Genomic DNA, 72,089 nt, shown 5'->3' on the forward strand with positions numbered 1-72,089 from the left:
ATTTCACATTGATTAGAATGATAAATAAGAGCTTTAAAGAGCAAGGGATCATGGGTATAGAATCCTAGCATACCAATTTCTCATTGTGTTACTGGCCAGCATACCTAATAATGGTAATAATTTAAAAACAGTTGCATAATACAAAAAACAGTGTTCTGAAATAGAGAAATACGTAGCTACATAGTACATATATAGACAGGGTGCAGTCTGCATGTGACAGGGTGTGGTCTGCATGTGACAGGGTGCAGTCTGCATGTGACAGGGTGTGGTCTGCATGTGACAGGTGCAGTCGTGCAGGGTGGTCTGCATGACAGGTGCGTCTGCATGTGACGGGTCCTGTCTGCATGGACAGGTGTTCTCATAAGAGGCAGTCTGTGTTGCCTGAGGCCCTGCGTGGCACAGCGAGAGGGCATGCTGGGGAGGCAGCGGAGGCGTGGGGAGGAGGGGTAGTGAGTGGCAAGCGTGTTCTCACCACTCTCATCTCCTCTCCGCTCCCTCTCCTCACGCTGGGGGCCAACCTGACCCTCGTCCCGCTTGCGTTACCCCTCCCCCACAGGCTCTCCAGCCGGCAGGGGGAGCACGCGCATATTTCACCAGAGGCGTGGTCATGCTTGCCATTCATCATGTTAAGCCTTCAAGGCGTGACATCACAAATGCACGATTAGAATGTTCTTAACTGCACATTCAAATGCTGATGTAACAGTGAGTGCCGGTATCTGACAGCAGTGAGTTCTAGAACACTGAATTGTGAAAAAAGAAAACATTCCAAAAAAAGCCTGCTGTTCTAAGGTGTGGAGGGTTGGGGGGGCCATGAAGGACCTGGATGCCCGCGGGACTGGACCGAACGCAAAGAGGTTCCGCTGGTCTGCGGCCAGGTGGCTAAGATTGGGCACCGCAAGGTCAGGCAGGAGTGATGATGATGGATATCAGTACGATATGGAGCAGGCGCAATGACACGTGTGATGGATCCGACTGTCTGGATGAGGTATTTTTAGTGGACATTTACTCTAAAGACACTATTAACCTAAAAAAACATGGAATTAGTATGAGACTTGGTTCTATTGTTAGACTGATTATGATGGTGCCATTTATTATTATTATTATTATTATTATTATTAACAGCAATGGAAAGAAGAACGCTATGTTATTTTGTATTTGTTTTGATATTTATTCAAAGTGATAATAGTGGTTTTAGTCCGTTTTGTTCAGCAGCAGCTCTGTCATTGCATATGAAAGGATCGTCTGCTCTTTCACGATTTGGTTGATTTGCCTCTGACATGTTGATCAAAACGCACAACTTTGCACTTCAAAAAGATGAATCAATCGCTGTCTGCTGTGAACAATCGGCTCAAGCGCTCGATGCATTCAGACTGTTGGGTTCACTGGCACATAAACAGTGGGTATCTCAAAGCAAGCCTATGAGCTGTAATACAGGCGAAATAAAAGAAAAAAAAAAGACAAACAATAAATGAATAATTCATCAGGAACGCAACAGCATGTTTTTGGTGCCATTATCATTGATAGATCGGTGCTTTACTTTACACCCAAAAAAAAAAAAAAAAATCAAATGTTCGTTTTACATCACAAAAGCGGTGGTTTGTTAGCTTGCTTGCTCGGGGGTGGGGGGTGGGGGGGGAGGTAAAGCGGAAGACAATATAGGTGCCGAGAGATGCAACGAATGTCCCACTTAACTCCCCAGGCTGCAACCGGTCTGAGTTTCCCTCCCGCATTGAAGAGCTGCCCAGGTCAAGCCGAGAGATACAAGGCTTCAGACTTCAGCACCACGGACAGCTCCACGCCCCGCTGAGGCAGCTGCCCCGTTTGACCAGGGAGATGCTGGGCTTCGGTTTTTCAGCACCATGGACAGCCCCCCCCCCCCACATCTGCACATCTCACAGAGGGGGCTCGAGCTGAATTACCCAAATTACATCCAATCCGCGCTGCCAGTGAAACAGGCACAGCCCAGAAGACCGCGAGTCCTCAGCGTATGTAGCATTTAGCATTTAGCGCCCGCCGCCAGTCAGTTATCCATCACACTGGGGTGATTTGTGAGAAAGAGTCGGACTCAGTTCAACAAATCCTTCTGACTCACAGTTAGGACTGGGACACTGTGTGTGTGTGTGTGTGTGTGTGTGTGTGTGCATGCCTGCCTGTGTGCATGCCTGTAGGTGAGTGTGTATGTGTGTGTGTGTGTGTGCATGCCTGTCTGTGTGTGTATGTGTGTGTGTGTGTGTGTGTGTGTGCATGCCTGCCTGTGTGCATGCCTGTAGGTGTGTGATGTGTGTGTAGGTGTGTGTGCATGTGTTGTGTGCATGCTGTAGGTGTGTGTTGTGTGTGTTGTGTTGTGTTCTGTGTGTGTGTCTGAATGTACTCCTGCACGGGTGCCTGTGTGTGCTCTGAATCTAAGTACGCTGGGCATCCTGCTGTGCATCAGCCATGGAGGCCAGACTAGAGCGTTCTGCTTCCTTATTGCACACATTAGTCCCGCTCGCTGTTTTACCAGCAGTCTCTTAATAAAGAGGCTGCTTGGCTATCTCTCTCATGGATGAAGTCACTTATCTTCACCTACACCCATTAATCAACCCCTATCATTCAGTGAAAAGCCATAATAAAGGTAAAATTACAACTGGCTACTGTGCCTGGTCAGAAAAAATATGAAGCGTTATACGGCCAAAGATACTCTGTACTTTATAGCAACGCCAAGACAGGAAGTAGGAAGCAGCAGCTGTAACCCGTGTGTGTCTCGGTCTGCCAATGTGTATCTCTGTATCTCTGTCTGCCATGTGTGTCTCGTGTCTGGGAGAGACTATATGAACAGAGAGCCAGTGCTTCTTTCTGCTGGGCTGTCACAGTCTTGTCGTGTTCTGTGATTTATTTTTAATGCAATCACCAATTCAAACCACACACAGACACAAGATTAACTATCTCTCTCTCTCTCCCTCTCTCCATCTCTCTCTCTGCTGTGTGTGTGTATGTGTGAGAGAGAGAGGCAGAGAGAGGCAGAGAGAGAGAGAGAGAGAGTTATAGGACTTGGGTGAATGCAGCTCGGTCATATATGATGTCTCTGACATTAAGCACATCGTACATAAGAGGCACGTTATGACATCTACTGAATGTTTGTGAAGGCAATGCACATGATGTTTGCATAAATCTTCATCTAGGCACTTTGTCACTGCTGTCGATGAACCGCACAGTTTCTCAAAGGAAGGGAGCAAAACACGCACCATCATATGACGCTAGAGCTTTATATTCATAAGGAAACCCACCAATGCAAGGCCACGTTATTAATGTGTTTCATAAAGTACTTATTAGTGTCTATCATGGAGTGTGAAGCGCATGGTTTGGTGTTAAGTTTTCTACTCTAACATGACAGGAATAAAAAGGAGTTCATAACAGTTTTGTTATCTTGAAAATAAAATGTCAAACTATAAATAAAAAAATAAATTATTATTGTTACAAATATTCTGTCAAAAAAAAGTTTTTTAGAGTGTATTTTGTGCTCTTTTCCACTGATATTGATACTGATAATGTTCCAAAAACATTTTGGAAGCATTTTCCTCTTTACAATGATTCATTTGAATGTCAATATCCTCTTTATGGTTGTCAATACCTGTTCACCGAGTGCAGAACTTTACTGACAGAACTTCCACTGAAATCACATCAAAAGCATGGATTGCATGACATGCACCGATCCATCACTGGCGTCCTCATTGTGACGTATGTCGAGAAGTGAATGAAGTGGATCTTGCCCGACGCCAGTAACCTTCCAGAATGTCCTTTTACTGGAGAGAGAGAGAGAGCACGACATAAAGCAAGACGCTGCAGCCGCAGTAATTTCCGCTCTGCTTTCTGTAATTCCGCAGGCTTGCGCTACTGATCTATATCCACGCGGGCACGTGTTGCTTACGTACATTTTCAAACGTTTCATTGGCTGTCGTCACCTCAAAAATTCATAGTAATATTAGATTGCTGCTAAATGTAATTAATTACACACACACACACACACACACACACACACCACAAGAACAGATGCCCTTCCCACTTCAACTACAAACAAACAAGCATAGTTTGTTTCATTTACAATGCAGTGCACGCCATGCATGCAGAACAACACATACATTCATGTTGCCCACTAACGTAGCCTACATATTGCTCAACCTTCGGTCCAGAATATGCACTTAGCAGTGATAGTTCCATCGAGTACATAAACGATCATTTTGAATCGGCAGTATTACCGTTGAACCAAAAAGTACATCCGATGTGTAACTGAAAAGCGGATAAAACGGATGAACTATATACTCATTCATTGGTTAGATAATTACATTTACCCTTTGTCTTCCGCAGCAAAAATAATAAATTAATTAATTACATAAAATACTGCGCAGAAATGTCAGCGTTATGCGTTTCCTTGGGTTGGAAGTTGGTGGCGAAGTGACTGTGGTGGTCAACGTTACAACAAATGCGTTGGGGAGAAGGAAACGCTGCGGATGAACAGATGGCCAGAGAGGGTTTAATACGAGAGCCGAACTGTTGCATTTTCGTCATTCTCGGGTTTATAATCAGTGTTATGTAAACTGCGGATTCGGAGCACGGAGTCGCCTGCCGGTATGACGCACTGTAGCCTGCAATGATTCGCTCCCGCATCTCTCATATTTACAGGCTTGTGGAAAATACTGTAACCCATCAGCACGTCATATTTAATTTATTGTTGCCGGTTTTTAAATTTGTTTATTTAATGTTTTTGCATTTAATCACTAATTAATAATCATGTATACAAATGTAAGGTTGTGCAATCAATTACGGAAATTGAATTACAACCATCTCTTATGGGGTTGTTTGAAACTTTCCTCTCGCAGTTTGAATTTTGTAAAGAATTTCACGTATCTCCGTGGACGTAGACATTTGATTCGGTCAACGTATTTAACATGAATGGTATCCTACAGGCCAGATCCTTACTACACACATTCTGACAGTGGGATTATCGGCTACATTGAACCAGCAGACACAGCGGCAGAGAAATTGATGAAATTCGGTGACAACAATAACGTCAAAACGGAAGGACCCCGCGCAAAAAGGTCAACTGAAATAACCGCATACGGTGGTTGCCCAGGTATTAACAATCAAACCACTGAACACATAGTTTTTTAAACTATTGAAGCCGGCACTGACTAAACTGTATTTAACGCTGGATATGAAGAAATAACACGTCAATTCCAGTGCAGGCCCTCTATGACAATGCACTGTTAAAATAAATAAATATAATTTTTATGCAATTGTCCTGTAAACTCACCCAATGAAATCTCGTTCCAAAGAATGACTTAATTGCCAACACACCGGCTAGCACCATGAGTAATGCCTGCAGTGAATGAGGGGGAAAAGTATCGACACACATAGACCGGTAATTAAAGGTTAGCCGGTGTATTTATCTCAATATGACGTGGCTGACTGGGCTGCGGGTGCTGCTATGAACTTTGCATTCATAATCCGCGTCTGCAGCCAGCGCGTGAAGGCAAATGCAACGCTGCAGATGTGCATGAGGGGCGAGGGACCGGAGACGCCTTCCTGTCCGCGCAGCCCCGTCGTTTAAAGGAGAAGGCGTGGACGCGCAATTCGGGAATGCGGTCGGGAGGCACCGAGAGCGGAGAGAAGTCAAGGATCCCGCGTTTCCTGCAAACATTGGCGTGTCGTAACTTACAAGGATGACGGTGGAACAAAGGTGAGCGGCTTTCTCAGACTCAAGCTTGTCCGTCTACCGTCTGTGATGTTTCGCATGAAGTAGACTACACTAAAAGAGTTAAAAACCTAACCTATATTCGTGCGGCCGCAACGCTTTTGGAGATTTGTTCTGTACTTTGTACTGTATTTTAACTAGTCGTGTGTTGTGTGTTATCAGTCTGTTCACACCAAAATGTTTAGCATTCCACTAAATGTAACAAATAGCTAACCCCATCACCACCATTTATATTTTGAATATTTCAAGAAACAAGTGGTGGTTCACGCATTTTAGGCCAGCTCTGATTGAACATCCACTGCGTACACATTGAATTGTCCAGAGTTAAATCGACTCTTGCGCAGTCCACATGGGCCCTATTGGACTCATTTGCACTCTGTTGGAGTTTAAGTAACTCCGGACGTTCTACAGTGCAGTTATTTTTCCTGTGTAATTTCCTGGCTATCTGTGGATTCAGGCTCAAAACGTGCGAAAAGGCAACACTGGGAATGGTGTCTACACATGGACCTCATATACAATAACAGAGGCCCATGTTACATTGAGCAGGTCTCTTCATAGTAACACGGGTTAATACTATAAACTGGCTATTCATCTGATCCAGGTTCACCATGTTTATTGACATACAAATAATATCCAGGACCCTGGCTTCCGGTATCCTAAGAGTTTGTATGTCTGTAGCGAATCCTGGAAACTATTCCAAAAAGGGGATGGACAAAATAATAGAAACCCTGCATTAAAGGGGTGTTTAACTTTAACTTTGAAGTCACTAAATCACAATAGAGAAGACAGCCACACAGGTGAATCATTAAGTTAATTGCCAATTTGCAGTATGCCAGCTATCGAAGTTAGCATGATATTTGAGGTTCCAGAGCAGCAAGAGGTGACTCACAGCATTCCAAAGAGACCAAATAGTCAGTGCCCAAATAGTCAATTGTTGAGTCCGTCAAGGCGTGACATCACAAATATGTGATTAGAATGTTTGTGACTGAACTTCTAATACTGATGTAACAATCATAACTGAAAACAATGGGGTTCCAGAACACTGGCTCAGAATGTTCAAAACACATTCCAAAACACCCACTCTTCAAAATGGTTAATCCATGAAGTGAAACAGTACTGACAAACACAAAATAAACTGCATCGGAAAGATGATCACAGGCGGAAGTTCACCAACAAGGCTGCATGGGCTCTTAGCAGGACCGTTGCTACAGTTCCAGAACTACGGCCTCAAAAATCTCCAGAAAACTATCAACTCCACATTTTTCTGACCCAACCTCAACAAAAACTGCAGGTTGTAGGCCTCATAAAATTGGCATTTGTAGCAAGGCTGCCATTATGAAATTGTTTATGTCCAAGGCCAATGCACAGAGATGCACAGCCAAGTATAAGCAACACAGAACCGGGCCCCTGATCAACTAAAAAAAGCAAAATGGTCTCATTTTTCTTTCACTTGGATGCGTTTACATTTGCAGAAAGCCAAAGGAAGCCTTCAACCCACAATGTTTGTCACCGACTGCTAAACTCGGTGGTGGACCTGTACTGTATATGAGCGGCCATGATCTTATGGGAGAACATTGGGTCTGATGATTGCTCTACATCCAGGGTGCTCAATCCTATCCGGAAATGGTCTGGTATGGGTGCTTGTTTTTGTGTTTTATCCCAGCATCAAGACACATGATTCTACATATTGAGGTTGCGATCGAAGACCATGATTGAATCAGATCTTGTAGTGCTGGACTAAAACGAAAACCTACACCCGCTTCAGCCCTTTTTGGATAAGATTAGACACCCCTGCTCTGCATGGCTGTATTCGAGCCAAGGAACATGAAGCTAGGAAACCTAATTTATAGTGTCCCATCCAAGGATTGAACCTGCAAACCCCCCCCCCGCCCCCCATGTTAACAAGTCAGCTGAAGACTATGCCACACTGCTGTTTACCTACGGCTACATCCCCTAAGTAGTTCAGACATGTAGGCTCCACAGAGCCTGCTGGCGTTAGGCAGATTTTCTGAAAGCACTTTGGAGTAATTGCATCTGGAGTACAGTGAGCCCGCGTACACTTACGGCACCGCTAAGGCTTCACAAGCGAAACTCGCGAATTGCATTGCTCAGCTCGGGAAATGACTGATGTGGGCACAAAGCCGGGATGGCGATGCCGCCCTTGTAAATCCTCTCTTTCCCTTCTTCTCTCTCGTTCCCATTCACAAAGGGTCCCCGCCATGTTCTGTGCCTCTTAATGACATAATAGTGCTTTTCTTCTCCGGGGACCAAAGAGACTGCGTGAGCAAGAGGCACCTCACCGCGTTCTTTTTCAGCGTGCGCTACCTGCTGCCGTCACTTTTAGTGCAAACCTGGCGTTTTACATGTGCACACACACACAAACACACACACACGCAGACACTCACACAAACACACACGGGCACACACTCACACAAACACACACAGGCACACACATGCAGTCACACACACACAGACACACATGCAGACACACACACACACAGCATGCATGCACACACATATATATACACACACACACTCACACACAGACACACACATGCTGACACTCACACACACACAACACACGCGCACACACACACACTCACAGAGATGCACGTAACACACATACACACACACATAGACATTTTGAATACAATTATTTTTATTTTGTGTGGTGAAAAGGACATTGCTTTTTTTTTTGTGATATTCGGCTAAGTGCTCCTGAAACTGTAAGATGTATTTTCCATGTTTCACATGTAACATCACACAAACAAATCTGCTGCTAAAGTCCCTCTGGTTCCATTATATATATATCCATTTTATGTATATAGCCTATATTTATTATTTTTAAATGCTGATACGCAGCATAACGCGACATAAAGTGCCCTGGGTCTTTAGCTGCTAAGAGTACACGCTTAAAATCGTGTCGGTAACAGAGGACGTAAAAGGACACTAGGACAATTACTAAAGTTTTCAATGTGAATTATTTTCAAAGTTACCCCCCAGAAAAAACTCCAAGTGCTTGTCAAACGAGATTACTTATACCAGCGTCTCACTGTATCCCCAACCTCGCCAGCGCATATATAGCGACAAGCTACTGCACGCGCTAACAGACTGATTTTAACTTAGCCGGGCTTCTTCCGGGAGACGGGCCGTGGGTGATGCAATCCGTCAAGCCATTAGGATTCTTAATGGTGATCGCTTTCAGTATGTTGCATTCCATATCGTTGCCGTTCTGTGTCCAAGTTGTCTGCGGCATTGTTTAATTTGCTTCAAGTCAAAGCGACGGGAAACATTTTATTTCAGCGCCAGCTGGTTTGGAACTATCCGAAGTTCTGAAACATCTTCACCTTATGTCTGCAAAAACTTTGCTGTCACTATTGTGACACCATTGAACACAATCTGGTGCGGTGACTCACAATGATGAGACTCGATTTAACTTCTGCCGGAACTGAGTCAGGGTTAGACTCCTGCTATAACAACCAAACATTCCTGAATGCAAAATAAACGTCTCTTAATCGCATCTGTGAAGAAAGAGGCTATATTGCGAGATCATAATCATGACTTCATTTTCGGGACTTCTCACATTTTGACTAAAAATTAGCGTTTATTTAACGCTAAATGTGTTAATTATTGGTATACTGTCGCCTAAACTCTAATTTTGTGTATTAGTGAGAGTTGGCGCATCTGCTGTTGTAGCCAACAATCAAGTCTATGACCTAAAGTGTAATAATAATAATAATTTTTACATTTATATATTTTATAATTCCTCTGAATCCCATTTCACTCAGTGAAAACACCTGTTTACGTCTGGAGAACTGATACCAAAAGAAAAAAACTGCTCTCTCTTTAACTTTATGAAGTACAGAAGTCTGATTATACTAACAACAAACGTACGCGCGCGCGCGCACGCACGCACACCTTAGAAAGCGTATGCTTTCAAGCTTTCAATATGCGTTAAACCAACAACTGATTGGGTATGATTGACATATGACACATTTAAATCTGTTCAGTTTCTAGGCGCACTTAAAATACACAGTCGGTATCAGTTTTTAAGGTCATAACAGTTCGACTATCATTTCTAGTGTTAGACAACACTACCAATCACAACCCTTTTAAATAGCCTATGCATTTACCCGCGCAACACTACCCAGTATCAATGCCCCTGATCTCGTTCCAAACGCAGGACAAGAAGCAAGCTGCCGCGAGCGCAGTAAACTAATAAATAAATAAACCATTTAGTCTATTTGCCATGTGAAGGGTGATGATTTGCCTCTGAAGGACGTGTGGATTTCAGTCGTCTGTGGCAAATGCGTTTTGAAGCAATTATTGAGATCGGTGGGTGTTCTGCCTCGAAGAAGTTATTTAGATAGGGAGCGACATTGCTCCCGATTCCTGACATATTTAAACGATCGTCTGGCTCGTAGTTTTAACTTAATTTTAAAACGTTAATGACAACGAAATCTACGCTTAGTTTCACCGAGCGGCTTCGCGGAGACATAGCACAGCACAGCCCGTGGAAGCTACAGTATTTGCTCACTCGCATGCTACGATAAATAGCAACGTGACATTATGCTGTGGACACAGATGCAGTGGTGATGTTTAGAGGAGAATCCAGGTCTTTGAGAGCAGTCTACAGCGAGTAATTTAAGGTGATATTCGGAGTTCGGAGTCACATTAGCTCGTTGAGTGTGAAGAACACAGTGTGGATTTCTTAGAATTGGGAAGAATGTCTCCTTGAGAAGAGATTCCGTTTCTTAAAAATTGCATGAGGCATATTCATAAATAGGCTGCTTTGACTATTAAATATTTGATGAAAGATCTTCCTTTTCGTATCAGCGGAATCCCGTGCCGCTTAATATATGTATTCTAGATAATGTAAAACTGTGTTTTTTCGATTGCAAAACATCAGAGATCAGTCCAGCGCGGGGAAAAGGAGGGTAAAAAAAACAAGAGATCCGGGTTGAAAATGTAAGAGGATTTGATTTTGCAGCCACTGAAAAGAGATTAAGTCGACAGCAGTGGAAGTTAAATTGTGCTGCATATAAAAAATGGGCGGATTGGTCTTTAGATGAGAGATTGGTACCACCTTCCATTCTAAAAGAAAATCGCCCTGGCATGAAGTCACAGCCTATTTCACATCCGGTTTACCCAGGGACATATTACTATTGTCTTGGTAAAGAAGGGCTTTATTTGGCCGCAATCTCCGAATTTAGAGTAGATTTTGTAGTTAGATTACCAATTTGCGGGGACTGGGAAGAGTCTAACTCCCCACACGAAGGAATAGCGCGCGAGACCTGCGCAGGCTCAGCATCGTCAGCAGCCGCTTCTCGAGCCTCCAGCTAAAATTCGGCAGATCAGAGATCTATGAGGATTTTTTCGCAACGTATCCGTCTAGAAAAAAGGTATCCGTAAAAAGTTGAAGGATACGACACAGTTGAATATCACTGGCATATCGATGTAAGTGGTTTCATATTTTTTCATGTTGTTGGGCTTTTACCAGTTGAAAATTCGGGAGGGGGGGTGGGGGGAGTAGGGGGGGATTGGGGAGGGGGGGAGGGGGGCTGTTGGGGGTCGACAATAGCAGTTGGAACTGCATTGAGTTCTGATTTAGCTACATAGTCAGGGTGGCTGTGGAAAAAAGAATCATAAAAGGAGTTTCGTGGAAAGTGTGAAATGATAAGTTTGAGGTAGGAACGGAGGTGCCATGATTGAATATTGATATTCTTTTAACTGTCTGCTATTTTGTGAAGGCTGACTTGTACGGAGCCTGCACAGCGGTTATAATGTAAGCGCATACAGTTACTTAATTGCTTAACGTGTTGGAATTAAAATACTGAGCATGTTTAGAAGCGAGCCGCGTGCATGCCAGGTGTATATTAAATTGATCTACCAACTTTAGATTATATTTAAAGGACGTCCATCTGTGATTAGTTCCAAAGTCTGGTAGTGTGTGGTAGAATCGGACTTAATCTGCATTATCCCTGCTTCATCAAATCCTTGTCGAGTGAAGGAATTTTAACATATTATCGGAGATCCATGGCATTGTATGTTTTCAGCACATCCCAGGTTGTCTTGGTGGAATTAACCAGAATAGGATTCGCAGTTAGTATAGTGCACGTTTCAATAACACGTTCATCATATTTATTGCCAGTCGCCTGTGGCATAATGGTTTTTATATTGATTAGAGCGTCTTTCTCCGGGAAATTAATTGCTTTAGGATCTCGGGAGTATTTTGTATTGCTTTGAAAATTAAACCGACTGAGCGTGAATTCTGTCAAATGTCATTTTCAGCAAATCATCGTACGGTTCCCTTTTGTTTAACGCGTTAACCTGTTAGTTTTCGGCACTGAAATGTAATGTGTAGATGGACGGAGGTACGAACGACAGCGTATAAGAAGATTTGGTTGGTGCTGGCTGTCTGGTATTTTCAACTATATTCGCGGATTATGCGCACAAGTGCCATGGTTACAAACGATGTGACATTTTAAATAGGTTTTTTGTCAGATGTAATTGACGGTGGAGCACGGTTCCTTGCATTGTGCTCGTGTTGTCTGTCTTGTGTTTATACGGAATCTATCGTTCACCCTCGTGCATTTACCCTTTCGAAGGCTGCAGTCATGAGAAGCCGTTCTTCCGTGTGCGCCGCTGCCCCAAAACCTTGCTGTTTTTTGTAAACCACGGCGAGACTATTTATAATGTGAAATCCAAAAATCGTGAACAGCTTCTAAAGGGTGAAGCATCGTACGCCGCAACAGCACACCGGGCTAGCAGCGAACAATTGGACTCGTTTGTGACACCGTTTACACCAAACGATAACATATTTGGATTCAGATCGTGTTTATGTAAGTGGCACATGGTTCGGTGATAGCGCGTGTTCTTTGAAATGTCACCATGACTGCGTTTAAAATGTATAGACATGCTAGATTCTGTTGACATCTGGCGATTAAGAGACACCGATAACGTTTTACGAAAATAACGAGGCATCTGTTGTCAAACAGAGACCACGATAGACTGCACTGTTCTAGAAAGGTGGTTTTCAAATGAAAGTTACTGGTGTAAATCTTGTGGTCTTTGGCACTGTCTCCCGGGTCTGAAGTGAAAGTATATCATTGTTAATCTACTAGCTTCTTCTTCGTACCCTCTGTGTCTGACGAATGGAACTGTCTTCTAATGTATTTGTTTGTTTTTCCTTCACCTGTAGATAAATTTCCCTCAGTGAAAAACAATGTTGGGACGAACGGGATCAGCAGTGCTGTGTATATGGGCCTGCGTGTCGGTGGGAAACGTCTACGGTGGAAAAAGGTAAAGATGCTGTTTTCCGTGTTAGATGTGAACAAACTGGCGTGTTGCACAGAGCTGGCACAGTAAACAGAAACACAGTGCATTCTGCTCTAACCACAACGATGATATTAATTAGTCTAAATCATAGATGGAACAAAATTAAAATTCATTTAATGAATGGCAAAAAAATCATGTTTTTATAAAGTTCATTCTGTTGTTGCCAAACTGGTGAACAAACTGATCATTAGTAAGCCAGAGAAAACGTGATAGTAATTATTATGTTTCTGTAGCTTCCCCTATTTGCCCCTTATATATGGTTATCAGAGTGCTTTGTAATTAGGATCTTGCTCCAGGATGCTCTGCTGTGAACTGTAATAATTTCATGAGTTACACTGTGTGTACTGATGGTCTATTATAGCCTGCTCAACCAAAACAATTTTTTTTTGTGACATCACGGTCGTTACATGATTGAGCAGGCGTCATTTTTGAAGAGGGATGTAATGGACTAACAGTTTATGTCATACACACTCTGTAACTCGTGTAAATGGCTGGGAGTTTTAGGGGTCAGAACAATTTGTCCAAGAACTCAAAAGCGGCAGCCTATGCCAAAGTTTTGCTCGTCTTGGTGGTCTTGAGGAGTATGTCTACACCTCCACTACTACCAATAACAGCAATATCAACAGCAGTATTATGTTTGTAATACTGCCAACTTTCTGAGCTGTTATTATGGTACTTAAACCTGAAAAAAATAGATAAATAAATAAAAATAACCCTGCCATGCAAGGATTAAAAGGGGGTACATATTTTGGTCAGTTTCAGATGGTTCCAGGTTGAAAATTTATGTTCAGCAAAATGTGTCAGATTTTGATGTGATTTCGACACAAGGAGGCTGTGAAACTCCGAATTCTAGAGCTACGAAGCAGCGTGTGTTTAATTGGGTGCAGTTTGTTTCACATAAATCTAGCCAAGACAAACCCAGAATATTAATGTACGGACATCATAGGAAGTGTTTGTCATGTTGCAAAGATGCTGATTTTGACTAAATATGAATTATTAAGGTATTAGAGGCCTCAACATTTAACTTAAGCTGCCAGCTTTATGTCTATCAAAACTTAAGAAAAATGGCTCATTCTTTGAGTTTTTTATTTCCTTGTTTTTTTCAGAGAGCACATCTATGCCAACCCTTTGTTGTCATGGCTTTGATAGGCTTTTCCCTAAACGGTGATGCACGTCTTTAGTGACAGTGTCAATGTCAGTGCGAATATTGGGCTATAAATGCTGGAAAGCACTCTTTAACCCTTTGAAGAGCAATTAAAAAAAAAGAAAAGTCAGTGTTCTAGAACTCCATTAGTTTCAGTTACCAGTAGTGACTGTTGCATCAGCATTAGAATGTTCTGTTGAGACCATTGCAATCACATATATTTGTGATCTCGCACCTTACAGGGTTAAAAGTGTTTTAAAAATAGCCGGGGGGCAGTGTATTCTCTCTGGTACCTTAGGTGAGTGACGTGGTGTCAGCACAAATATGAAGGCCTGCTCGAGCTTCTAAAAAAAAAAAACACGTTGAAAATTTTAGAAAGATAGTCTCCATGATAATTCTGCATACTGGTTGCCCAGATGCTGCGATGCATTAGATCCGTTTCATATTCGCCTCTGTGTTCTGTTTCGGGTTCGAGTGAAACAGCCGACCTGCGCAGTCTCGCTGGGTGTGAAACGGTTGGGGCGGGGGGGGGGGGTGTAAAAAAGCACAGAGACGTTTTTTTAGCCGTAATGTGCCGTGCGTACGTCCAGACCCAAGCCCAGCCTGCAGTCTGCCGAGAGAACTCCTGTTAATGTTCATATGACCTGTAGATGGGGATGGTGTACAATGTTTTATAAGGAAGTGGCCCCAGCCCATAACATGTGTGCAGCTCAGGCCTTATCCACAATCACCCTCCCCCCCCCCCCCCCCCCCACCCCCCTAACGCCTTCCCCTCCCCCAAAACATATATATTCTTTCAAATTCATTTTAATTATGCACACTCTGAAGTGCGCACTCGTAGGCACGCTCGCTCACGCGCCGTTCCAGCGGCTGTTAGCGTTAGCATCTGCTGAACAGTAACTCCACAGCACATCAAAAGGCCTGGAGGCTGTGTGTCACTTCAGCACAGCACACGTGTGTAGACAGGCATTCCTAATTTGGAGGTGAGCAGGGGGGAGAGGGATGGGGAGGGGGTGGGGGGTCTGGGTGGGGGGGGTGTAATGTGCTGAGTAAAATAGACTCCCCCTGACTTTGGGTCAACGTCCAATGGATTGATATATATTTTTTTTATTATCTTGTCTTTTGGTTGACTGAGAAACGACTCGCGTCTTAGTTTTAATCTCGGAGTGAATGTCAGGGGTTGAGAAGTGAGCTGTCTCGCTGCTTTGTTTTGTATTAAATGGTTCCCCTGGTTTACCTGGAGCTAAATTGCAGGTGGCATTACACGCCTGTGAAAGCGAGATCATGAATTCTTGTTGCATTCTTTGCATAAATGTTGTCATTTTTGATATTACCTAGTTAATATTATTTTAATTTGGTACTGTTCTGAAATCTTGTACAATTTTTAGGAAGTGTGGTGATAGAATCTGGAAAATGAGTGGCCTGGAACTTAATAATAGCAGCAATTAAGCCATTTTCTGTGTAGTTCATGACACAAGGCTGAAAGCAGTTTTGATTTTATTTAGCAACATGCATGAACCCCCCCCCCCCCCACTCCTTCCAAAAGTCCACGACTACCTTTCTGTGCTTTCATCCGTTCTGTCTGCCTTCTGTTTATTTCAAATCCACCGCCCCCCCCTTTTTGCAAGTCTGTGTTAACTAATCTCGATGACCTCCTTCTCTCCTTGGAGGAGATTCAGCGTGGAGTTTGTTTTAGAACAGGGGATATGTATTCAGAATGCAATCAAACCTGCGTGGTCTGTTATCAGAAAAGTGGAGGGAAAAAAAAATGCGATTTGCATTCAGCAGCAGATTATCGATGTGGATAGATTTTATTTTTTTGCAATGATCATTTTGTGAGAGCAGAAATCGTCCTTCGCAGATAGAAATGCCACGTTCACCTACAGTACCTTTATGAAACTGATCGTAATGTTCCAAATCGTCACTTGTGGGAGGCTCGCACGCCTGTTTTAGTCAAATTGTAATTTGAAAGGGATGCTTTCTGGCTGCTATATTCATGTTTTTGAATTTGCTAAAAATGTGAATGCGTGCAGGTTCATTGATGTAAAAAGACTATTAAAACATTAATAATGCACCATGACATTCATAAATATTGTGTTCCCCGGGGACAGGACATAAGAGCGCATTAGCTTTTCCGCCCCCCTAACATATTCACAGGCAATTCCGTGTTTTCAAAGTACCTGATTTCAGATGTACAAAAGGATGTGGAACACACACCCATCACCCCTACCCACACACACATACACCCCATGCACACACACACACCCCACACACACACACACACACACACACATACACACACTTACACACAAAAACACACACACACACCCCACAGACATACACACACACACACACACACACACTCTCTCCTGTGTTATTCACGTATCTCCCTGCCGTTTTTCCAGCTCCAATCAGAACAGCGTCTCTGACGAGCAGAAGGACAACACCACAGTGTTCACCAGAATCCTGGACAGCTTGCTGGACGGCTATGACAATCGTCTCAGGCCTGGCCTTGGAGGTACAGCTTCCCAGTTCATGGCATCGCCACTTACAAGCCATCCGTTATCACGTGCCATCCATTATCATTTATGCTGGGCAAAATGGCCACCCTCGCAGATTAGCCAGGCACCCAGAGTTACCCAGGGATGAGTTTGGTCCGTCTTTTTGGACACCGTCTGCTTTACTGGTTGAGGTGTGCACTCTGTGTGTTTGTGTGTGTACGTGTGTGTGTGTGTGTGCGTGCATGTGTGCTGTGTATGTGTATGAGAGAGACGGAGGGAGAGAGAGAGAGAGAGTTATGTTCATAACAGTTTTGAAGGCCCCTGCTTCAGTTGTTTAATGGAGCTTGCCTGTTGCTCGCTCCTTGGCTCAACTTTATAGCAGATGGGGGGGGGGGGGGGGGGGTGGATGTAAACGGGTCCGTATTGAAAGCCGCGCCCGGGACGACTGCGGGACCGAAGGGCGCGGGGGTGATCGCTCAGCGCCAGCGTGCTCTCAGAACACTGATTATATGGATATTGCGCCCTGTTTGTGCCCGGGACAAGGACAGCGCAAAGGGACAGGACTTCATTAAGCACTTTGTAAGAGAGAGGTTCAGCAAGGCGTGGACAATTACTCCCCCGAGTGCACAGGGGGACGTGTGGAGGTTTGAGTGACCCACACCTGCGCCCTTACGGTTACACTGCAGCAGGGTTTTTATTTTTATTTTAAGCGTTCCATAAAACATATTTTAGAAAAAAATATATTGCCACACGATGTGGGGCTTTACGTGCCCAGTTCCCACCCTGATTTGAAATGTCCGACTGTCGACCCCACTGTCGATTCCGGAGAGTGCGGACGCCCGCAGTTCCCCTCCGAAGCACACGGTGTTGCCAGCCTGCTTCTGTACACACCGTGGCCCAAGGCTAAGCTTGCACAGATTAGAGTCGGAGGAAGACCTTTCTTATGTGGCTTTATTAAAAAGGATAAGCTCTGTTCCGTTCTGGGTGCTCGTTGGTCAGTATAGCATTTCAGGTGTGCTGTAATACCCCAACAACAACCACGGGAACATTTGCACATCGTGTTGATATCAGTAATATCAGAGTTTTTTTGACCATTTTATAAATATTGTAATATTATTGGATCCATTAGCCTACAAAAACAGTAAGAGCAAAGTTCTGGAAATGGAAGCATTTAGCATGTCGTTTGGCTGCTTTGGGTTAATGACTTTTGATGAGTTAGCATTACTTCCGTAACTGCACCTTGACTGGCGGTGTCCAAATTACCACATACAAATAAGGAAAAGTGATATTTTATAATGATAGCTAGCTAATTTTCAATTACTTAGTTTAAGAGCTAACACTAGCTAGTTTGTTTGTAGTCAGATAAGTAGGTCCAAACAAGAAATTGTTGCTAAGTAACTGATGGACACAATCTATTTAAAAAATTGCTTTTACGGTTGTTGTGTTTCCTTGGTGATATGGCACTCACACCGATGGTATATCATGAACATTGGCACGGCTTGGAGGTGTTGTTAGGCACGAGGTGAAGCAGACCACTGGTTCTCGTGCCTTATCACTTTGTTGCCTCTGAGTTTACAGGCACCCGATCGACTAGCGAGGATGACACATGGACGCCTTACCGACAGAACGCTTCCTTAACCTGGGTGACACAATCACCGATTGCTCATCAGCATTTCTAGAGTTACTGACCACATTCACAAAGCGTAGGGGGGTTCCACGGTGTCTTGGCTAAAATCCCAACCTGGCTGTCTCAGCCTGCCTCCTAATCATCCCCTGATTATAATTGGATAAAAAATTGCACTCTCCCTCTCCACCTCCACCTCAGCTGATGTGTGGTGAGCTTTCTGGCGCAAAATGGCTGCCGTGCCATTGTGACATCACCCAGTGTGGGTGCTACACATTGGTGGCAGTTGAGGCATCACTGTAAAGCGCTTCGAGTTGCCAGCCAATGAGAAATGCGCTAGATAGATGCAATGAATAATAATAATAATAATAGCACTGGAACAATTCGAGACCATGAGGCACATAGAGTGACATCATGAATACATCATTACAGGGTGCCACACCACCCCCCAATAAAACACACACACACACACACACACACACACGCAGGCACAGAAAAGCACACACACACACACACACACACACACACGCAGGCACAGAAAAGCACACACACACACGCACACGCACACGCAAATGCTGTCTATAAATTATTTGTTCATTTATTGCCCTGTTATGACCCTGAAACAAAACCAGTGGCTCTTGAAATGGGAATTTCGGAAAAAAAAGAGTAGACAGTTGAGCATGGGTGCCTGGTGACAGTTTGGGAACGATTATATCAACAGCGAGACGCACCCTTCAGGAGTAAGAGGTAGTTAGGGCTAATGAGGACCACTGATTGACACTTTCTCTCCTAATTTCTTGCTTCAACAGAGCGTGTAACCGAAGTCAAGACTGACATTTTCGTGACGAGCATTGGACCTGTCTCGGACCACGACATGGTACGCCCCCTCCTCAACCTCCTCTGAATGCCACCGCCCCTCTCCACATCTGGCTCGCCTCGCCTCGCCCCCCCCAAACCCCCCTCGCTACGATGCGAGACTGAAGGGAGGGTTTCCACGGGCCCGTTCCCTTCATTTCCCCGGAAAAGGGGGGACAGTGATTGATTTGTGGCCCTCGGGGAAATAACACCAGGGTGTTTAAAAAAAATAAATAAATAAAGAATGCGGTGAAATCATTAGCTGTTTATTTTAACCCGCATATTGAAATGCCTTCGTCTTGGTTAACTGAGGCAGGTCGTTTTAAAAATAGCATTACTGCTTCCTTCCCTGGGTTTTTTTTACACGCAGCGGAAGGATAAGACAAGGCAATGCCTTAATTCAGTGGTGTCTTGTGAGCTTCCCTTCATCTTCTGTGGAAACCTGTAGGTTGATGTAAGCATTAGTTTAATATTCATCGAATACAAAATGATCAAGGTTTTTTTTTTCAAACAGCTATTGGGAGATTGACGTAGCCCCCATTGAATTTGGACTAATGGCAGACTTCGTTCCAGTCAGAATTGTACAATAGGTGCTCGTTTCCACTGAAAGCTCTTCTCTCTTGCTAAACCAGAGAGGGCGAATCTCTGGCATTTTTTTCTTTTTTTTTTCAAAATTCCAAGTCAGTGTTCTAGAACTCCGCTGCTTTCGGTTACCAGCAGCGATTGTGACATCAGCATCGGAATGTCAAGAACGTCCCAATCATGTAATTTGTGCTCCTTGCACCTTAAAGCAGACGTATTTCCTGAAAGTAATATAAAGAGCTCTCGCATTCAAACCCGTCGCAGCGCTGAAACAGAATTATTCATGCCGGCGCGGCCACAGTTGAACACAGTGTCATATTTCGGGACGGGCCGTTGTTTCGTCGGGAGAGAGATGATTTTATGGTCTGGTGCGCAGAAGGGAGACTTCCCTCCACATCCGTCTCGCGTTGTTATCCCCCCTTTGTCGTGTCATAATATTTGTGAAGCTGTAGCATTCTTCTCTTCTGCCGTGTGTTTTTGACATGATGCCAGATAATTGCTTTCCCTGACATATGGGCCCCTATTTTCTGCGCAGTTCAGTCACCGAATGTGCTTCTGCACCCAGGAGCTAACCTGGTTTTTTTTTTTTCTTCTTCTTCCTCTCGCTTATTTTTTCTTTCCATTTGCACAACCCATCAGCTCGGTTACCTGCCAGAATAATTAACCTGCTTTTTAAACGAGAAAAAAGGCATTTTGTGATTTGGCTGAGTCTGTCGGGAAAAGTGAGCGAATTAAAGAGAAGCTTGGCCATCAAGGTTCGCCATTACTTAGTGCCTCATTCAGAGCCTGAAAAGGTGCACTTTGGTCAGGAAAGCTGCGTGCCGTACTTAGGTATTGTAACTTTTATGAAAGCCTCTACATATCGAGCATAAAACTCCCCCATTAGGTTTAAAAAAAAAACACTGGCCGTCACAGATTAGAGGAAGTGAAATGACATGAAAGGGAAGAGGGGTTATCAGAATGCTCTGCTTTCAGCTCTTGGGCGTAGACGACGCTCTTAGACGTGAAATAGCCTGGAGAGAAGGCTGGAACCGAGGGAGTTGTCATGGAGTTAACGGATTCCCCCCCCCCCCCCCGTTTCCCCGTTTGGCAGGAGTACACCATAGACGTCTTCTTCCGACAAAGCTGGAAGGACGAAAGGTTAAAGTTCAAAGGGCCGATGGCGGTGCTGCGCCTGAACAACCTGATGGCCAGCAAGATCTGGACCCCGGACACGTTCTTCCACAACGGGAAGAAGTCGGTGGCGCACAACATGACCATGCCCAACAAGCTGCTCCGCATCACGGAGGAAGGGACCCTGCTGTACACTATGAGGTACGGAACATAAATAAGTAAATAACAGAGAGCGCTGGATTACGATATGATACGATGAGCCGGGGGACGGAACGTTTCGCTTCTTCGCCGCTTCGTCGTTTGACTTTCAAAGGCGCACGTGATTCGTCGTCTGGCCTTTTGTCTTCCATCATTGATTCTCAGTTTGGCCTCTTGCCTTCCAGTGTTGATCGTTTGTTTGATGCCCGGCGAAGGTGAGACGTTGGGCCTCATTGACAAAGCGTTTCTTAAATGATTCTTACTTTTGTTCTTAAAAAACGTTCCTGAGAAAAGCCAATGTGGGATTCGTGACAGGTGCTGCAGGCCTTTTGTTTTTGTGCGTATCCCAGGTGTGTGAGACGATGAAGGCTGACTGTTTGCAGATTTTATGCACAATCCTGTTCATGTCATTAGCGTAGGGAAACAGCCATGAGAAAATACAGATGAGGCGGAAAAATGACGAACGCCGAAATCTTTGTGGAAACGTTCTCGCGTACAGTTTTACGATCAGACGCGATCGTACGCGTATTTCGCGAACGAGGCCCGTTGTGTGGGACCTCACTCGTGTCCCAGTGTTTGGAAAGCACGTTAGCTTCGCTAGCCGCTTGTGAGGATGGAGGCTCCAGGGGGAACGCAAAGGGGAGGAGCTTGTCAGAAACGCGAGCGTGCGCGTACGGCGAACGGGGCCGCGGTATCCGAAGGATCTATAAATTGAAGCGGCACGCAGTCCTCTCTTACGCGGCCCTGGAAAGCGCACTAATGTCTGGGTCACGGGGGGACCCCATAAACCATCCTCTAACGTGTTTATTAGGAGATTAGGGCCCGGCGTGAGTACATATTTATGTCGGGCGAATGACGAATTGGAGACGTGTCCCTGTTATATCGGCATTCCTTCACACGGGCTGTCAGAAAAAGGCCGGGGGGCTCTCAGGGTGTATGTCTGATTCAGTTTCAGGGGCGCGCTTCATTCTGCCGGTTGTACTGTAGAGAATACAGCTGTGCTCAAAAGCCGAAGAAAGCATGGTGTGGTATGAATAGCTGTATTCAAAACCTGGAGGCAGCAAGGTGTGGTATGAATATTGATTCGCCACTCTCTCTTTCTCCTTCCTGTTCCCTGACTCTATTACTGATTTTTTTTGCATTCTCTCTTGCTCTCTCTCTCCTTCTCTCTGTCCACTTTCTCTCTCTTTATCTCTCTCTCTCTCCCTCTCCTCCCTCTCCCTCCCCTTGCACCCTCTCTTTTCTTCTCCTCATCTCTCTTGCTGTCTCTCTCCTCCTCTCTGTCTCTCCTCTCTCTCTCCCTCATCTCTCTTCTCCCTCTCCTCTCCTCATCTCTCTCTCCCTCTCCTCTCCCTCTCTTCTTTTCCTCTCTCCTCTCTCTTCCTCTCCCTCCCCCCTCTCTCTCTCTCCTCATCTCCTCTCCCCTCTCTCTCTCTCCATCTCCCTCTCTCTCCCTCGCTCTCCCCTATCTCCCTCTCCCTCTCCCCCGCCCCTCCCCCCTCAGGTTGACGGTCAGGGCAGAGTGCCCTATGCATCTGGAGGACTTCCCCATGGATGCCCACGCCTGCCCGCTGAAGTTTGGCAGCTGTGAGTGCCTCCCGTTTCTGCCCCCTCTCCTCAGGTCTAGGCGTACGCGATTCCGCGCGGAGAACAACGGCCCCCCAGCGAACCGAACCCTGAAAAGGGGTCCTCTGGCTGTGGGTCAGCCAGTCGCCGTCGTCACGGCGACCCGCCAGTGCCGTCGACCCAACATCATCCTCACAGACGGAGAGAGAGAGAGAGTGCGTGTGCAGACAGTGGCCAGCCGTACAGAAACAACGGCGTGACGTGATTTTTAACATTTTTATTTAAAAGCATCCTTTAAACCTTTAAACCCGGTCGCTCTTCAAATATTTCATCGACGCCTCTTTCCTGCAGTAGAAATCATTTTTGCTAGTGGAGAAGAAACCCAACTCTGCGGCACTGACCTGCTCGAATTTTTTTGGGGACGACGTGGAGATTTTTTTTTTTTTTCGACTTTTGCGCTCTCACCTTTGGAAACCGTCTTCCACAAACCCAGTCCGCCGAATCGATAGAAGCTGTTCTCCTACACCTCCTCGTGTAGCTGTTCTTATATTCCCTTTTTTGTTAACGTATCGTATGAGTTAAGGGCCCTTCTGACTCCTTCAGCCGCAGGACCACACCTGGCTGAGGGTCGGCTGCTTTTGATGTGGCCCTCCTTAGCAAACAGATTGGAGATTAACCTTCTGAGGCCTGGCAGAAGAGACCTTTTAAGTATTTGGATTTTGCTTTTTTTTGACATAATACAAGTGTCTTGGATGACAAACATGTTGCAGTGAAAATATAGATATTTAAAAAATGTATTCATATATTTATTTGAACTTGAATTAAATTTTTTAAAATTCAATGTCCCATGCGAGTTTCAGCATGGTAGAATATATAGTTCTTCTGGATTAAGACCAGAGACTGAAAGATTAAGACCAGGACAAAAATGAATTGCCGGGTCATATGGGGTTATAGGAAGGCATTGGGGATAATTACTGAGGCCTATGTGTACTTGTATCTCCAGATAAACGGTATAAGGCAATCCTATTTTTTTAACGTGTTCTGGCCCCTTTGCTTCTGCAGACGCCTACACGCGTGCGGAGGTGGTGTACGTCTGGACGAGGGGGGCGGCGCAGTCTGTGGTCGTGGCCGAAGACGGGTCGCGGCTCAACCAGTACGACTTGATGGGACAGACGGTGGACTCCGGCGTGGTCCAGTCCAGTACAGGTCAGTTTTGGGGTTTTTGGGGTTGGACCGCAACAGCGGGGCCAGCTGTACAAACGCACATGTCTGTGACTGAGTGAGTGACTGAGCGAGTGATGAAGTTACACCATTGGTCGGCCGAGTTATGAAGTTACACCATTGGTCGGCCGAGTTATGAAGTTACACCATTGGTCGGCCGAGTTATGAAGTTACACCATTGGTCGGCCGAGTTATGAAGTTACACCATTGGTCGGCCGAGTTATGAAGTTACACCATTGGTCGGCCGAGTTATGAAGTTACACCATTGGTCGGCCGAGTTATGAAGTCTGAAGTATGAAGTTATTGGTCGTCTGGTCCAATGGGTTTAACCTGGTCTTGTTTACACAGTGGAACAATGGTAGACTGGAGTGAATCCTTTTCGCGATGCAGTGATCCGTTGGTAGGCCTGGTGAGGCGTAGCGTGACTCATGACAAACATTTCATTTCTTTGGCGCTTCGAAGGTTTTTTTTTTCGCCGTTTTTTTATTATTAATTTTTTTTTGTCCCGCTGACGCCGGCACAATGAACGCCCGCGCTAAGAGAAAGGCCATTTTAAATCGCGCTTTGAACGAAGCGACAAGTTAATACTGCGGAGACAGCCCACTCAATGCCTCCTCTGCTGGCCATTGTTTAAAGTGTCACCGCCGATCGGCTCGCTAGTGAGTGTGGTGTTAATTCCGCGCTCGGTGATTGATTGGAGCGGGCTCGGTTAGTTCTGTACGGCTACTGCTGAACCACCTATCGATTCTCACGCGTTGCACGTGTCACCATAGGAAGTACAGACCCGGTGTATCGCGACCTGATGGATGCCCATATTAAAACCGATTACTTGCCACGGGTTGCCAACGCGGCACCGCGTTGGTTCGTAAACGCAAACGCTTACTTAATTACAGGGACGCTGATTGCGCCTGCGAGAATTTCGATAAATCCATCCTCCCGCGAAACGCGACCCGCGATAAGAAACGCCGTTTTATTGACTGACGCGCGAGCGAGCGAGCAGCCCGCAGGCAGACGTGCCCCCTCCCGCTTTGGCTGTAACCGTGGGAACACGCCGCGCTCCGAGGCGGATATGAACGATGTTATCAGCGCTGCGGGGATCGATAGGTCGCCGCATTCCGCCTTTTCTCGGGGGTAGTCGTCGGCTTCTCCGTGACACGGTGCGCCGGGGGAGGGGCGTACGAGCCGACGGGGGGGCTCATCTGGCGACCCCCCGGCTCCCTCCGCGCTCCCGCTCACGCTCGACGTGACCCTTTTATTTATTTTTTTTAAACCCCCATTTTTTTGCGTCGTCTCGTAAGATTGCGTCTAACGTGCCTGCGTTTGTTTGTTTATTTATTTATGTGTTCTTCTCCCTTCCCCTCGCAGGAGAGTACGTTGTCATGACAACGCACTTCCACTTGAAGAGGAAGATCGGCTACTTCGTCATCCAGACGTACCTGCCCTGCATAATGACGGTGATTCTGTCGCAGGTGTCGTTCTGGCTCAACAGGGAGTCCGTCCCCGCCAGGACTGTGTTCGGTGAGTGCGGCGCGCTTCGCTCGTTCGCGTGCGCTACGCTACGCGCGTTGATCGAGAGATCGGGGGGGGGGGGGGACGTGTTGCGGCAGCGCGAGACACACACGCGCGCGCGCGCTTGCTAGCTCTGGTGAGCTAACGCACCCTGGCGAGGCTGTGAAGGACCTTCCAAAAACAGAGAGGGGCAAATACCGATAGGGTTCGACAGAAGATTCCGTGCCGCGAGGCGAGACGCTGTCCACAGAGGGAGGTTTTTAAAAACTGTCAAGTAAAGGCATTCGTTTTTTTTGGTTTTTTTGGGGGGTTGTTGTTGTTGTTGTTAATTTTAAAGAGAACTGCAACTCCTCTTGTTAAGTGTGAAATTAGGCTGTTCCGGAGCGCTTGGCTGTTTTAGCTCTCGGTTACTGCCGTGTTTTATTTGAACGATCGCTAATTACAGCTGTGCAGCGTGTGGCCCCGTTCAGCAGGATGTGCGTTCGTTCCCACCGTCTGCTTTTATACCCATTAACCCTTTAAAGGGCGTCAGATCGCGAAACGCGCGACCGGAATGTTCTGGACTGAACATTCCAACGCTGATGTCACAATCGCCGCTGGTGACTGAGAGCAGTGGAGTTCTAGAACACTGACTCGGAATTTAAAAATAAAGAAGGATAAATGGTTTAAGGCGCAGACTCGACCCCGCTTCTCCTCGAAGACGCTTCGCGCGCCCCCTCTGAGCTCCGGAACGGAACGCACGGCCGCCTTATTTCCGGGGGGGGGGAATGCGCACGCGGACGGGTTGAGTCAAGGGCTCCTTAAATCCCCGAGCAGACAGAACTGCGGCGGCGGCGTCCTGCCGTAAGGGATCGCAGGGGAAGCCGGTGACTTATGTAAGAGAACTTGTTGAAAGGATTTTTTTTTTTTTTTGCGTCTCCACTGCGGGCTCGGTGGCTCGGCGTCCTTGCTCGACCTTACTCACGCTGTTTAGGACAGCGAGAGAGCGAGCGAGCGCTCCTCTGGTTGAATATTTTAAAGTTGCGCCCTGCAGTACTCAGAGAGGGAGCCTAGTGTGGTTTATTTATTTATCCCCCCCTCCCCCTCCACCAACCCCCCATCAGCCTGAGATTAGATGCCCTTCCACAATGCGGTCTTCCTCTACTGCTCCCGCAATCCAGGCCAAGATGTATTTTTTGTTCCCGCCACGCTGGCCATATGCTTCCCGTGTGTAGCGTCATATCTTTTGTCCTTCTGTCCTCTCCTCCCCTCTTCAGATAACCCGCACTGTGTATTGATATTTATATGCCGTACACAATGTTTTTTTTCTGGGGCAACTGGAACACATACTCAAGAGGGAAAAAAAGCACCCCCCCCCCCCCCACCCCCCCAAGGGTGTTTCACTAACTGGAGATAATGGCTGTATTAGAGACTCAAGCCCAAGGGCGTATGAAAAAAAATACTGACCAGGACCTGGGTGTAAAATAACAAATCTTGCTAATCCGTTGCAATTTATAATGCCTTAAAATTATAGGGGTGGGGATGAGGGGAGGAAGGGGGGAGGGGGGGGTAGTTATATTTTTAGCACCGTCTTATATCACCAGACACCAGCAGCCCCTTTCTATTCTAGCAGAGCCCCCACAGGCGTCTTTAAGGAAGCTGGCGCATGCGTCCTGGGCGCTAGGCTACACCCGGTCTCCACGGGGACCCCTCCTATATATCTTAAAGCCGTGCTAAAAAAAGAGCCCTCCTTAAAAATGTTCCCTTCTGCTGAGGGGCGGGGCGGGGGGGTGGGGGGGGGCGTGTGTGGGGGGCTGGTGGGAGATGTACAGCCAGTCACGGTCTCTCCGCGCTCCTGCCACGAAATGAATAGGCTGTTGTCTCCGTACTGTAAGCTCAGCTGAAGGGGGGGGGGGGCGGGGGGGACCTGGCGATTGAGTCTCTCGTGCCAGAATAACGCGCCGCGCGTCTCGTTTTAAATCTGGCCCCCCCGCCCGCCAGGCCCGGCTCCTGTCCGCGGCAGCCCGGCAGCCCGGGCAATCAGGGAACGCACCGAAGGCGAAGTCTGCCTTTTAGATAAATAGGCAATTTGAAAAAGCCAGCGGTGGGGCCCGGACGTCTATTTGTCACCGTGCCGATTAAAGCACGCTGATATACACGGGGGACCCCGGGCAAATAAATAAATAAATTAATAGATAGATAGATAAATAAATAAATAAACCGCCTTTCAATTGGTTTATTTATCACAGAAATGAAAACCCAGACAATGGGGCACTAATATCAAAGGCAAATGGAATTATGTTCCATTATTCTTTGTTTTTACTGCGTACATCCCACCCTCCTCCCCCCAGTCCATCACGCCTATGTCAGTCAGTGCCATCAGCACTGCATTGAAAAGGTTAATGTCCCTCCCTTCGCTTCCTCCATCCCTCGCTCGCTCCATCCTTCCCTCCCTCCCTCCCTTCACTGCCTCCCTCCCTCCCTCCCTCCCTCCCTCTCTCCTTCACTCCCTCCCTCCCTCCCTCCCTCTCTCCTCCTCCTCCCTCCCTCCCTCTCTCCATCTCACCCTCTGTCGCTCCCTCCCTCTCTCCCTTCACTCCCTCCCTCCCTCCTCATCCCTCCCTCCCTCGCTCTCTGCTCCTGAAGCGATTCACGGTCGTATTTACCGGCTGCATTGAGCTGCCGTTTTGATGTAGCTAACTAACTGATTTTGGCGGGAAACCCGAAGGCGCTATCTGGCGCCCGCGCCGTGCCGCGTCGCGTCTGCCGTTTCCGTCGGCGACGGACCGCGGAGCGCCCGTCCGCCCAGACAAACGCTCGCGTTGCGTTCAGTTAGGGGGAGTCTGCCTCGTCGCGTGATGAAGACGAATGGCGGCTCGTGGCGCTACACAGGCTGCACTGACTGCAGCGGACGTGCTGATTGGCTGGGGGTGGGTGTGTGTTCTACTGCACGCAATATGGTTCATTCAAATCAATGCTGAGCAATAACATTTTGTCATATTCATTTATTTATTTATTCATTTTTTTGGCGGTTGGCTATATAGTGTGTAGCACTGGAGTTTGAGATTTAGCCGGGTCAAAGGATGGGGCCCAATTCTTTGGACTGGGATCTGTTTCGTTCTACATTTGGGGTTCTGAACATCCAGTCCAGACCTGAAGGAACCCCTCTATCGTCTCCCATCTCAGCCATTCATCACCGGAGGGTGCTAATGTTATTTCCTGCGCCTGTGGTCCCCGTGCCATTCCTCTTAATCTCCTTTGATTCCTCTCTGCCCCTGCGGTGTGTGTGTGGAGGCAAACCTTGTTAAAAGACACACCTCATCTGCATCAAGTGTCATAGTTTCCGCACGTGGAATTAAACCGACTGAGGGAGCCTCGGTAATTGAGTTAGCGCTCGATTAATTGGCTTAAAAACTTTTTCGGTATGAGCGGGCGGGTTCGTTTGGGGTCCGCGAACGCGTCCCCAGCTCATTAGTCCAAGTCAGAGCTGTCAGAGGGAATCTGAGACGATCGCTGAAAAAACCCATTTCCATTAATGACTCCCCTCTGCTGCGTACAGGTGGGGAGGGGGCTGCTGGCAGGGTGCGAGGTAGGGTAGGGTGCGGTGGGGTTGTGGGTAAGGATCAGAACACTAGAAGCAAGCGGGTTTGGAAACTTGCGTCCCGTCTGCTGAAGCGCAGTACGTGCCCTTCGTCACGTTTTGGAGGAGACCCCTCCGTGGGCCGCACCGTGTGGCGCTCGAGCGCCCAGACGCTCCCTGGCATCGACATTCCGGGCAGCGGCGCAAGGTAGACGGAAGTTTTCCAGCCGCCAAGTAGTTTCCATGGCAACGCAGCTTTGTGCCTTTTTTTAAATTTTTTTTTTACGTGTTGTGTAAGATGGTGGATCCTTTCTGACTACCTAAGGAGGGGGAGAACGGGGGAGGCACTATGCAGCCTGGCTTCCGAACACTCACCCCCCCCCCCCCCCATCCACCCTTCTCTGGATGCACAGTGTGCCTTTTCGGCACTTGCCCCGTCTCCCCAGGGGCGAGGCTGTGGCTGCCAGCTGGTCTGTTTCTTGGATTGGGGTGGGGGTGGGGGGCACACGGGGGCACACGTCCACGCTCGCGGCGCAGACCTTCGCCGAGCTGTTCGCCGCGTTAAAGGGGAACTCCTGTGAGAGGGTTTTATTTACACGTGCAGTACCTCACCTGCCAAACGTTCGCCCGACAGCCTCACACTGCAGTGTGACACTGCGTTCGGTGGTTTCAGTGGCGGTAAATTTCCTCACGGTGTTAGCAGGATATGACCCTTTCATATTTAGATTAAGAGTATTTCACATCTTTTTTTCCCAATGTGTTCACCATCAGAGGTAGATGCAAATAAAAAACCAGTGCTAGTTTCAAATTCTGTCGCTGGGTTTCCGTCTGGAAATCTATTGCGGTAAAACAAACGAACAGCTTTTTAGAAAATCAGAACATGGATGCTTCTGTTTGACGACCTCTCTGCCTGTCGTGATGTTTGCTCTGGCTCACTGTGTGGACATCGGAAGAAAACTTCAACCATGCGTTTAAATCTTGTATTAGATTTCCGATCTGATTTTACTCCTGCCTTGGGTGCTGGAGATAGTGGCAAGCGTGTATCCACTCCAGTCTAAACGCAATCCGTTTACTCCCAGCTTGCGTTGGTGTCTTTCAAATGAGCGTGCCGTGGCACACTAGTGTGCTGTCAGAGTTTCCAGGTGCGCCGTGGAGAATGTTCAAATTCCACCCCATTCGACCAAACGTTTGATGTTCTGCGAAGGCGTTGTGGTTGCTGGGAAAGCTGCGTGCCATGGAAATGGTTTGATAATAAAAAAAAGCGTGCGGTCGCAGAAAAAACCGATTAGGAAACGCCGCCTGGCATCTCGAGGAAATTTTTCGGCTACAGAAACTATGAAATGAAGTCCTGCATTGCAGCAATGGCTACCTAGCACAGGATTAGTGGGTGAGGAGTAGGCTATCAAATTTGAATATTTTACCATTTTTAGCTCTCCTTGAAGGTTTAAAAAAAAAAAAATAGAAGGGGAATATTTGCATTAATTTTTCAGGCGTGGATGGAGGGTCACCTCCACATGAATGCTGGGAAATGGCTTGGGGAGCCTCAGAGATCGGAACGGACGTCGTTTTTACGAGCGGACGAGGCTGCAGAACACTAAGAGTTCAGAGCGTGTGTGTGTGCGTGTGTTTGAGTGTGATGTGTGCATGTGTGTGTGTGAGTGTGTGCACATGGGGGGTGGTGTGTGGCTCGGGGTTAGTGTGTGTGCGTGGGTGGGTGAGTGTGTCGTGTGGTGTGTGTGCAGCGTGTGTGTGGTGTGCAAGCGTGTGTGTGACGTGTGTGTGTGTGTGTTGGGTGTGTGTGAGTGTGTGGATGGGTGTGTGTGTGTGTGTGTGTGCGTGTGTGTGTGTGTGCGTGTGTGTGTGTGAGCGTGTGAGTGTGAGCGTGTGTGTGTATGTGTGTGTGTGTGTGTGTGAGTGTGTGTACATGTGGGTGCGTGAGTGTGTGTGTGTGTGTGTGTGTGTGTGTGCGTGTGTGTGTGTGTGTGTGTGCGTGTGGGTGGGTGAGTGTGTGTGTGTGAGTGTGTGTGCGTGCATGCGTGTGTCTGAGTGTTATGTGTGCGTTTGGGTGGGTGAGTGTGTGTGTGTGTGCATGCGTGTGTGTGTGTGTGTGTGCATGCGTGTGTGTGCACGTGTGTGTGTGTCCTCAGTCTTCAGAGATGAGGCTTTGCTGATCCTGGCTAATCCACAGCGGGTAGTTCAGAGCCAGCCTGATAGAGATGCTCTGCGCTGGAGCACGGGGGAATATCCAGAAACTCTCCAGAGGCAGGGAGATGCCAGATGCCTGGATTTTTTGACTGGATTGTTCGGCTTTCAAATTAATTGTACAGGCTCTTCTCGTGGTCCCGACCGGACAATGTAAAGTACCGGTCTGAGTAAGCGACTGAAAGAATGTAACTGTGAGTTTGTAATTAATTTGCATCTGACCTGTCCTAGGTCCGTGATCCGTTTAAATATTCCCCCCACAATAGAACCAATCCCCCCCCTCCTCCCTCCCCCACCATCCAGCATTGGTTCCAACTCCGCCAACCCCGCCCCCATCAGCTCTGACAGCTCCCAGCTGGTTCGCGATTAAGCTTCCAGCTGTGCATGTTATCCGGTCTTCACTGGCTTTCACAGAAATGTAAATCTGGCATCCCTGCCCTCTGAGGACGCAGCTGTCTGAGGAAGGCACGGGTCCTCAAAGGTGTAGGGGGCCTGCGATCTGGGGTCTCAACCCCCCCCCTCCCCCGGTCCATGATTGCAATATAGCCCCCTCTCCTGATCCATGATTTCAGTCCGCCTAGCCCACCTCCCAAAGATCACAATTCCCGCACAACTCCCCTCCCCCCATCCCCCAGGACTGCGATCACGGTCTCTACCCCAACCCACTGCTTTGGGGAAACAACCGTACTCCCAAAACGGACGGGGCTTAAACCCCCCCGAAACGAACTCAGACGGGGCCTGAAAATGTTTAATTTTATTTTCTGAGAGCGTGTCACCCTTCAGCCGGAGTCGCTCGGGGGTTCGGTTTCGCCACCGACGGTCGCCAGGTTTTATCTCGTTCCCCCGCTCTCCGTCCCGCCGGAAGGGAAATGATGCCGGGGCGCCTTCTAGAATCCCGCGGCTGCCAACCGCCGCGACATTATTAAAACGCCACCGCGGGCGGCGCCCAAGGTCGGACGCCAGCGCGCGGAACCGAAGTCATAATCCAACATGCGCTGCGCGGTGATTTCTCGCGTGTCCCGAAACGTAGCGCGTTTCTGTCTCCTCCTTTTTAACCCCTTCGCGCAGATGCCAAATCGTTTAGGGGGGGCGGGGGGGGGGGGTTTCCGTTTAAAGCTGTGAGGCTTTATAACACCAGATGTGAGCATCACAGAGAGACTTGGAAAATTGGAGCCAGACACTTTCACACTTGCACCATTTACAACACTAACTTTAGATTTATATTCATAATTTTGAAGGAAGGGTAATTACACAAATGCAATCTTGGAAAAAATGCTCAAATGAAGTTGTTCTTCTTTAGTTAAATGCAATTACTTATATTAATAAATTAATAAATATTGAGAGATCACATACTGGCGGGCGATAAATTCAAGGAAAACCCATGATAAATGAGAAGAAGAAACATGACGACTGCAGATGCTTCCATACAGGTGTACTGCATGATACAATTAAGCAATTGACATCCTATCATGCTCTGTAGCATGTATAAAAAATTCTGAGCAGGCCCAGCTGACCAGATGCCAAGATGCCAAGAGGAAAAGATCTAAGTGACTTTGAAAGAGGGTTAATTATTGGGGAATGAACTGGAATGAGCCACAATGACGTAATCAGCATGTGTGGTTTTAGGCACAGCTTTCTCAGAAGGCATACAACCATTGCAAATGAGTGTATATTTCACAAATGAATCATCCAAGACAGTAAATGACCACTGAGTCATTAAAGCTACATCTCTACATGTAAAACTAATGGCAGGATTGTGTACTTATTCTGTATTTAGTCACAGATATTGATAGTAAAATGATGGTGGTATAATTACCCAAGAATTCCTCCTTATTTATTTTGCTATTCAGTGAGCAGCATTTTTCACTGCTGTATTGGCATACCTTCGGGCTGCTGTTGGCTTGTTAGTGTAATGGAATACAAATTTTGGATTATGAAAGAATATTTTTATGAACTCCCAGATAGAAGCTATTGCCGAGCGTGTCATGCCTGGGGGGTATAGTTGCAGATGACACTGCAGGGAGGGGGGGTGTTTTCTCAAATGGAAGACCTACACGACAGTGGTGACTCTTAGAAACTCTGTATTTTGCATAGTTGTCGCATATCTTCTACTAATAAAGCTGAGAACAGGAGAGTTTGTTGTTTCCACGTGTACTTCGGGAGCACCGAATGTCTGTGTTGAGCGATCTCAGCTTGGGGGGGCTTGGGTTAATAGGCACGTTTTTACCAGACCAGCAGATCGCAGGCAGTAAGAAGGCGAGCTGGAACATCTCACTGAGAGACAGACAGTCGTGCTGGCCTGACAGTCTGCGTTTTTTTTCGGGAGGGTGCGAGAGTAGCTGAAGTATGTTTTTAACGAGAGTCCTCTCCGGGTTTATTTATTATTTTTATCTCCAAAAGCCTCTGAAAATAGCCACCCTGGAAGAAGAGGGTGGGGGGGGGGGGGGGGTTGATCGAAATACTGATAAACGTGTCAAGTGCCTCCTCGTCCCTGTCTGGTTGCCCCCCCCCATGTCCGTGCACTCATTTTACCTTCCTGCCAGACTGATATACCGAGTAGGAACTTCTTGTCTGTTCTGTTCTGTTCTTCCCTATCATCCTTTTTCTCGGACCACAGTTCCACAGCTCGTTCCTGATTCTGTATGTGCGCACAGAATTGCTTGCGGTGTCATGAGGAGCGAAGTAGTGTAGCGTGCGGCTTTGGGCCCATTAAAAATGCATTGTGCTCTCGTGCGCCCGCATGTTTAAAGGCACACCCTGTACGGACCGGCCATGGCATTGTTCATGCCATGCAGGAAGAGGGAAAATCTAGGATGCTCTTTAAAAATTGGCAAGCCTTGCGCTGGCTAATCAAAATTTAATGCTTAAAGCTGCCAACTTAATGGTTGCTTATGCTTCATCCATTTAAGCAATTTCGGTGTAACCAAGTACGCCGATGCAGATTCAGGTTTTATGATTTTACATATGTCACCCCGCAGCGTGGTTTTTGCTGTTGTTGCCGCCGTTGTTGCGGTGTTTGTTTTTAATAAATGGTGCTTCGAGAACTTGCATGCAAGATAGGGCACAACTTAAGCTATTTTCATAAATTCTGTTTAGGTTAAGTTCCACTTCTGCTCTACTGATGAGAGAAGAACCTAAACTCAATTTCTATCCAGCTGCATGGATGTAAAATACCAGAAAATATCATGGAAGTTGCACCTTATAATCTTTATAATATTATTATTATTGTTGTTGTTGTTGTTATCGCTTACCCCCTTGCCCCGTGGATTTCCTCCTGGTACATTTGCAGGTTTGGCTAATTGGAGGCTCTACATTGCCCATAGGAGTGAGTTTGTGAGTGAATGGCAGTTAGGCCCTGTGGTGGATTGGGGACCTGTCCTGTATCCCCTAATGCATGCTGCCCCCATGTTCCTGACCAGGGGTTAGAGGTTTCGAAATGGATGGATTATTGTAGGTTTCTTTACAACTTTGTAAGTGTGAACAGACAGGAAATTTTCTTTGGGTTCTTCTTTTTTTTCTTTTTTTCTGGGTTATGGGGGTACAGTACCACCCAAATACAGCATGATGATATTAGCATTTGATGGGGAGGGGGCATTTGATGTTTTCACAAATTGAGGTTGGGGGGGGGGGGGGATGTCTCCCCTGCCTCCCCCGGGGAGATCTACTGTCCACGATGGTCTACCGTGTGCAGTCTGACTGCATCCTTGCCCCCTTGTCCCTTCTCTGCAGGAGTGACCACCGTCCTCACCATGACCACCCTCAGTATCAGCGCTAGGAACTCCCTCCCGAAGGTGGCCTACGCCACGGCCATGGACTGGTTCATCGCCGTCTGCTACGCCTTCGTGTTCTCCGCCCTCATCGAGTTCGCCACGGTCAACTACTTCACCAAGAGGGGCTACGCCTGGGACGGCAAAAGCGTGGTACCCGAAAAGGTGGGTCTTCACTACGAGCTCTCCAGTGCAGAACGATCTCTTTTTAGGGCGTGCAGAAGGATGTGTGTCCCAATACATTTCGAAAATGCAGGGCAAACTTGCTATTAGTTTTAATCATTGCACGTAAAGCTAGTGGTCCATCCATTCTGTCTTAAAAAAAAACATTTTCAGAGTAATGAGAATGGCTAGAGTGTTGAAAATAAATTACTGTGACTGAGCCTTTTCATTATGTCACAAATATATTCAGCAGTAGTCGCTGGAATCGTAGCCTAAACCAGATGTCAGCCATTAAGGAAGTTCCATTTGGAGCTTTAATGTAATTGTTCTTGGGTTGCGAAGTCGGCCGGTCACATATAATCCATCTGTCTCCGCATCAGCTGGATTTATGGGGTATGACAACACCGCTAATGGGTGATGGTTCCTTCAGCGTCACGTCCCCTGCCGCTTGTCATGTTCAACCAGGTGATCAGTACAACACGATATAAAGCTCCCAACGGGAAGCACTTAAAGCAGAAAACTGTTCCGTACTCTTAGGTTAATAACGCAGAATCTTTTTGAAATGGTACTTATTTATACCAGAGGACATCTCACAGTACCAAGCTTTTGTGCGATATATATATATATATATATATTGTTTTCGGGGGTGTAATTAGTGTGATTTCGTGTTGCCAGTTTTGCTGACGATGCAGGTTTTTTTTTTCCCTGTTCCGCTTTCTTTAATTCGCTATTCGTCCATATATCGTCGACTTTTTTGCACCCCGCATACCCACGCTCGCGTTCACGCAAAGCTCCGTTTCTTCTCACACAGCAAAAGAAGAAGAAAGAGTCCATGCTGAAGAAAAACAACACGTACACCGCAGCCACGGCGACCGCTTTCGCCCCGAACATCGCCAGGGACCCTGGCCTGGCGACCATCGCCAAGAGCGCCCCCCCGCCCCCCACCGAGCCGAAAGAGGAGCCCAAGCCAAAACCGCCGGAGGCGAAGAAGACCTTCAACAGCGTGAGCAAGATCGACCGGATCGCCAGAATAGCTTTTCCCCTGCTGTTCGGAACCTTCAACCTGGTCTACTGGGCAACCTACCTGAACAAAAAGCCCAAGATTCAGGGCATGCTTCAACCACACTAATCTCAATTTTAGCTTTTTTTTTTTTCTCTCTCTCTTTGTCCAAATGTTCTGTTTGAGGAAAAAAAAGAAAAAAAAAAAAGAAAAAAAGGTGTCTGAAGTGGTCCAGTTCCCAGTTGCTACATTGCTTCTGTGTCACACGAAAATATTATACCTTCAAGATTTTAAAAAAAAAAAAGAAAAAAACATCTCTTAGTATCTGGGCAATGTGGTAAAAAATTAATGGAAACCGTTTGGGGGGGGATTGTGCTACTCTATTAAAAAAATATGCTACAGTAAAGTATACGCAAGAGAATGCTATTCTACAAATGCACATAGCCTATTGTTCAAGATCTATTTTTTTTATTTATTTTTGTTTTCTAATATTTTGTTGTGCATTACACCATCAATACGTAAAAACACAGTTATATGGAAAAATGTAATATTTGCATGGGCTGGTTTTATTTATCTCTTTTTTTAAGGACCAGTCAGCATCTGATGAATGGCCAGTGGGTTTTTTTTCTTCGTCTTTTTAGTCACAAAATGCTACCTTGAATGAAAGTCAGATATTCTTCCATACCTTGTAGTCGATCTTTTGGGTTTACGATTTCTAGTTTTGTTTTTTTTTTTCTTTTTTTTAACGTCAAGATAGGGTTTCAGCAATAGCAATAAAAACATGTCTCAGTGGAAACAATTTAATTCCATTCATGGATTTAAAAAAAGAGAAAAATATCCTTTGATTATTACATGCTACATTAAGCATACTATTTATTTAGTTTTATTGTAAATAAAATCAAGTGTTAGAGATGTCAATATTAAGTTTAAGCTTTGCAAAATGTAACTGTAAGATATAAATAATCAAAACAAGGGAAAGAAAAAGTTTTTTTTTTTTGAAGATACGTGTATGAAACATTGAAAATAATTGGTGTAAAGAGAGTGTTTATTGGTTCACTTTTACCCGACTGTTTATTAACTAAGTTAGTGTTCCATTAAATGCTGGTTTAATTTGCCAGTCAATATTGCAGATATATAAATAAAATATATCCAAACTTATATATCTGTGTGTATGTACACACTTTAAAAAAATGTGTTTTAAGAATGGGATAGTGATGAGTAAGAATGTAACTGTAACCTAAATGTTGGAATGCGTTTTATATTTAGAACTGAGTCACTCTTCTTCTTTTGTTTCGGTTCCTAGTTTTTCTGGGATAGACACTTGTTAAATTTCTCTATGGCCTGGAGGACTCCTGGTAGGTTGTTTCGGTCGAGCTCTGCCAAAAGCAAAGGGAACAGGGCAAACGCAATTGAGAGCGAAGAGCAGTGCCTTTCTAGTTTTCAGGGTTGACTGATCGTGTGAAAGGCTGTTCCCACCACTTCTTGAGATTTCAACCCCAAACTTATTCTCTCCGTCTCCTTTTCCTGGGGACTTCTCTGTGCTTCTCTTGTTTATTTGCCCTTCACCTTTCAGACCACGTGCTCAGAAAGTACCAGCTACACTGCCTTCTATCTCAAATGCCCTTGGAAGATAAAGACAGTTTTTTGTTTGTTTGTTTTCCTTTTCCTAATACGCTTATAGCTGCTTGTCGAGAGAGAGAGTGAGAGAGAGACAGACAGGAAAAAAGAGAGCACCAGCCTTATAGGTTAGTGCTGTATCCTGGACACTATGATGTCTTCTATTACCATAATTAATGGTTAATGTTTTATTTTCGTAGCATGTTGTCAGTCCCTCCTCCACAGAACTTCGACAGAACCCAAACCAAGACAGAGATGGGGCAGGGGGGGAACGATTTTTGGTTTTAAATTTTCACTTTGATTGCAAATATGAAAAGCAGCTTTCCTTTAGGCTAAGATGCTTTCTGTTTTTGCATATCCTTCTTAAATTACGTTAATGTAGCAATATGTAATTAGTAAGGGCTTTTTCAACAACAAAAAAAAGAAATAAATGAATTTATCAGAGGTGATTTCCATGGTAGCTTTACGTTGACCTCATAGGAAAATAGAGTCTGGAGTGTACACAATGTTGAAAAAACCAACTTTTTGACCACATATTGAAAGGTAATGTTACATGTTTTTAATTTGTTTTTAATTTATTTGTTCCCTGGTCTTAAATGTATCGAAAATCTGATGTCACTTCTATCTGACTGTACCCTTGATCAGATCTAAATTTGAGGCGTGGGGAGGGCAGGGAAAGGGGGGTGGGTGGGTTTGGGAGGGGGGGCTTTAGTCTGTTGTGAGTTTTATGGTCTTTAAAAAAAAAAAAAAAAAGTTCTTCTGGGTTTAGAGCAGCAGCAAAACCAACAGTGGACCACCAGGGTTGTGTCAGGGTATCCGAATTCGGGCCACAGAGAGAGGACGTTCTGGGTACTGGCCCGCATGGGACAGTGGCGGGGGTGGGCTTGGTTTTGAGGGGGTGGGACTGTTCCTACCACAGCAGGATTTATGCAAGCGCACAGTTACTGAGTCCATTTGAACCTATAGGGGTGAAGACCCTTGAGATATGATGTATAAATGTATAGATATTTTGATTCAAATCTATTGTATGGATGTTTATTATCATGCCTAAAGTGTGTGTGTATATATATATATATATATATATATATATGTATATATATATACACGCAGTATATTTAATAATACTAATAGTAATAATGATAATAAATATTGTTTGTATCGACCTATTGGTATGCATTTTGCACATTAGACGCATAATTTACATTTAAGTAGTCGGCTTTGTGCTATGCAAGAACAGCTTTGAACCACTTTAATTAGTTTTCCTTATCATTGTATTTAAAAAGAACCAGATATTGTATACAGCTTAAGTCTTTACTAGAGACAACGTGTCCTGTTTAGCTTCTTTTTTTTCCATTGTTTAGCTCTGCATTTCTGGCCAAAAAAATAAAAAAAGTATTCCTTTCAAGATGTATTAAATTGGAGAGGTTGGAGTGTCATTCAAGGCTGATTTGGAAATGACATTGAATGTTAATTAAACATCTATTCAGAGACATGGCAATAAAAATAAAAATAATTCTTAAATATCATATTTCCTGAAGGAAACGTATGATTAATCCACTAAATTCTCATATTTCAAGCACCGCTGTGAAAAATCGGTTGAGAAGATTTAAGGACATTACCTCGGAACATGTCAGATACTATGAAGAACCATGTTGCTGTGTTCGCCCTGTACGATTCGGTCTATAGATTATGCCACTTTCAGATTCAGTATCGAAACAAATTTAAACAAAAGCTTGTTTTTCTTTTTATTAGTTTTTTCAATGCACAATAGTTTGCTTTGGTCTCTGCAGTTGTAAAATGTACTACACCGATCATTGGAGAAAAAAAAAATGTAACACTTGCTTATATTTGTTGTTTATAATTTGCAGTTGCTCTGTGACCCAAAAGTTTCATTTATTTTATTTTCTTTCTGAATAAAATCTTTATTTAAGTGCATTTCCTGCTTTTCAGAGTGGACAAGTGGCCATAGTTATATGGACACCCAAATTTGGAATTAATATTACGTATAATGTTAGCGCACATTGTTAAAGGTGGCGCTAAGGTGGTAAAATACTGGGGTCCTTTGTGCTCAGAATTAACATGCTATACTTCCCTGTGTTCTCTCAAATGGATTCTAGAATGCGTGGACTGTAACTGTACGAATCACAGTCCCCTCAATTAGCATGAACCCCTCAGATTTTTAACGTTCCGTTTCTTTGTGTGGTTTTTAGAATATCGCCATGTTTTCCAAACTTGGGTGTCCGCTAACATGGACGTCTCCGTTGTGTTTTTGTTTTTATTTTATTTTATTTTATTTTTTTAAAAATTCTGGTTGTCATCTGTGTTGTTAAAATAAGCATAAGGTCTGGTGGAGACTTGCAGCCAAGTTCTTAAGAAAGCACAAATGCTAGAGAACTGCTTGAGAGACAGAGAGAGAGAGAGAGAGAGAGAGCGCAGTGATAGAATGAAGAAGTCTCTTCGCTTCTGGGTCCAGGCTGAACGTGGAAAATGGCGAACGGAGATCGGGGCCTAGTCAAGCTGCGGTGAAAGCAGTTATGTCGGCCTCCATGTCACGGAGAAAAGTCCAGCCCTTAGTGGGTAATGAAATTAGGGTCATTCCAACAGCTTTTAAGGCACATATCTTGAATTATTAATTGTGATGGAGGCGGTTGCTGGGGGGTGGGGGTGGGGGGCTTTGGGGAGGGTGCGGTGTCACGCATTCTGTAATGTTTGGTTTTGTTATGGTATGGCCCTGTAGAATCAGAACCTCTGCATTAGACTTCAAATAAACGAGGAAAAAAAAAATGATGTTGAAATTTTTATTAATGTTTAATAAATTCCAAAAGAGGCCATCGGATGTTTTACATGTGTATCTTGCTTTGGTTTTGAGCCTAAATCACAGAGCAGTGTCGGCATTTTTGTCTTATGTTAAACTTTGTAAATACATTTAGCTAACGGTAGTCTAATGATCAGGTGGTAACATTATTAGTCACACCATTACACGTGTCCATTGTCCATTAAAACATGAATATTACAACTTGTAACCAAGTCTACGCTAAGGAGCAAGCTTGCATTGTGGTATAGTTTATCCTCATTTAAGATATAGAGATCTGTAAAGCCATCTTATTTTTGGAATAGTTTTATATTGGAAACAATAGTAAAAAATTGTATCACACAACATGCGTTTTTGTGTATGAGTTTTTCAGCCAATCGGATGAGTTGGCCTTTTATAACTGGTAAGGTTTGGAGTCTGAAACTGACCTCACCTGCAGTGACAGTTGGTCTTCCTGTCTGCGGCAAGACGGAACAAAGATAACGTTTGCTAGATCCACAGTCATCTTAAAATAAAACGTAATTGTTAGAATATAAGTGGATTCCGTATTTGTGTGGATTCTGTGTGTGTGTGTGTGTGTGTGTGTGTGTGTGTGGGCGTGCTTGTGTAACTACATGAATCCACTCTGTGTATGTGTTTGCGTGTGGGTTGGTTCCACGGTAGCAACAGAAGCGCTACCGAGCACACACAGGAGCGAAGTGCTTTCTGCCGAAGTTAATTTGTGCGTTCCAGCAAAAGACATTTCCACGTGTTAAACTCTGATTCATCAACCTGATTCAGATTCTTTTCTTTTTTCTTCTACCACAGATCAGAAAAGCGTGCCCACTCCTACCGCACACACACACACTCTGTACGTAGCCCTGTATGGTAAAATTCTAAGTCAAGAAAACAATTTGTTAATGAATTTCACTTGCAGTTGGTTATTCCTTAAATCGTAAATTGGCATATTACGGGAGTGGGTGCATTGTAACTACCATTCATCCACACTTGAATAACTTGTGTAATTACTAGGGCAGCCAAAGCTGACAGTAATTCAATATGTTTAATGCATCGTTAAAAAAAAAAAAAGCAATCAACACACTTTCCCATAATTCCAACATTCACACCAGGATTCTGTGACTTTTAATAGACACCTCAGATGTCTGCTGTGAGGGATTTTGATGGAAACAGGTGTTCAGCAGAGGTCTTAGAATGGACAGAGTCGTTCTGCATGTTCGTGCTTTGTCTATAGGTCAGGTAATTTTAATAACAAGTCATATGACGAAGCAAGGGTGCACAAATCATGAATCCAATTTAGTCATCCTCTGGGCTAAATAAGGTAATCAATAAGATGAATCAGATTTAGTTGACAACAAACTATTTCCCTTTGTCTAGAAAGTGACAACTGGGCTATAAGTTGGACAATAGTTTGAAGGTTGCCATTTCATCCGGTTGGTCAGGATAAGATTGTATAATATTGAATGGCACCTTTCTGAATGGGGCCATTGTGAGGAACCACAGAGAGAATGTCACTGATGCGGAATCGAACCAATGATCCTCGGTCCTGCGCAAAACCGGCCTGTTGCCTGTTGCCACGTGATGCCATCTTCTCAGCCTTCCTTACAGCAGCACGACCGGGTCACGTCACTGAATTTGCTATGTGTTGCCTGAACTTAACCGGATGACTGTGATTGCCACGGGAAATATTTAATAATAAAGGTGCAGAGGATGGGAACAATATGTAACCACGGAGACCATTGCCAAATAACCGAGAAGTTATCAGCGGACACAGGCTGGCGGAGACGGGTGCGCCTCCTACGTTTGACAGCGTGCTGGGGAACGAACGTCTCTTCTCTCCTTCGCCAAGCAGCGGAATTAGCGGATGAGCTGGCCGCCGTTCTGTCCTCTGTCTGTAATCCAAGCGTGGAGCCAGTGAGTCATTCCTGCAGGTTACGCTGTTCTCTCCAAAAAGCTGCTGCTGCTACTGCTGCTGCTGCTGCTAATAATAATAATAATAATAATAATAATAATAATAATAATAAAGATGAATACAAGAAAATTGATGTAGAAGTCAAAGATATTAGTGAGAGAGAGAGAGAGAGAGAGAGAAATGCCTATATTTCTGAGTTATACATGTGACAGCCTAGCACGGGGGTGGCCAGTTCAAGTCCTGGAGGGCCAGTGAGTGTGCAATGAGCTCATTGCCTATACACACCAACATTGGTTAACTCGTAGATTAGATCACTGTAAACCGTTTCATACAGGGAAACAAGAACAGTCTTTGGCATGAGAGTTTGCATGAAATAATTTGGAATGAAAACCAGAAACTGATACAGCCCTTGTTGCCCTCCACTGGCATAGCTAGCACCAGATTCAATTCTGTTTCATTTTGTGGAGGTGTGTGTGTGTGTGTGTGTGTGTGTGTGTGTGTGTTTTTTGCCACACTCTGTGACATAACATACATATTTAAAAATGTGTGCAATAAAAAAAATAAATGCATTTTGTTGTTTTACATTTCCAATTGTTTTCCTTGGTGCTCATACACCATGATGAACAGAGACAATAATAAAGTTTGATAAACAATAAAAAAGTATTTTTATCCATTATTTTTTACTCATATTAACTGAGAGTGCCAACGGTTCTGGGAGGCACGACGTCTATAAATACACGCAGGGCTTTGGTTATATCATTTTCAGATCAAACGGTGTCTGGTCCCATATTCAGTAAGAGGCTGTAATTCAGAAATACAGGACTGAAACAATCTAATTACAATGCAGTTCACACATGGTAATTTATTGTGTTAAATGATGGTGATTTGGTGGAAGTCTGCAGCAAGGAGCAGAGACGATGGTGTCTGCGAACGGGTGCGAGGCTATAAAACAGTTCTTCAGTGCACTGTGCGCAATATTTGAAGATGAGAATGCCTCTGTTTGATGCTAAATCCCATGACGTGCATTCCTGCGATAATGCTTTGTTGAAGAGGCTCCGCTTGCCTGTGTGGTCTATTAAAATAAACAAGTAACGACATGGTGGCAACAACTGCAACAGGGAAAAAAATGTAAAATAGGCTGGTTATTATTCAGGATGATTCTCCCTTCACCTTGTCCCAAAATGACAAAAGAACACAACGACACTGGCTCCGCGAGCATCCAGAACAGGCTAGCCAGCTCCTTCCTTCTAGTCTTCTCTTCAGCAAATGGGTGCCAGAGAGTGATTATAAAAAAATTAAAAGGCCGCTTTTTGAAACTGCCTTTTCAGAACTTGTCTCAGCAGTTATTTTTGAATAACTGACATTAAATGTGTCAGTGCGATACAGAATTAATTTGTTTAAGTTTCATGAAAACCATCGTGGTAGAGTCTGTAGGGCAGCCAATTCTTGAGATGTTTGTGAATCTTGCAGGGTATGGGCAGGGTATGGGTTGGCCACCTGCCATTGCACCTTCTCAGCTGTAGTCCATCTCTGGGTTTCTGCATGCCCAAAAAAAAATGTAAAATAAATGTACAAAAGGAGGACAGACTGTCCTGTTCTCATTCTTCCAGGAAAGAAGTAAAAATTAACAGCTGCATACGGCAATTTCTAGTTGTTTTTTCTCTCCACTCCAGCAGACTAGATTTGAAATAAAAATGCACGTGAGGACAAAGTGCAGCCTGTCAGCTTTAATTTGAGGGTGCTTGCATCCGTTTGGCACACGTTCTCGGGTCAAGGTCACCTTGGCATGAACACTAAGAGCGTCTTTTCAATTCCTTAAGTCAGGATGAAAAGCCCAGCTTCTCCTCAGAAAAATATTTCTTTTTAGAAGTCGTCTTCAGTTCAGAATGTTTAAGCCGAAGCTGCCCGCTGGGCCGTTCCCCACACAGACGCAACGAGGAGCAACACATAATCGATATCGCTCAAAAAAAAAAAACTATTCTTCACATCTGCGGGAAACAGGAAAATACAGTCCGCATGAAGACGGCTTATTGCCTTTAGCCCACGATGTGTCACTCAGCGCAATTACGCAGAAACCGCACTTGTGCGGTCGGCGCCGAAACTAGTTTTTTTAAGTTTGGATTTGTGGTAATAACAGCAATGCTCCGGCCTGTTATGTGTAAAGTAGGCAATGGCGTGCGGCTAAAATGGAGGAGTTTCGCTCTTCCGCCGTCGGCTGTAATGGTCTTCCTTAATGCAACTGCACACAAATGTGCAATCGTAAACCTGGTGGGTGAGGGGAGGGGAGCGGAGGGGGTGGGGGCTCGGGGCTGTTGGATCCAAGTTTTCCAAAAAAAAAAGCGTATACTTACATTGTGAACGTTAGCCGCGGAGATGAGAGGAAACGGCGAGCGTGGCGCGGGAGAGTTTTTATTCCCGCTCGCTCCCTCGCCGTCCTGACAGGCTCTGCTTTTCATCCGCGCTGCGCTGCCGAAGCCTGTCACGCAGGGAGGAATTAGACGGAAGCAGAGAGGGCCGTCATGCGCCCCCCTACCCCCCTCTTCCCCCGCTCCCTGCGCTGCCGGAAGTGCCTTTTTTTTTACCTCCCCGAAAATCCCCCGCGGGCCTTCCGAGACCTCGGACCCTGACAGCCTCGCCCACAGACGCCCGCAAACGAGGCCCAAGCGGTAATTATCTCCGGAGACGGCGGCCTGTCTTCGCCAGCCCCGCTGATGAAAGGCAGAACTTACTGCGGGAGCTTTGACAGGATCCAGGGTTCGCGCTGAGACTGTGTGGCATGGCTCCCGTTCCACACACACACACACACACATCCTCAATTCAATGTTTGAGACTTGTCCTCACTGATTTAGTGAACAGAATACCACCTGTTTTGCTCCTACTGTGTATAAGTTGTTAGATGCCAAAGATGCGATTACAAAGTTCTGTGATTACAGGACATTCCAATGCTGATGTCACAATCACCACTGGTAACTGAAAGCAATGTAGTTCTAGAACACTGACTTAGAATTTTATTATTTTTTTAAACTGACATTCCAAAAAGTCTACTTTTTGAAGGCTTAAGTAAGCCCCGGCTTGGGATTTTGTCTGTTTTCTACAGTTTTTTGCAGTTTCATTTTTTATTTATTTTATTTTTTTAAGAATCCCCAGAGGGGGGAATAAATTGCCGGCTGCCATCTTAACCGTTATCTCCCTGTCCGTGTATTACACAGCCATGACATCACCACACCTGTCCCCATGTCGGAAAAGTACATCGGAACAGCAGGACAGCAATGCCACCCAATTTCTGTTATATTACTGGACTGCAGTTGCCTTTTTTTGGGGGGTGGGTGGGGTGGGGGGTGGCGGGGGCAAGATCATCACTTGGCTTCCACAGACTTATTTTAAAAATCAATGAAATAAAAATAAAAATGCGGAATACACCGTCCTCGCTCGCTGACAGGCGTCCTTGTGTCCTCGTTATCTTCCCGACAGTGTGCGGTCCCCACTGATTAAATAGGACAGTACACCTCAGAAATGATCTATCAAGGACTGAGAATGAGCTGAAAGACCAGGCTCGCCATATAACGTATAGACTGTTCCCCAAAAAATGTCGACAGTAGGATTTTTTATTTATTTTTTGATAATTGGGAAAAGTACGGAACACAGGTAACAGCAATTATGATGAGGGATGGTGCACCTGCCAGGTTATTCTGAAACATATAGAGGTTATTTTGGGGTAAGATTTATTTTTCTATCCACCTCGCTAGCCTGCTAATGTTAACATGCTGACTAGCTGCATATATGTTTAGTTACCCTCATCATTACTTGTAGATATACTGTAAGAATAGACTATGACCTGCTTTGGCCATGCAATCGGCTATTACAAATTATTTCTTGAATAGGATTATCTTATCATATTTTAAGCTCCCAATTTCAGAATTGAGATCATATACTGTACCAAAATTTACCATACATGTCATAAATAATTATTTCCTAATTACTCAATGTGTACTCAATTTAAAACTGAAATTTTTAAAAGTATGCTTTTTGAAGTGGTTACATCGCTTCTAAACCTGCTAGACAGTATTGCTAGCTCACAAGATTTTAAAGTATGTTCAAATTTTGGTCAAAATGATCAAACTTCTTAAGTATGAGAGTTAGTTAATACTTAGCTATTACATTTTTTATGAGCGTAAGAGTGCCAACTCAATAGAAATAATTGATGGCATCTGATAAAGGTTTATACCTATGGGTGAGGTGTAAGGCTTATGTGTAAATACTTGTAAAAATACTTTCAGTGTTGACAAATGGGATCAAATATACTTAAACATGATTGCCACAATGACCTTACATAATGTTTCACATCATATAGCATTGCATCAATATTTTACAGTGAGATGCTCCAATTATTCAGCTCTATGATCATGTGACAGCATTCTGATTGGCCAGCTCACTGCTAGGCTTTCCAGTTTTTTTTAATCTTCCAGAATATCCCACTGTTTTACCTAAAACATTAACTTGAGTGTTAGAAACTCAAAACTCAGAGAACCAATGCACGTTCAATGGCATCACTGATGAGCAACAGCAACAACAACAAAAAAATCCCAGAAAACAAAATCCCCTCCAGGTTTTCATGTGGATTTAGGACTCTTTATTCAGTTTTTTTGTGTTTTTTTTTTTTCTTTTTTCGAAGTGAGCAGTTCTTGTGCATTTCTGATTTCTGACATAGTACCCCCCCCCCAGAAGGTGACACCGAACATCTCACTAATGGAAGAAGAACTCTTGGAGAATCCAACAGCAATGGCAGTGGAGGCGGTCCGCAGAGAAGCAAAGACATCTCTGACCATGAAAACCTCACTTGAATGTGTTTGGACTGTAATTGCAAATGTCCTTGGGACTTTATGGTTTGCGAGAGCGAAAGAGAGCGCAGAAAGCAGAGACATTGCTCAGCGTGAATTATGTATCAAAGCCAGGAGAGCAGAATATAAGGAAGAGCTCTTGCAACGGGACGCATTAGAGATAATGTGAATTGCCCGGGCCCTTGAATCCACTGTGACAGGTTTCTGCTAAATGGGTTTTCCATTACCTGCTAAACTTCAGAGCAACTCAAGATCCGCTAATGAGGCTAAGAGTAGCTAACGGCGAACGTTGCCCTTCCCCGGGAGCGCGAGACTAAGCTATGAAGCGTTAATGATGTCATCAGCCAAACGCACGTCCTGGCACTGCTCATTAAAAGCCTGGAGTGGTGGCTCCTGGTTGTCACACGGAGTTTTCACGCGGGTGACATGACCGGGCCGTATCGATCGTCCACTCGAACGCCTCATCTGTATCTGCCTTATCCCTTTAAGGCGTGAAATCGCAAATATGTGGTCAGAATGTTCTTAGCTGAACATTCTAAAGATGATGTAACAGTTCCTACTGATAACTGAAAGCAGTGGAGTTCTAGAACACCGTCCAAGATTTAATGGGTTAATAAGTGACTTGTGTTTCTCGTGCAAGTGAAACGCAAGTGGAACAGGGGTCACAAAAAAAGAGATGTACTCGTGCTGCTCCTCCACAATGAGATGGCATTCATTTGGGCTGCCTTTAGCTGCGTAGAGTACACATCAATGAGCGGCAATGTTGTGCACTCGCCACTGAAATTCCTAAAGTTGCGTGTGTGCGTTTCCATGTGTGCATATAGTGTGAGCATGCATGTTCCCGTGCGCTAAAATTCTGCGTAACCGAACACCCCCACCCCCCCACCCCCCGTATCACCCCCCATTCAGTTTCATGTTTCCGCGACGATTAAAAAAAAAAGAAGAAATGGCTCTCTCACCGCGATGCCAGATTTATGTAATTCTCCTTCTGTGAATATTCTGACAGAAGCAGGACAGAGCAGGGGGAGATCTCCGGTCGCGTCGGCTGTCAGGGGGGAAGACGGGATGCCTGAGGAAAAAGACGGGCACAGACCCTGGCACCACACCGTCCGCCCGTCCCGTCTGAGCTTCCTGCTCGTGTCAGAGGCGTCTGTACCCGGGGGAGGGACGCGACGCGTTTCGCCGCGGAGGCCGCGCTTCGACGCCGCTCACGTGATTTAATAAGGAGAGCGGAAATCAGTCACCTTGGTGCTGCTGCTGGACTCGTCCTCTTTCATAACATCATTGTCTTCCTTCCTGTTCCCTCTCTCTCTCTCTCCCTCTCTCTTTTCCGTCCCTCGCCAAGTCATTCTGTGGCTCTGAAAAGAAATTTCATAAATGAAGCAACACCTACATGTTTTTTTTTTTTTTTGCACACCACACTTACGTAACATGCATTATGTAATACAATTTTAACTCCCTGTCTTTTCTTTGCGTTGTATTCCATTTTCATTTCTCTCGACGCACGTGTAACTCTGGGCATCGTCGTCCTTCATTTTGACTGTGTTTATGTTTTGTCAGCAGGCCTGTAGTTAGGGTTTTCCGAACAGCAATCCCCAGTACTTTTTTTTTTTTAAACAAGACACAATAGCTTTAATATAATACATCACATACTTACCGATAATGAGTTTTGCAAAGATTACGTGCTCATGTGTTTCTCTGAAAAACAGGGAATGATGGAACCATTTCAGACAGTAACAGTGTGGGTAAATAGAAGCTTTTTGACAAAACTACCTCAAATCAAGGTGAAGACTAATTGTCTTTTTTTACACAATCTCTCACATCTTATGTGTGTAAGCTATGAAAGCCAGCTTTGAAATTCTACTGTTGTGACACCAGCCCAGAAGCAGTTCCACTGAGGTAATCCAGGTGACTCACCCCGAGGCCTAAATCCTTGAGGATTCAACCTTGCATTACAATGGCCAGTTCTTTCACCCGCAGTGGCACACATTACGCCACGTAACATTACATTACAGTCATTTGGCCGACGCTTCCGTCCTGAGCCTTCTCCTCTCCCCTGCCGCAGATGTTTGTGTTCGGGGGGGGGATGGTGCGCAAAGGGGCTGCTGTCACTAAGATTCCCAGGTCTGGTAAACACAGCGCTCCCTCAGGATAACGGGCTTTGACCTGCCTGGCTGCGAGCGTTCATTAGAGGAGACAATCACCTGCACCACACATCTGTCCAGTTGTGACGCTGGGCTAGTACGCTAGGCTAGCCCGCAAGCTAGCACGCTAGGCTAGTCCGCTGAGCTAGTATGCTAGGCTAGTCCGCTAAGCTAGTACGCTAGGCTAGTACGTAAGGCTAGTCTGATAGGCTAATACAGTAGGCTAGTACGCTAGGCTAGTCCACTAGGCCAATACGCTAGGCTAGTATGCTAGGCTGCTCTGCTAAGGTAGTACGCTAGGCTAGTTCGCTGAGCTAATACGCTAGACTAATACGTTAGCGAAGCTCGTTAAGCAACGCTTTCCCTCTGAGCCCCCTCCAGCATGAATCACAGGCTGAGCTGTGGGCCTAGCGCCACTCATCCGTACACCACAAACACGCCAAAGAGCTCTTTTCTGCGGGGTGACATTTATAATCATCGCTCTTCTCAAAGAACAAATACTGTACGCGCTTCCAAAAAAATGTTTTCACACCTACCTACACAGGAATCTTAACAAAGTCCAGTTTTATGTTGTGCCAAAACAAAGAAAAAAACAAATCATGTAAAGCCATCCATTTACCCGTCGTGTTTATTATTTATTTAAAAATGGAAAAAGGAATGAGCTGTTTGTGGCAGAAGGCAGCAGAAAGTGTTTGTTTTTTGGTTGGACTTCTACTGTGAACAATATTTCGACAGAGTTGTTTTTTTTGTTTTTTTGTTTTTTTTTTTGTAACTGTTTGGCCGCAGTGCCTCTCCTTGCAGGGCGACAGATTTACGCCCGTTGTGAGTGCCTTGATTCACACGGCCAATTGATACAGTTATAAACCCCCCTACCCCCCCCCCCCCTTCTGAACTCGGCCACAAAAACAGTCAAGGACAGACCCCATGCGCCGAAGATGCCGCCATAAAATATTCAGACAGTGCGTGCTGGGGAAAAGATGTCAGTAATTATGAGATATGAGGGATGTCAGCTCGGTGCACGATCCTGTGCTACCGCGCACAAGTTTTCAGAGAGAAAGACTCAATTCTCCCTCTCCGGGCCTTCAGCCGGCTTTGTGTGGAAGTCCGAGTGCGGTCTGCATAAATATCAGCACCGCTAACAAGGGCCACACAAAGGAAACGAGGGGCAGCTTTGGGCTTTTAACAGCACCGAGAGTCTAACACAGAGCTCTGAAGCAACACACATATTAACTTCACTGCTTATCAACCTGGGCACTCATGCAAAAATAAATATATATATATATATATATATATATATATCAGTGACCCATTACATTACATTATAGGGATTTAACAGACGTTCTTATCCAGAGTGACTTACACAACTTTTTGCATAGCATTTTTTTTACATAGTATTTACATTGCATCCAATCATTCAGCTGGATATATACTGAAGCAAGGCAAGTTAAGTACCTTGCTCAGGGGTACAACGGCCGTGTCCTACCTTTGGGTTACAGGACCAGCTCCACCCCACCCCACATGGGCTTGGTTTATGTTGAGTTGAACCGATTGTCGACAGAAACAGAGACATGACGCTGACGGTGGCGTCTCTGGTTTTTGTCCCACCTGAGCTTTTATCGCGGGAGTTTGGCGGACGATTGAAAGCCTGAGGCTGGATATTCTGAATGATGAAACGCTGAGCGTGCCTCCAGCGGCAGGGTCACCTGCATTCATCAAACCCGATCAAGCAAAATTAATATCCAGTTATGCAGTTATGGGTTTGGGATGAAGAAAGAAAAAAACTGGACCATCTCTGGGGCTCCAGGACCAGATTGCCCACTCCTGTTCCAAATAGCCCCAGAGAAACACCCTTCTCAGAATCGAGTCCGTTTTCAAATCGTTTAATTACTAGTTTATTTAGTGAATACTCTTTAGTGCCCATCTTATCTCTTGATCTTTGTCTAGGTCTACTGTAAGTGTTGATTCAGTGCTGAGTCAGATGGCCTGCTGCATATCTGGCACTTGCTCAGCCATGAATCCAAACCCATTATAAGACTTGCATGGCATGAGTGGTTCAAATCATGGAGATTGAAGTGCCCTGTACAGTCGATCCAAAACAGATGTTCACCACCATTTTACAGAAGAAAAGAACATCTTAATACTTCATGTTCATGTCCCACATCTGCCTTTCTGTCTCGCATGATTAGTTTTTATATAATACAGCACACTGTGCCTTTTAGTCTTTCTGTGCTTCATAAATTTAGTTTATATCCAAGAAATGCATTTTCTTTTTGCAGTTTAATTCAATGAGATCAAAAACAACAACCCTGTTTTATAGATCAATGCTGTTTAAAACAAACAACTTGCAATAGCTGTTTAATATAAAACAACTTGAAATAAATCACAACTGGTGGTTCAGAGCATGTTTTTTTTTTCGAGTATAAAATGATGAAATATTGAGAAGCCGAGTTTAAAGCAGTCTTATTCATGGACTGTGGCCCAGGCTCAGTGTGGCGTGCTGGCTTTGTGTCCGAGGACTCTGGGAATAGAATGCATTTTCTTTCTACGCGGTGTGCTGCTACATTATTTGAACACTGCTTCACCCCCCACCAACCCCAACCCCCCACCCATTATCTGAGGACCCTAATGGTGTGTGACGTGCACGCATTGTGAGGGGGGGGGGGGTCCTTTGATTTTCTCAAGGTCATGGCGCGGATGGTGAATTAAACGCCTCGCATCATGCTCCACTGTACCCCCCCCCCGCGGCACCTCCCCCACCGTCCAGCCAGACTCCGAGGAACGCGCGCATCCACTTTGGCGGTTATTCCCCCCCCCCCCCCCGTCGAGACTCCGAGGGGCTTTTTTGTTTCGTCTGACCTGCGGGGGACCTGGTGGGGGGGGGGGCGGGGGGGGGGGGGGTCGGGAGGGGGCGCTCCCGCCCTCGCCATCGCCAACCACACCACGACTGAGAGGGGCGGTATCGGAATCCGCGAGTCTTTATCGCGAGAGAGACAGAGAGACAGAGAGAGAGAGAGAGAAAATTGAACGCGGTTTTGGTTTCGGGCGTCCTCTGGCTCCGTGCTTGCCCCTGCCGACGCGACGCGCATACAGATGGCCGACTTTGAGCGCCGCGGCCGTCCCGCTTCTGCTCGCACCGATTACAGCCAACAGGCGCCCGTCAAACGCCCATCACAGGCGACCTCTGAAAAACAACAAAAAACAGCCTCTCTCCTCAGACCCCACCTCTGCAGCTTCCTCTTTACCTCAGACCCCAGGTCTGCAGCTTCCTCTTTACCTCAGACCCCAGGTCTGCAGCTTCCTCTTTACCTCAGACCTCAGGTCTGCAGCTTTCTCTTTACCTCAGACCTCAGGTCTGCAGCTCTCTTTACCTCAGACCTCAGGTCTGCAGCTTCCTCTCCTCAGACCTCAGGTCTGCAGCTTCTCTTTACCTCAGACCTCAGGTCTGCAGCTTCCTCTCTCCTCAGACCCCAGGTCTGCAGCTTCCTCTTTACCTCAGACCCCAGGTCTGCAGCTTCCTCTTTCCTCAGACCCCAGGTCTGCAGCTTCCTCTTTACCTCAGACCCCAGGTCTGCAGCTTCCTCTTTACCTCAGACCCCAGGTCTGCAGCTTCCTCTTTACCTCAGACCCCAGGTCTGCAGCTTCCTCTTTACCTCAGACCCCAGGTCTGCAGCTTCCTCTTTACCTCAGACCCCAGGTCTGCAGCTTCCTCTTTACCTCAGACCCCAGGTCTGCAGCTTCCTCTTTACCTCAGACCCCAGGTCTGCAGCTTCCTCTTTACCCCAGACCCCAGGTCTGCAGCTTCCTCTCTACCTCAGACCCCAGGTCTGCAGCTTCCTCTTTACCCCAGACCCCAGGTCTGCAGCTTCCTCTCTACCTCAGACCCCAGGTCTGCAGCTTCCTCTCTACCTCAGACCCCAGGTCTGCAGCTTCCTCTCTACCTCAGACCCCAGGTCTGCAGCTTCCTCTTTACCTCAGACCACAGGTCTGCAGCTTCCTCTTTACCCCAGACCCCAGGTCTGCAGCTTCCTCTATACCTCAGACCCCAGGTCTGCAGCTTCCTCTTTACCTCAGACCCCAGGTCTGCAGCTTCCTCTTTACCTCAGACCTCAGGTCTGCAGCTTCCTCTTTACCCCAGACCCCAGGTCTGCAGCTTCCTCTTTACCTCAGACCCCAGGTCTGCAGCTTCCTCTTTCCTCAGACCCCAGGTCTGCAGCTTCCTCTTTACCTCAGACCCCAGGTCTGCAGCTTCCTCTTTACCTCAGACCCCAGGTATGCAGCTTCCTCTTTCCTCAGACCACAGGTCTGCAGCTTCCTCTTTTCCTGCAGGTGCTGTTCTGTCTGAGGTGGAGAGTCAGGCTCTAACTGGCCATTCATATTGCATTAGAGGCCTGGATGTCTTGGGGTTTTTTATTTATTTTTTTGCATGCCGTAGTCTCAATGTGCTATTCAAACTACACACACACACACACACACACACACACACACAGAGCCACACACTCAAACACACACACACCCACACAAACACGCACAGCCACACACACACACACACACACACACACACACACACACACGCACATACAGCACAGATGGGTGCAGCATGCTTCCCATAATTCATCAGCTCACTCCACTGCAGTCGGTCCAGCAGAGGGAGACCTTGCAGAGCTTCGCTCAGGAGGCTGCTGAACAGAGATATCGAGACTCGCGTTTCCTCACCCAGCAGGACTGCCTCGGTCTTCTTTCGTCTGTTTGTTATTGTTTCGTTTTTTTTTTCCTTCCACCTCTGACAGTGAAGTTTACCCAAACCGGTGTCCTGCCACTGCCGCCGCCGTTGCCACGGCTGCGGCGGTGAGGAGGATTCCGGAACGTTCTTGTGGCGTTTTTCTTTTTTTATCATTTTTCTTTTTTTTTTTTTTTTTTTTTTTGGCGGCTGTAAGGAGTGGTCTAACTCCGAGAGAGAGAGAGAGGAGAGAGAGAGAGAGAGAGAGAGAGAGAGAGAGAGGCGGCTAGGGAAAGGGCGACACGCTTTGGTGAGCTTTGACAATCAATAAGATGACACATGGACCCTTGTCTCTGCCCCCCCCCCCCCCAACGCTCTGACTGACAAACAGGCTGCAGTGCTGAGCTGCTTGCCCTGCTTCAGCTAAAGATGATCTGAGTCCCCGTGAATTTCCCCCTGCCCCCCAATAAAATCCACAAGACCACACACCTTTAATTGACTCGAAATTTGACAAATGAACCCCAAATTTGTCACCCATATCTCCTCGTATAACCCCTCTAACAGGCATCGACTCCCATGCATTTTTACAGCAAAACTTCCCCTTTGAATTAAAAAAAAAAAAAAAATTATTAACTACATTTAGGTGTAAATCCCCCAGTCTGGCAACCCCGTTGTTGAGTTGATACTTGCGAGCTGATGCAGTGATGCATTTTGTGTGGGCGTGTTTCAAAGTGAAGCATTGACACAGGACCGGTTGCCATGTTTACTGTGAGGCAGGCATCACTCAGCATTATCAATTGCATGGAGAAGCCTTCGTTTGTATATTCACTTCACTTTGCATAATTCATAGCATTCCCCAAGAGGCACATTTTAGCATTATGTAAAATGAACGGCTGTACTTCTGCATTATTATTATTATTATTATTTTTACTTTTTCATCACCACAGGGTAGCTCATGTGAAACGAAATAAAACAACACAATTATTCATCTTGTGTGAACCACCCACCAACAGCCCCTCCCCCCAACAAAACAAAACAAACAAACACAAAAACAAAACAAAAACAATTCATAATAGAGGAACATAATCTGCATTAGCACTTCCTCATCTGAAAAGCAATGTAATGTCAAGATCACTCTCATAAACCACCATATTTCATTTGAACGGAGAACAAAGCCATCAACACATTTAAAATGTATCATTATTCTTTTACATCTTTTATTTCATTACCTCAGGGATGCTGGGACGGGTAGGGCTGGGTTTCGGGGGTGGGGGTTGAGGGGGTGGGCAGAGGGGGATCAGGAGGACCATTATCTCATGGATCCCTTTCCCTGGTGCGTTGACCCTCCCCACCCCCCCGGCGTTGCCAACAAAAACAAAAAACTAAAAAAAAAAAAAAGAGAAAACAATCCAATCCGGATTTGAACCCTCTCCAGAAAATACATTAAAAGTTCCCGGCTAAATCTATTACGCGCCACTGAGACAGTTACCATTTTCCAAATTGAATCATGGGTCGGGTAATTGGTCCCATTTAAGCAGAATGCGCCTTAGTGGGACGGGACACAGGAGGAATGGGGAGGGGTGGGGGGATGCGTTCGGGGGCGGGGATGCGTGCATCAATTAGGATGAGTGCAATGCAACGTTAAACTCAACATCAAACACCACACTGTTAACACTCTGCCATGATTGTTAATCAGGTCACCATAAATATTTGATCAGCTCAATTTCCTCCATAGGATTCAAATCAAAAGTTAATATATGTTGCAGTGCGGGGGTTCATAATTTCAGTATTCTTGCAAAATCGGGATTAAATAATGTACCACTGCAAATGGGGTTATCACCACACTGGTATTTCATTGGTTGGGCCAGGGCTTTGTCTAGTTTTGATCCACTTCCCAGAATTTTTGGAAGTAAGCTGATATTTCGACAATACAGTATCTCTACTCTGACTCTGATTATTCTGTATAGTTTATCATGTCAAGAATGTGACCACAAGGAATCTTGTTTATAGCTGGCATTCTGCATATTACTCATGTTAAACTTTTATTTTGACTTAGTCCCATCCAATCCAGGCATCTCAATGATGGACAGACTGAAAAACATTATTTAACAATTGATGTGAAAAAACTGTAGACTTCATTATACTACGGATGAACAAGTATTTAGCTCACCCGTAATAAAAAGAACAGACATTTTTTACTTGATCAGTTCCAAGTCCATTTGTCTTCATACAAAATGTTATAACCATTTAATCTCAAAAATTCACCCCAAAACAAATCGCCAGACAGTTACCCAAATACCCAAAACATAGGATATGTAATGTCCTGCTGGAAAAGACTGTGCTCCTAAAATCCATACTTTTTTGCTCATTTTGCTCATCTATACGATTGCTCATCCCACATAAAGATGATTTGAGGATGAAGAACTCTGCTTGTCTTTGAAAGTTTTTGCACATTTACCCTGAATGATGTTCAGCCTCTTGTTGGCTCTTCATCATTTGTACAACTTTGAAACCAATCGTCCGTGTACGTGTTGGCACTAGTTTTGCCAAGTTGGGATATTCACACATAGATACAGTGTTTCAATCTTTTAAACTTTATTTTGGAAGTTACTGTGAGCAGCAGCTTTTGTGTTTCCCTTGCCTCCAGCTCCCATAGTTCATTGCAGCGTTTTTTGTCTGTGATGTCTAGGAGACAGTGCTTCTGGGAACTGTGCTGCAATGCTAAATTGGAAGACCAGCTTTGCAAAGAATGACTTTTTGATAAAGATGTGTTGTGTAACCGAACACAATTGAATCAAGCTGTATTTGGTAAAGATTACTATCACAATGGCTTGCTGGTTTACTTTGTTTTTTCTTTAAGCCAATATTTTTTCAGGGTTGATATTTTTTGGTACAAGCAGAAGTGTCTCTTAAATACCGTTTTCAGAATGCAAGCTCATACCTACATAATCAGTCCCAATGGCTACCTAACCAGGAAGATGTCTGTGATAAAAACCTACAGGCAATCTCAGCCAGACATTTCATGCACAGAATCTCAGCAACGGGCACCAGTAGAAAAGTGAGAAGGCCTTTTTCATAAGGAGGTCAGGAATCTAGACAAGACTTTGTGAAATTAGAATCACGCACTGTCTGGTTTGGGCTGCGGGGGGGGGGCTTGGTCCCCTGCTCATTTGTGGTCGTCTGAGTTTGTCGCTCGCCTGTGTCCACATCGCTCACGTCACCACGGGCAATTTCCAAAATTAACCGTAAACAAACTGCGTATGGTGAAAAGGTCAAACCCCAAACGGGCAAGGGGGGGGGGGGGGGCACAGTGTACCAGTAAAATGTCTCAGAAGATCACCGAGACACGCCGCAATGCACCTGCCTCGTTTGTGGTCAGACCTGAAGCTAAAGGCTCCTCCTCCACCGTGCTCTACACTTGGACACATAGCCTAACCCTAACCCCTAACCCACACCCTAAACCTGACTCTAAAACTAACCCTAACCCACACCCTAAACCTAACCCCTAACCATAACCCTAACCCCCTAACCAACCTAACCCCCTAACCCCACCTAAACCTGACCTGAAACTAACCCTACAACCTAACCCTAACCCTAACCCCACCTAAACCTCTCTAACCACCTACACCCTACACTACTAAACCTGACCTAAACCTAAACCCATACCCACCTCCTAACTTAACTCCTAACACTAACCACACTAACAACCTTACTAAGCCTGCCTAACCTGACCCTGAACCTAAACCACATTCAGCACTCTCTATTACGGACTCCATTCAACACTATGCATTGCACACTGAGATTACACACCTCGTCGCTGTGGTTACGCATTATCGGCATTTGAGTTTATTATCAAACGTCTTGATTTCTGCTGAATCATCTGTGTGGTCTCCCTTCTTTGTGTTTCACCGCTGAGCCCTGTCATAACAATGCGGAAAGTCGTTCATGGTTACAGAGAGCCGGCTGCTGGCATAAACGGTCTATACAGTTGTTTAGGGCCACAACCACGAATGGGCCACACACATTTCAGGTTTTAACTGTCTTTTTTTTATTATTATTTGTTGAAAGCCATTTTAATTGTGTGGTATTCAGAGGGTGAAATAGCTTTTTCGATGCAATGGTTTTTTGTGCCAATTCCCCAGTCTGCAATAACCAACAAACCCCCCCTCTCTGCCACCGGTCCAAGACTGCTTCTGCCACATCCCACACCACCCCCCGGCCCGTGATTGGTTGCCCCCGGTTACTTCTTGTTGATGGCCACCGAAATTCATAGAGCCAGCTCTGGCCCCAAACATTTCCTAGCAATAACTTGAGAGAAGGGGGAATGGGTGTGTGTGTGTGTGTGTGTGTGTGTATGTGTGTGTGTGTGCGTGCGGGTGACAGGGGAAGGGGGGTCAGGGGGGTTGCCACATATCCAAAACGATATTCCGTTGACTCCCCCTTCCAGCTTGACCCTGCCGGTCCACAGCGAGGGCAGCTCACTGAGTCATAGAGGGGGATTGGGGTGCCCCCCGGCAAGGTCTTGGAGGGGGGGGGGGGGGGGTGGGGGCTTATACCGCACGCCCTTTCTAGTAATTTCCACCAAGGTCCGCCGGGTCGGCATTCCCACAGCGGCGGGCCTGGGCCTGCTCCCCACCCCACCCCCCACCGCCCCTTTTTCCCTCCAGGAGGCCGTGGCATGGCTGATTGATGACGGCGACAGAGGCAGGGGGGCTCCGCCGCGTATTTCACGTCCGCATTAAATATTCATCCGCGCTCGGGAGGGCGCACAAAAAATATGTACTGACCTATCCAATTAGTCTTACGTTCCTTCCGCTCTGTAGGGAAGATTACAGGGAACATTCAGTCATTGCGAGAAATAAAAATAAATAAACAAATTAATAAATAAATACATTTAACAAACTCATTAAGATGGAATTTGCCCGGTGCAGTAGAACAGGGTCCGTACACTGTAGAGTAAAATGCCTTGCTGTACACTACGGTTTATCACGAGTGAGCGATTGTGGCAGACTACTAAACAAGAACAGTGGGACTTCCATGGGCCCTGAAGTACACTTGAAAGTAGAGATGCATTAAGAAAACAAGTTTTATTTGTTTATTCGGGACGTACGTGTCACTCAATTGCGTCCGTAAAACTTTCGGAGAGCGCTTTGCCGGAGTGGTAAATCTGTCTCTGGGAAGGGACGCTCCACTCCGTGCTCTCCCAGATGCAATCAATCGACTGTCACAGTGCTCCACGGAGACAGGGATATTAGGCACACAATTATGTGTTGTCTGTTAGCAGAGTCTTTATGGCTGTCAGGGCAGGCCCGGGAATAATAAAATCTCATTCGCCGTTTGATTTAGGCCGGTGCGGCAGGTCGGGGGGGAGAGTGGCACCCCAAAGGCGCGTCCCTTTCATTACCTCAAACCAAATTATTTGGAATTAGACTCTGACATTCTGAGGAATTAGAAACATTCCCCCTGCCCTTTTGCATCTCATTGCCCAAATAAAATCTGCATGAAAGAAAGAAAATAAGGAAGAAAAAAAACAGCCATTTTAGGAGAACACCTGAACTGAAGTAGACTTATTTGCAATTCTGCCAGTGCAATTTATGGCTAGCAGCTCTGAGCCAGTGTTATACATCCTCCTAAGACCCCGCAATTCATTTATGTCCCCTGTAGGGAACATGAGGTGTCTGGCCTTAATCTCAAGAACCGTATATTCTACTATGCTGAAACCTGCGCTACAAGGGACATTCAATAAAAAATGAAATCAATTATGTTTTTGAAAAGTATTTTCACGGCAACATGTTTTTGTCATCAGAAGAAAGTAATTAGGTCAAAAAATAAAACACTTTTTCTGCCAGGTTTCGGTAGAATATCGTGATATATGACAGCTAACGACGCTACCTCCATGTGGGTGACAACGTTATGACATTGAGAAGACATTCCAGTAGCACCGTGACGACATTTTGTGTCAACTGGGTTTGAGTTTAGCCTAGAATCAGCGATGAATGAGCTCAAGTGGCTGGATGGCATGGGCAGGGAGTTTCAGCGGTCCAGCTGGAATGGAGGAAGAGTCAACACGAGAATCAAAACATTCCAGTGGCATTGTCTGTGAGGACATTTTAGTGTCAGCTCACTAACCACCACCACGCTGTATATTTCACTCTAAATCCCCCCCCCCCCCTTTTTTCATGACACTTGTTACATGTTGCCCCATCCCAGCACTTCTTGGTAAATTGTATTTGTCCTAATACTGTAGCTTATTCTTCTGCCTAGTTGGCTTTGCAGAGATTAGGTCTGAATAGCGTTCACTGTGTGAACTAAACTGTGTTCTTGGCTAGAAATAGCTGTACAAAATAAGCATTGTACCTTACTGAACCTGTGTTTAGCAGTTGTCTATGACCATGAAATGCACTTTTTGTACGTCGCTTTGGATGAAAGCGTCTGCAAAATAAATGTAACGCAATGTAATGTAAAGCTGGGTTTGAGTTTAGCCTAGCATCGGTGGTAAATGAGCACTTCAGTGGCCCAGCTGGAATGGAGGAAGAGTCGGCACGAGAATCAAAACATTCCAGTGGCATTGCTTGTGAGGGCATTTTGTGTCGGCTGGGTTCGAGTTTAGCCTAGCATCAGTGTGTAAATGAGCCCGATGGCACTCCAGTGGCCCAGCTGGGACGGAGGAAGAGTCGGCACGGGGAGCTGTAAAAAGATTCGGGGAGATGATGATAAACGGGCAGATTATTATGACGCAGCCGAGGACAAGCTGATGCCGCTTTGAGGGCTGAGGGGGAAATCTGCGTGGAACCACAGCGCCAGCAATCGGGCGACTCCGAGAGCTCGGCCACAGATGAGGGCTCGACTGGCGCACGCGGGGAGCTCGTCCATCCCGGGGAGAGAGGAGCCAATAAATGAGCAGGACGACATGTGCCGTGTACATTCACACGGAACTCGGCAACGAGGAAACGATTTTAAAAAAACGAGGGATTTAGGTTCGTCTTTGTTCGCGCTTTCTTCCCACGACATTCAAACGTTGTGCTGCACGCTACAGAAAACTTTCTTAAGAAGGCGCTGAAAGAGCGATTGTGCTCGGGTCCGGGATTCGTCGTGAATAACAAGCCGGCGCAGACATTGTCCGCGAAATCGCCGTTTCCAGTTAACCTCGTTTTTTTTTAAGTTTTTCTTTTTATGACCGAACCACGGCTACAGTAGCCATGGGAACACAGACGGTGTTTTTCAAGAATGCGCCGTTATGTAAACTGGAGTATTCTCTCCTGGGTCTCGGAGTGTTCTCCTTCACAAAGTTCCCCCCCACCCCCCTGCCCCAAAACATCATCATTTACTGCGCGAAACAATCCATTCGAGGCTAATGCATAAACAGCAACTGTTGTGTATTCATGCGTCGGAAGATATATTTGGCAATTCACTCGACTGCATAACTAATGGCACAGTGACACGAGCTCGTGGATGCAGAATGAACTGCTGCTGATACTTCTGCCTTGAGAAAATGCCTGCGATTGCTTAAATAAAAATCCAGCTGCATTAATTAGCGACCTAATTTGTATGATGTACACGTTTAATTTGACCTAGAACTGACCGATTGTTCAGCCAGGGGGTTGTTCTCAAGCCCAGTACTGCCCCCAACCCCCCACCCCCATGCTGGTTTTCATTCTAGGCACAGTTGCATCTCCCCCGCATTTTAGCACTGATTGCTGACGACGATTGTCCTATATTAGGTTATTTTACCCATTAACCATTTGAAGGGTACGTGTTTTTGGAATGTTTTTTTGAACATTCAAAGTCAGCGCCAGTGTTCTAGAACTCCAGTGTTTTCAGTGACCGGCAGTGATTTTTACACCAGCATTAGAATGTTCACTTAAGAACATTCCAGACACATATTTTGATCCTACACCTTGAAAGGTTAAAGCTGTTGACTGCAGCATGAAATATTCAGTGTAGCCAAATATAATGTGAACTGCACGTGGGAAATGAAAACACGAGGCAGGATTACTTTATGGGAGGAACAAAATTGGAATGTGCTTAATTTGAAAAAGACTTGGAAGTTATGGTTGATCAAAGCCTTTCAGGTTCTAGACACTGTAGCCGTAAAAAAAAAAAAAAAAGACCAACAGGATGCTGGGATAAATAGCCAAAAGTATTGAGTAGAAATCTAAGGAAGTTCAACTTATCTTACACAATATTTTTGTTAGGCAAATGTAAGGTGAATTCCATACAGACTTTATGAATTGTTTCACAGAGATAGTAGTCAATGTGTGGAATAACCTGCCACGTCACATAGTAGAGGCAGATTTTCAAGACTGGGTTTGATACGGTGTGAGATACTATCTAGTCTGTAGGTAATAAGAATACTAATTTAGTCAGGAAAATGGTGAGCATTGTTAGGCTGAATGGCCTGTTCTTGTCATTATGTTATGTTATGTTATGTTATGGAGTGACATAGTAGTGATCTCACACATTAAATGTTTAATGGATCATCTTAAAGCCAAGTTACATCAGAAGCGGTAACACATTTAAAAAATAAACATACATATTTACCTCCCAGGATGTTTAATCAGGCAAATCAACTAATGTTTACATTTAATGGCTGATATGGAGAATAATTTGCCCCTAAATGATTGGGGTCCTCTTCAATGAAAGTGGAAACACCTGGTCACAGTCACTGAACCATTTGTGGAAAATAAAGCATTCAAAGTAACCGGCAAAGAACGAAATTGCACCATTAATGTACTTAAGCACATGTTTTCAACAACCTTAATTTATGAAGCGATTAGCACCAAAAAGAAGTAGCATACACTGGGGTCTGAGAACAGAGTTCGAGAACTTGAGCAAAGCAGTCGAAATGATTTGCTATTTCAAGGAAAAGACTACATCTGGCATTGCCCCGCTGTCAAACAAAAACCTTTCAGTTTTTACCATAATCTTTCTTCTCAATATCGACTGTATGATCAGGCATTAATACTACAAGATTGGTGCTTTTTATTAATCCCCATTGAAATGACATCTCAGATTTTTTTCATTGGCTCTAAGGTCATCTGGGAAGCTGTTTCATAAAAATTTAAAAGGATGAGAGCAACCCACAGAGTTTGAGGTTTTTTGCAGCAACAGCAGCAGCAGTAGGTCGACTATAGTGTTGAATGGAATATTTGAGATGAATTTTGGGAATATTAACAATAATGTTTTCTGCAAGGTGTGGAACTGAAATTGTAGATCTTCCATTCCATGTTACCATAATAATAATTCAATGCCATTTTTTAAACATGGAATTAAACTCTATTAAACTTTTAAAGATTTTAACTATTATAGTTCTCCTGGAAACGAAGAGGGGGTCTTCTCTACTTTTGAGCCAAGCTAACAATATGTGTGACTGGGCAGACAAAAAAAAAAAATTGCATTTTCATTCATTTTCATTTCATTTTTTTTTTTTTACATAATGCCTTGGATAACAAAACACTTTGCAGTAAAAATATTTATTTTTATTGAGTGTCTCTTGTAGCGCAGGTTTCGGCATAATAGAATACATGGTCCTTGAGATTAAAACCAGACACTCGTGTGCCCCACAGGGAACAAAAATGAATTGCTGAGGTCTTAGGAAGATCCGACAGTAATCCCATTGTATCTCGCCGGCTAAATCATTTCTTTTCCATTGCAAAATGTTTTTTTTTTGTAACGTTTAAAAATTGACGTTGTGCTTCGGTCAGTCTGGCTGTCCCAGGTGAGTGACCGGCTGCTCATTGGTGCATTCTATCGCAGGCCATGAGCCCAAAATCTACAGGTAAATTCAGCACATCCCTGAAAATAACTGACTCGCTGAATGTCAGAAAGTTTCTATGGTTACACTGGCCTGGATTCAATCAACACCTCTCATTGACATTAACTCACAATTCAATGCAAGTTTTTATTTATTAATTTCTTTTCTTTAAAAAATTATTTTTTTAAAAATCTTGCAAAATTCTTACGGTCAATTTAAAAATAACCAACTTCAACTTTACTTTGTAGATCAACAACAAGGGCAAGCAAATGATGAAACCCCAGCCTCGTTTGAATACATGAATGTATTTGAATATATCTGAATATGTGTTTGAATATTTAAATCCGCGTACACCCCGAGTGCCCCTCGTGGTGCATTCCGGCGCATGTAGTACATGTTTTATCTGCCTGTTTTTCTTTTTTGCGGTGAAAAAAGTTTTAAAAAGCACAACAAAGCGTGTGCCGGGGCAGCGCCGGCAGAATTGACCCGTTACATCCGCTCTTATCTTGAGCTAACAGTCATGGGCTGATCGCCACGACCTTTACAGAAATGATGAATTGTGCTTTCGGGGAACTCTCTCTCTCCCTCTCTCTCTCTCTCGGTGTGTGAAAGCTAATGCGCGAGTTCACAAATTCAGGAGAGACCGCTGACCCCGCCGGTGTGAACCGCCGTCCCGCCGGGCGGGGTATAATTGGCCCGTTGTGTCTCCCAGGGGGGGAGGGAAACTTTCGCACAGAACAGCTGGTGGACTCCTTGGGGTTCGACAGGAAGTGCAGGCTTTGCAAGTTTGGACCTCTTGGATAGATGAAGGATCTCGCAAGTCACGGGACAGGGCGACAAATACAGACATTCCAAATTTGACCTTTGCATTGCATTTATTTGGCCAGACGCTATTATCCAAAGTGCCTTAAACTAAGTGCATACCGACGGTCATTAGAACACCTACAAAACACAGGTCTGATAAGGTACAATGCTCGTTGTGTAACAGTTATTCATAGCAATGAACTCATTAAGTTCTGTTCACACCGTAAGCATAGGCTAGATCAGAAAGTTACGGTGAGTCAAACTAGGAGGCACGACAACAAGCTGTAACATTAAGATAATGATACAAGTGCAATATAAGTGCTGGATAGAGGTACATGTGTGACATGAATTACAAATTAGAAGGCTACAAATGATAAGAGTGATCCTAGATCGGGTGTGTCCCGCAGAGTGGTGATAGTTAGTCCAGGTACGGTCTGAAGAGATGCGTCTTCAGACCATGGCAGACAATGGGCAATGACTGAGTGGTTCGTCGAGAAACTGGGAGTTTGTTCCACCACCCCTGGGGAGCAACGGTGGAGAAGCTCTGTGGTTGGGACGAGCGAGAACCATTCACCCGGATGGCAGGGAGTGTGAGTCGCCCTGCTGCAGCAGAGCGGAGTGGTCGAGCTGGTGTGTAGCAGAGTGGAGCGGTTGAGCTGGCGTGTAGGACTGAATCCTGTCCTGTAGGTAGGTGGAGGCAGTCCTGTTGGCTGCAGTGTAGGCAATGGTCAGGACTTTGAACCTGATCCTGGCAGCAACCAGCAGCCAGTGGAGTGACTTCAGCAGGGGAGTGACGTGTCTTTAAAACTTTTAAAGTAAATAAATAAATAAATAAATAAATAAATAGTGCTTTCAGGAATTTTAAGCAAAGTCTTTGGCAACTCCGTCAAGGACAACAAAGAGAATTTATATAGTTTATAATCATAAAAAATTAAAAAGCTTTCACTTTGAGAACACTGGCTTAAATCAGTCATAAATAATATCAATCTTTTACAAAGAAAGGAGCCAGTTGATTAGAAGTGGTGAGGGGGACATATATTCAAACGTATAAAATATTAATTTTTCAATGATTTTGAAATGAAACGTATCGGCCAAGCAATGTTTCTGAGGCTGTGATCGGCTCGGTACTTCAGCCCAAAGTTCTCTGTGACTTATTCACTTTTCCGAATGCACCACAAAGGCCAGGACAATGGGGGAGAAAATGCGCTAACGTTCGCTAACTCATTCAAACGTATTAATCAGTTTAACCTTCAGGGTCAAAGTTGAACTATGCGGTTGTTCCCTGCACTTGGACCGGTACTTCTCTCTAGGGTTTTCGACACACTTGTTCCTGGTTATGGTTATACACTTTGTTGTACGTCGCTCTGGATAAGAGCGTCTGCCAAATGCCTGTAATGTAATGTATGTATGTAATGTATTCCAACTTTTTTCTGTTCGCCATAAACGTTAGCTAACGTCACCTAACAGTCTGAAAGGGTAGTGCGCTGCGAACAGAAATGACCGCAGACAGGAAAGACGCAGAGAGAACAAGGGTTGCCCGTTTCATCCTGAAATGTGAGCGAAAAGGAAAATCATCGTATAGATGGATGACTTCCTCGGCACGTTGCTCTGCAGACCTCCTCATTAGTTGCGCTACACGACAAAACAGAGTGTACTCGTATAATATCTATCATGTCAAGACCACTGTCCGTGAAGGCCTCTAATATATTGCGGAAACCACAGCAAAAACGACCCTTCGTTCGTAAGTCGCATCGATTTTTATTAAAAACGCATCGGTGACAAACTAAATGGAATGTTCAATTAAAATCGTTCAACAGTAACTGTTTGTGGTAAAATTAGTTCGGCACAAGCGTTCGTCATCTTGAACGTACGTCTGGATAAAGCCCATGTTAGTGTAATTCATGATTTTTAATAAAGCCACCGCTATTACATTTGATTAAATGGATATAAATAGATATAAACATAGGGTGCCGCCCCTATTCAGTCTTAGGGCCAATCAATTTAATCGAATTAATACGTTTTTTTTTTTGTAACTCAGAAAATACAATGAAGCCTAATATGTCCTTTGCTCAAAGTTAAGGATGATGCACACTGAGAATGGACAGTGCTTAGAGCAGAAGCTTAGAAATTCTTATTTTAACTTCCAGAGGACAAAAGAAAATTCTCGAAAAATGTCACACAAGAAAACACAGCAACAGTACGCATGCATCCAGTAATGAAGTAGCACGACTGAAACCTACCACAGCTCATACATTTTATATCATATTAGTTGTCACTATGCAAATAAAGACAATATATCATATAAATTAATACATACCACAAGTTCACAGACAGTTGAGCACCCCCCCCCCCCTTCCAGGACTCGGGACAATGTCCTCGTTGTTGCCCCCAACAATCCCCCCCCCCCCCCCCCAGACAGTGGCATAGGACCAAAACACTGTCATAGCAATGGAAGGGTTATTGTGACACATCAATTTTTTTTTCCATTTCTTTTTTTTTTTTTGTTGCATAGCAGGTCTTAGCTCATGGGGCAAGCGTTTGTTTGGCGATGTGTGTGTGCGTACGTGCAGGCTAGCGTGCGTGTAGGGGGACGTGCGTGTGTGTGTTCGGGCGGGCGTGTGTGTGCGGGCGGGCGGGCGGATGGTCATGCGTGCGTGTGTGTGTGAGGGCGGGCGGGCATGCGTGTGTGCGCACGACAAGCTTGCAACTCCACGGTTCCATCTGTCATTGCAAATACACAAATATTCATGTTTCGTTTTTTTTTGTTTTTTTTTAAGAGCATGGAGACACAAGTTTGGACAATTCAGCGCACAACGGTCCCCAGGGAGGACTTTCAAAGGGCTTCTTCAGACTGGTTTAGCATCTCCCCAGACCCCCCCGGGCCGTCTTCCAAACTCTGCACCCACTCGACCAGCCTGCTGCACAGATAACAGCTTACTACTTCAGCTCTGCGCCGCGCCCGTGTGCAGTCCTAACGCCTGGTGAAAGCACAAACGCTCGAAGGGCTCTGGCGTAAGTGAACTGGTGTTACTGTAGTTACCGGAAGCCACTTGAGGATACGTACTGGATAGCGCAGGAGAGAAAAGCAGTTCTGTTTCTTTGATATTTGTTGCTCCGTCTGTCGGGGGGTCATGACATTTTTATTTATTTATTTTTTTTAACCAGCATTACTCAAGAGAAGACAGCTGTACCACAAGGAAAGGGTACCGTCTCTCCCTCTCTCTCTCTCTCCCTCTCTCTCACTCACACTCTCTCTTTCGCTCTCTCACTCTCTCTCTCTTACGCTCTCTTTCTCTCTCTCTCACTCCCTCTCTCTCTCTCTAACTCCCTCTCTCTCTCTTATGCTCTCTCTTTTTCTCTCTCACTTGTTCTCTCTCCCTCTCCCCTCTCTCCCCTCTCTCCCGTTGAGGCTTCCAGCTGTTTATGTATTCCCGACTGTTGCTCAAAGAGCAGTTAATTCTGCCGCACTTACCTGAATCACCATCAGCGAGTCAGTCAGGCTGTCGGTTAAATCAATTTGAGGCCTGTTTCTTTCAGGCTTTGCCCAAACTGCTGAGCTGTTTCCTACAACTTCAGCCGTAAACTGCAAGGGCGTAACCCGCAAAAAACAAAATGTCGATTTGTGCCCTCGACTGCACTCTCACCGAAGTACGTTCCCAGCCAAAACAGCGCCGGGCTGAGACATCTTTGTTTATGGCATTAAGAGAACGGTGCATTCTGGGAATCGAATGTGCGGGCTCTCCTGCGGAGCGTTTGGCTGCGATGGGATGAGTGCTTCATCGTTCCTAAATGAGAGACGCGCGCACACGTTCGGGTCCCCGCGAATTGAATTCCCCACTGCTTCCTCGATGACTTCGAAGGCGCGTCCCGTCCTGTGAGAGAGATACGGATCCTAATGACACTTTTCGGGGTAAATGGCTTTGTGATTGTCTCTCTTGCGGTCCGCGGCCCGCGCTGCGCTTCATTTGTCATTAAGCCCGAGCGAGCGCAGAGGCCGGGGGAAGAAGACGTCCTAAAATGTCCCCTGGCTGAGGATATCATCACGTAAAGTAGCTTGGGGGGGTTATCCATCCATACTTCGACAAAAAAACGCAAGGAAAGATCAATGACTCATTACCACATGGGGAAAATGGAGGGCTTTGGCCTATTTACCCATAGAAATTGACAGGTTTTTTTCGAAGGAAATGAAGGGCTTTTGGGTGCACTCTTGAAACACGGAATATTGAAGAATACACTTGTCGACACAGTATTTTGAGTTTTTCTACTGTACATGAGATACTCAGGTCCATGCCTGAGAACAGTAGGTGTTGGACAATATTTGGTTTATGCGAAATGGAACCACCTTCTCACATACCTCTATAATGTATTTTTTTTATGTTAAGAACCAAAGTCAGGAACTGACTTGCCACACAACAAGTGCTTTATGAAAGACATTAAATCAAAATGAAATCACTGCAAACAGGACCATAAACATGTGGACAAGATCAGAAAGATACCAGATGATAAACAGACCAGGTAGATGAGTCTGTCAAATAAATGTGACACCCCCGGTATCAGTTTCTCTAAAAAAATAAATAAAAATAAATAAAAATTTTTTTAAAACAATAGGCAGATTGTATAAATTTAAAGTGTGAAATCTCCTCTCCTTTCTGGGTCAACACATTCGATTCCTTGGCGAAGCAAAACGAAACGTTGGACTGCATGCGGAGCTGAACAGCGAGTCGACGCCCACCACCTGCACTGGACCGCAGTGTGTTTTCTCACTCCCTTGGCTATTCCGGCAATGAGGCTCATATTTCATCTCTTAATACTGTACAAGACAATATGGTAATGAGAGAGGACTGCTACAGTTTAATCACCGAAAGAAGACTGCTTTGAATGTATGAGAAAGAAAGACAGTAAAATGTAGCCACTTGAATTGTATCAGAAAGAAAGACAGAAGGAAAGAAAGAAATAAAGAGAGAAAGAACAAGAACTTGTGTTCTTCAAAGTAAGTGGAGATGAGGAGACTTTATGGAATATAAGACTGGCTACATTTGCATGCAACACAGACATGAGTGGTGTAAAGAGTTTTTTTTTCTTCTATTTGCCAGTGTATATTCGGATCATAGCCTCAGTGCAGCATAGCATGAACAAAACTCTGAACAGGGCCAGGAATGCACGAGCTGCATGCAAAAGCAGTGACTGGTATACCATCCGTCATTATCTTCACCTATCTGGCAGGTTACGGGTGCTGAGCCTATCCCAGCGTGCATTGGGCGAGAGGCAGAAATACACCCTTGGTCTAACAGTCGCTACAAATCTGTAGTGACTGTTAGTTTCCCAACTTAAATATAAATGCGAAAAAAGATAGCGTTCATTTTTAAAATCGCAATAAAAGAAATGTAAAAATCGTTAGGCGGCGCCAACCCAACAAGGCCATTGGAAACAGAAATAATAACGATGAAAAGCTAAGGATGGAAGTTACGGCAGGAAGACGAGAGCTGGCAACGGTTCAATGCTGAACCAGGGGAAGGAAGAAAAAAAAAAACTGAAAATAGTGGAATTGTGGTTCTGAGATCAATGGCTATAAATGGAAGGTCTCGACAGAAGAAGGACGGACCTGAGATATCACGGGGCGGGAGAAGTCGATCACACGAGAAGACACCGCTTTGGTGAACTCGACAGGAAGTTTATGAACTTATATCGCCAAGGGACCGAGGAAAAGCAATATGGAGCAATCCTGAAAGGCCGCAAGAAGGAAGCAGTGAAACATTCCCATTTGTAAGGATGCTATTTCTGTTTCTACGTATGTTATTGATCGATCCAAACGGTTTTTGAAAACTGTTTGGCACATTTTACTTGCTTTAAAGCGTAATCTCGTCAAAGTACTTTAAACCAGCCATTAAAAAGCTAGCAGGTCCTCACAAACTTCTGAAAGTGTATAAAATATTTTTAATCATATTCTTTTTCAAAAACTGTTTGCATCAATCAATAACACACATCGAAACTGAAATAACATTCTTACAAATGGGAGTGTATGGTATTGATTGATCCAAACTGTTTTTATATTGATTGATCCATACGGATGTTTTTTTTTTAAAAATATGATGAAAAATATTTGACACACCTTTAGAAGTTTGTGAGGACCTTCTAGCTTTTTAATGGCTGGTTTAAATGCATTAAAGCGAGGAAAATGCACTCAGAGTAACTCTAAAACAACATTGCGCAGCGGTGGTTATTTTATATAGCGCTGGCACTCCTTCCCTTGAGTGGAGTGCTCTCGGGTTGCACAGTGTCAGAGGAAATAGTTCCGACCCGAAAAATGAGATTAAGAGAATAATCGAGTAATAAAAAAAAAGATGAAAAACCTTCCGGAGGTGAACTGCCGGGAGTCAAAGACGCCCAGGGCCCACGTCCATAAATCTCCATCGGTAATATGGCGGCGTATTTTGGCGAAAGCGTTTCTCTTATGCCAGATTTAAAACGCCTGAGCGCTCCCTGCAGGCATGTACAGAACAGCATAAGAGGGTGTGAGGTCAGAAAATGGTCACCCAGCACTTCCACACTCATTAGATATCCAGAGAGCATCCGACACTGTTGAGCCTGCTCTTTAACCAGAAACACAGCCAGAAATATTCATATAGTTGGGCCTGCATAGAACTAGAGTGGGCCAGAACTGCCTAAGGGGGGCTATTCAGAATTGGGTTCAGTGGTTCAGACAAGGTAAATGCAGGGACCAGGACGCTATTTGGGTGGTTGTTGTACACCCTGGCCCATCCTGCCCCCCCCCCCCCCATGCCTACACCAGTGTCTTGATTAACCCATTTTATTTGCTATCTGCTACTTCACACCAGGCTGGCCAGTGGAGGATGGGCTCCCCCTCTATAGCCGGGGTCCTCTCAAGATTTCTATCCTGTTGGACTGTTTTTTCTCACTGCCGTTTGAGGGTTTTCTCCCCAATGGGGAGTACCTGCTATTTGTGGGTTCAGGCCTGGTGTTTACTCCTTTTACTCTGTTTCTCGCCTTGCTACTCTGTAAAGCATCTTTGTGACAGTACTCCCTAAAAAGGGCTATACAATTTAAATTGAATTGACTGCCATCGATTTGATTACCCCCAGGATCTCCGCTTGTGACACAATACATGCCGTTGTGAGCTATTCCATACAGCAAATTCCGTGCATGTGTGATAAGCTGTGTCTGAGAAAGTTTCTTTGACACTTTGCACAAACAGTCAGAGAGTTTGTACGGTTGTCATCCACAAGATGGCTGGCAGACAGAGCGATGTCTGTGTGAGTCATCATCAGATCCTCTTCATGACAATAAAGAAAAAAATGACGTCGGTATTGGTATCGCGGCTATAGCCCAGAAAAGCTCAGAAGGCCAAAGCGAACGGCCAGATTATGGATTGCTTCTCCACGGGTTTCACGAACATTACACAAA

At 45.2% G+C, this 72,089-nt stretch overlaps 1 protein-coding gene across 6 annotated transcripts; it reads left to right on the top strand.

The window, feature by feature from the left end:
* Positions 1–5,632: 5,632 nt before the first annotated feature.
* gabra1 (gamma-aminobutyric acid type A receptor subunit alpha1) lies at positions 5,633–38,120 on the top strand. Of its 6 annotated transcripts, none has more exons than XM_064349862.1 (10): positions 5,633–5,716; positions 12,933–13,033; positions 16,619–16,731; positions 19,148–19,215; positions 20,869–21,089; positions 22,591–22,673; positions 23,715–23,858; positions 25,239–25,391; positions 34,873–35,075; positions 35,884–38,120. In XM_064349862.1, exons 2-10 carry the CDS (start codon positions 12,957–12,959, stop codon positions 36,199–36,201), a joined length of 1,380 nt encoding a protein of 459 aa, XP_064205932.1. In that variant the 5' UTR covers positions 5,633–5,716; positions 12,933–12,956; the 3' UTR covers positions 36,202–38,120. The 6 variants fall into 6 exon arrangements, with proteins under 6 accessions (XP_064205932.1, XP_064205930.1, XP_064205927.1 ...); XM_064349860.1 differs by lacking the exon at positions 5,633–5,716 and adding an exon at positions 9,918–10,066; XM_064349857.1 differs by lacking the exon at positions 5,633–5,716 and adding an exon at positions 10,075–11,188.
* Positions 38,121–72,089: the final 33,969 nt, after the last annotated feature.

This window comes from Anguilla rostrata, chromosome 9 (genome assembly GCF_018555375.3).
Source record: "Anguilla rostrata isolate EN2019 chromosome 9, ASM1855537v3, whole genome shotgun sequence".
Taxonomy (NCBI): Eukaryota; Metazoa; Chordata; class Actinopteri; order Anguilliformes; family Anguillidae; genus Anguilla; species Anguilla rostrata.

Excerpts from the sequence above, each read along its gene's own strand:
- gabra1 (XM_064349862.1), top strand. The coding sequence starts at position 12,957 with ATGTTGGGACGAACGGGATCAGCAGTGCTGTGTATATGGGCCTGCGTG. Across the intron at positions 13,034-16,618 it reads AACGTCTACGGTGGAAAAAG|CTCCAATCAGAACAGCGTCT; the intron begins GTAAAGATGCTG and ends CCGTTTTTCCAG. Across the intron at positions 23,859-25,238 it reads CGTGGTCCAGTCCAGTACAG|GAGAGTACGTTGTCATGACA; the intron begins GTCAGTTTTGGG and ends TTCCCCTCGCAG.